The sequence below is a fragment of the Neodiprion pinetum genome, chromosome 7, assembly GCF_021155775.2.
Source record: "Neodiprion pinetum isolate iyNeoPine1 chromosome 7, iyNeoPine1.2, whole genome shotgun sequence".
Taxonomy (NCBI): domain Eukaryota; kingdom Metazoa; phylum Arthropoda; class Insecta; order Hymenoptera; family Diprionidae; genus Neodiprion; species Neodiprion pinetum.
In genome coordinates this window covers 10,723,781-10,795,869 of record NC_060238.1, presented here as the reverse complement: position 1 = coordinate 10,795,869, position 72,089 = coordinate 10,723,781, and the positions used below count along the sequence as shown (strand labels likewise).

General features: G+C 38.6%; 2 protein-coding genes across 2 annotated transcripts; both read right to left on the bottom strand.

Annotated features, from left to right (window-relative positions):
* Positions 1 to 3,619: 3,619 nt before the first annotated feature.
* LOC124223357 (uncharacterized) lies at positions 3,620 to 4,348 on the bottom strand. The gene has a single exon (XM_046635207.1). The coding sequence runs from the start codon at positions 4,346 to 4,348 to the stop codon at positions 3,620 to 3,622; it is 729 nt and encodes a 242-aa protein (XP_046491163.1).
* Positions 4,349 to 42,176: 37,828 nt separating this feature from the next.
* Positions 42,177 to 42,632, bottom strand: LOC138191264 (uncharacterized). The gene has a single exon (XM_069137811.1). It carries the CDS (start codon positions 42,630 to 42,632, stop codon positions 42,177 to 42,179), a length of 456 nt encoding a protein of 151 aa, XP_068993912.1.
* Positions 42,633 to 72,089: the final 29,457 nt, after the last annotated feature.

Here is a 72,089-nt window from a genome sequence, read left to right as displayed (position 1 = left end):
AAATTGAAAAATAAATTGAGTGCGATGTTCAACATAATTGTTAAATGCTCATCGTTTGACAGAATCTATCTCTCAACCTGAACAAACATTTCAAGGGATGCCATGGTGGAAAATCACCATTCATGTTTTTCTGAAACACCCTAATGTATATGTATAGCCTGAGTATATGTTATTCACCCTAGGGTGAAGCGGGGAACTGCTCGGTTTTTTCCGACCTTACTCATATTGAATAAAGAGTACGCAAACTTATTTAAAAACTTATTTTGAACACCTACTTATTCTGGTCAGTGGCTACAGACCGTGGTGGGAGATTTCTTTTTTCGTTCTCCGTTTCAAAGCGTTGTTTCGCTTGACGGAACCATTCAGACACGGTTTCTTCGAAGTCTTTGTCTGTACAAGTGTACAACAATCCTACTCCATCTGTTAGATTTAGACAACAGTTAGTGTTTCAATTACTTCTAATCACTGTTGAGAACATATTTTATTTATTGTACACACCTTTAATGGCTGCAATCAGTTTGAGGTTTGTTAATTGAAAATTGGCTTGCAGACCACATCATGAAGCAGTATTCGCAACTTCATTGGTGAATACTTGTCGAAGTAATCTTATTGTATTTGCTTTAGCGCTATTACCACCTATTTAGCCAACAAACTTCACCTGAAAGTTACATTATTATACGTAGGGAATTTAGGATTTTTAGTTTAGGGATTACATAATATGTTATATCCGCTCTCCGCTCTTCTACCTCTTTTAATCATTTACCTAGGTCCCTTACTGTTTCCTTCATCTCCCCACTCTCTGCTTCCCATTGCTCTTACCTTCTAGTCATTTCCCCTTTAATCTTTTCCATTCATTCCCTGAGCCCCCTTCCCTGCCCTTTGACCTCCTCTAACCCTATCTTTAACTACTCCCTAATCAGCCTTAGCATATCCTGTATACTCCCTCCCTCTTCTTTCCCTTCCTCCCCTGCCTTGCCCTTTGGCGACCAGTGAACTTTCCTGCTTCTCCCGAATCCTTTTTCTCTTTCCTCTATCTCATCTGCCACCTCCTTCCCTATTTCCCCTACCTCCTCCCGCTTCCTCTTCCATAAATCTATCACCGTCGTCACCGATCCCAGGCTATGACTCCTATCACTCCCTATCAATGCTGCTGCACCCAGCCTACCTTTCCTTTCCTCCTCCTCTACTCTCTTCGCCCGTCCTTTCTGGCCACCCGCGTTACTCATACTCTTTCGCTCCGCCATCGCCTCCTACCTTATCTGCCTGCCGCCTATCTGTCTCTGCTCTATCCCCCTTCCTACTCCCTGGATGTCACCGTCTATTCTTCTGTATTATCTTTCCCCCCTGCGTCCGCCAGCTCTCGCTGACTACCCTCAAAACTCTCACCCTCTCCTCATTTGTCCGTCCGTTCTGTTCCTGCCTCCCTATTCGCTTCTCCCGTCAGCCCGTCCTGATCTTCCCCGCTCCTTCTCTGCCCTATTTCCTTTTCTCCTCACCTTTGCTATCCTGGTAATTCTCGCCTTTCCACTCACACTCTTTCTCACATCTGCCACTCACATCCAAACTGGAAACTGGAAGCCTGAATCTTCATTACATTAACGGATCGTTGACTAACTGGCTTGTGTTTATTGCTTCCACTTAAACTCTTGACAGTAATGTGTAAATATTCGCAACAGCAATTCGTTTTCAATTCAGTTCATGGAAGTAAGGGAACCTATCATTGACGTAGATCGTAAATTATTCACCGAAATAGCCTTTAAATTTGACATTACAGAGGCTTCATCTCCGGCCTTCTACTGGAGGTTTTCGTTTGGTGATATATGTTTTAATGTCTGTTGTTTTTGGCCACCAACAATGCGTTCTTTCAGGCGTAAGCCACGTACTGGGGACTCCTGACGTCACGGCATCATCCTCGTCGGTAAAATCAGTTTCGTCCAGGAAAGTTACGACAGCGTACGGGAAACTCAATTTCAGATGAAATGACTGGGTAACAAAAATATAAGGTGTAATTATCAATGATGACTTCCGTCAGTCAATATGTTATATCCTAATAATGATCAATAGAAGTCAGGGTGATGATAGAAGAATCAAGTTACCAATTAATTAGGTACATTGAATGAACAATATATTGTGTAAATTACGATACCTCTTCAACTATGCAATTGGATCGTTATACACGCGATGAGGCGGAAGCTAGCAGCCAAACGTGCTGTCGTCGATAAAAATGTGACAATAACGCCAAAAACTCGAAAAAAATAATAAATATCACAGAAAGATTATACTTTTATAGCACTATAGATGCAAATCAGTACCCTGTCGTCCCATTTGGAAGAAATTTAGCACGAACAGTATCCAACCCTGACCGCTAGTTCTAGCTTTATCGTTAGACATGACTCACGAAACTAACGCGATTTCTATTTATACGAAAATAACACACAATATTGATAAAATTTAGCACGTGTCCGGAATTTTTTCAATTTTTTATCGAGTCTCTCTAAGTATGTGGAGTATTAATTCTATGATCAAGCACATGGAGACTAGAGGTGATCAAGCAGTTGCAAGGTTGCATTAGGTTATGAAAACGTATACGTATTTGATATGTAGGTATTGAATAGTAGAAGTAGAAGTGAAAATATAATAACGAATTCAGTCAATTTTACCTGGAAACCTGCTAAACATAAAGATTCAAATGAAATAGATAAATTAAGTATTACATACCTTGCAAACCGCGTAGTAAGGTCCGTGCACGTGGACGGCAGTCGTTCTGAGAGAAGCGTAGTTGCAATGATCAGCGAGCGTGGCTTGGCGCGAGCATGGGCGCGCGCGTCAATGTTGACATCGGAGAAATTCAAACCTCGTGAACCGATGGGCATATCGCACTTTCCCGCTCGTTCATGGGCAATTTCAAACACTTTGATTTAATATCTCTAGCTTCGAGGACAACGAATTCGTATGATTTTTCGTTCAATTTTTTTATACCGACTTCGGAAGAGTAGCAGGGCTTATCAAACAACAATTTGCAATCCAAATATTTTTTTCCATACATATATATTTTCCCCTTTTTCAAAAAAATACTCTTTACAAGTACAACGTTGTTATCACATGGCAAAATACAGTTATTACTTTGTTTTTCATCCAAGAAGAAGTTTTCATACTTCACAGATTTTATTAATCGTCTACCAGCACTATCTTCTCCGGCGCTGGTAAATTGTATTATTGGATAGTCTCTTCGCTCATATTCCATTTTCAGATTACTTTCTTTGTGGGCCCTGTTGATATATTGTTGTAGAGGTTTGTTCGATGTCTTAACTTTCTTCTTAATTTTTTGCATAAAGTTTTCATATTTAAAAGCATTGTATCTGTCAAGCGGGCTTAAAGACTGCACATCATCACTTATATGAACTAGGTTATGAACATTATAAGATACATGTTCTGCACCATACAACCGTGAATAATTTGTCACAAAATAAAACAACAAGCTCCGTGCATAATCCATCAGTGTCAAAGAATATTCTGCGCTAGATAAAATCCGTACAGCCACACTGAGGCTAAGAAAATGATAATATTTGTCTTTATTCAGTGTTTCTTTAAAACTTATCGGGCCAGCATACAGTAAAAGTTATCTTAGCTTTGGTGCTTTGTACCGATTAACCTGTTTTAATGGTCTTGGCTTTCTTGCGAATTCTTTGGGTATTGATGTAACTAATGACATTAAGTGAGCAGTGGCTAACTTCAGTTGTGAATTAGTCATACGAACATTTTTCTTTCCTTTTACCCTAAACTGAAGCAACTTTTTCATAATACCGAGGCACATGAGATGTAGATAATCCAATGGGAACTGGCTAACCATTCGTATTTCTAAATCTGTCCTCAAAGTAGCACCAGTTTCAGGGTATGTCAGCCGGTTCACCTTGAATTCACCTTCTTGCATACATTTGCTACACCCAAAGTATGCATTTTGTCCCTTTGTATCAGTGATGTAGGCTTTTGCCGGTGCATCACATATGAAGACACCAATTCCACATGATATTTTATCGCCTTGTATATCTATGCCCGATCCACAGACTTTTAGAGCATCCTCCACAAAATATTGCAAAAGGTCATTGGAATCCAAAGGCTTCTCATTTCCATGGTATATGCCCACGATACAAGGTTCAGTGTGAAAAGGTGCCTCAACTGCTGTTAAAATTGGCCAAAATTGGCTTCCGGAACTTTTGGTCAGCGGTGGTCCATCAACGTTAATATCGAATTTGATTTCCGATGGAAAATCTTCAGGCATGTAATACTTGAGAACAGATTTGGTTAAAGCGTTGGCTAAACCAAAATGATAATAATTACCTGGTGGCATGCTTGTTATTTTTAAATGCTTAGGTGTTTTTAAAAAGGTCCTGGCATCACATGGCAAATCATGCCCATATTTTCGCAAAATCTTCAACAAATCAGTCAGGTGATTTTGACTAATAGATGATTTAATGGCCTAGTCTTGAAGTTTATTATGTATACCAGGATTATTTTCGTTTAGAATCAAAGGCTTCTCACAATCTTCAGCACACATTGTCGAACAACTACTACTGTTACTTTCATCGGGCTCAGCATTAAAGGCCTCTGTTCTATCTGGACTAGTTTGTTCTGTCGCTTGAAAATTGTTTTGTGAACATTCTGCCTCAAAAGTTATGAGATTGAAATTTGTGTTTTCTGAGATATTTTTCGACAAATTATTTTCAGATCTTCCACTTTCAGGATTTGATTTTACTTCTTTCAGTACATTTTTTAATTTGTTGATTTCTTTTAGGATCAATCGTCTTCGCTGCCTTCACGAAAGAGAACAAATCTCTTTCAGCATCTTGGGCATTTTGTGATATTGTCCTGTGCTGAAAAATAGAATATAAATACGGCTGTTAGAATAATGAGAGGTTGTTCAGATTGAGCCATTGTATAATCTAAAGAAGAAAGTGAGCGCGCACCCCATATAATATGGGCGAAGGTTTTTGCAGTGAAAACTAACTCTTGATTTGAAAAAATACAAGCAATAATTGGTTTGGTCAATAGACGGTGTCTAGATGACTTCACGCTAAAAATGGTGAAACAAGTGAATTGAATGTGAAACATGAACTTTCAGTTTCGAGCCCACTACTAATTAGTTCTAATCGTTGTACCGAATATTGTTCCCAGCTATTGAGCTATCGATAATAATGTGGAAAATCTGACAATAAACTAACAGCGTGGAGCAGTTATTTGGACTTTGAAAAATTCTATGCTGTACAAAGGTTGACTGAAGAACATCCAACTCAAAATCTCTTCTTCAGCTTATACTTGAAAGTTACTTAGAGTTTTCAATAGCTGATTGTTTTATAACTGTTTGATAGCTTCGAAACTTTAAAACTCCTAGGTGAGTGAATATTCTGTAGATTTTGCGTTTTCATACCGATTCACTCATTTTACCGTTGTCTAACCTTGAATGAAATTTAATAAAGTTGACTCCCCTGATTTAATACGTTTAAACTGTATTATGTGTAAGAGGTTATAATGGATGCAGGTATATCACTGAAATGTACAACTAAAATCACTGGTAAAACGCGTGACACTCATATCAACTTGATGCCGCCAGGATACTTTTCACTTATACATCATAGTTTATGTTACCGTGCTGTAGCTTTTGAGGGTACTGCGATAATGATACGCAGAATGTAAATGCCGTAAAACTCGGAACACGTTTCAATTACGCGAACATAGGTTGTTCAGGAAAGTCTCAAGTAAAATTAACGCGGATAGGGGGAATTTAACCGGCGTGCTCGATCGCTCGTCAACTCGGACGTTCGACCAGGCTCGCCGGCCGCTTCTCCCCCCTCCTTTTTTCCCTCTATTGTTCCTGCCTGTGTCGCCCTTGCCATTTCATTCGTCGAATAGCCTTCGAGCCTCTCGGTCTGTTTTCCTCCTGCGATTTGTTCTCTGCTTTGGTATTACTCGAGCAACGGTTTCCACTCGATATTAAAGCACCTTACGACCGCTTGAATATTCGCGTGAACTCGTGTCAACTTTCTGTTCGGCTTCGAATCGGTAACTTCTTCTTTCGTTCGACTTTCTTCTGAGCGGTCAGCTCTTCGGTTATCTTCCGCGCAATCGACAATCCTCGATAGTGTGTAAAACACGCGGCAACGCGCTCTGAGCGGTCAGCTCTTCGGTTATCTTCCGCGCAATCGACAATCCTCGATAGCGTATGAAACACGCGGCAACGCGCTGTGAGCGGTCAGCTCTTCGGCCATCTTCCGCGGAATCAATACGCCTCGTCTGCGTTTCACATCTTCGTTGCTTTCCGGAAAATCTTCTACACTGACTAAAACTCTAGTCAGCCTGCCTACAAGTAAGGTTTCGTGTTCTTTGAGCGCATCTCTCCGAACTAATTCACCCTTCCCCAGATTTTCCTCGGCACAATTTCCAAACATAGGTCATGTCTCAGTGCTATTACTTTCAGAGATGGCACAACAATAGCTGCGTCGAGATATGGATGCGCCGAATTTCGGTTATGGCTGACAGATATAATGCTGATAACAGTGCAATTGCGTCCTCGAATCTGTATAATATTTGTTACGTCGCTGCATATACGTTCTGTGCATAAAGCTCCGTGTTACTTACATCATTTCTATACAAAGCATTATCACAGATTCATCGTCGCATATATTATATGTAACACGTTTGCATGGCTGTAACAAGTGTCGTTATGGAGTGGCAACATCTTAGATACATCAGTTTCGTTCTTATTACATAGAGGTTACGTTTACACGAAAATGAATTAGGAACATACGGTGTGAACATCACATTCATGTCAACATAATGAATTGTTACCTGGAATCCATATATGAAGGCACTTTTTGATTGCATTGCTGTTTTACAATCATAACTACGACTCTTTCATGATCTTACAAATACAAGATGTTCAGCGAAGTCAACAGTAAGACGCTTTATTAGGAATCAACTTGACAAACGAAGAAAGAAGAAAGAAAAACCATGAAAAAATAGAAAACATATGCATAAAGAAAAATGGATATTGAAAAATCGGACAGTGATATTTTATAATATAAAAAAGAGCACGAACATTTTTAAATGAAACCTTACCCATAGCAGTAATAACGTGTACCGTAGGTGCTCGACATTTCGCACAGTATCCTTTACCACGGCCATTCGAAACGTTCCATAACAGGTTGTCGAATTCTGGAGGCGTTATCAAATTTTCTCGATTGACGCTTATCGGACGTAGCGGTTTCTCAATGTACTTGGAGCTCTTGGCACACGGCGAAATTTCACGAAGGGTTGGCATGTTTCTAAATGTATTGGCAAGCACTGGACAGACGTTTATCTTACAGTCGACTAGGTGACAATTTACGACTGTCTTGATGGATTCATGTAACCCTAGTAAAATCTGTGCCCTCAAGAGTGAGCACGTAAACCCATTTTGTAATACTAAGGAGACCGAACCCCGCATGTAAAGGTTGGCTGATTTCACCGCATGAAAAAGGACAAGTCCGCAGAACGGAATAGCTATATGCTCGCGCATGCGTTGTACATAACAATATTCTCACACGGGACGAAGATCAAAAGCAGTATATTCTTCAGATAGTCTCGGAATATCGTAAAAGCTTTCCCGATCCAAAAAAACAGACGGTGATCAAAACATTCTAATTTTAATTGTTATTTTTTAAAAAAGTATAAAGTGTAAACGATGTGTTTTTAGATACACTAATTGAAATGCATATTTTTTCCCACATGTACAACTACTTTTTTTTACAAACTTATGACGTGAATAAGACTGCCTTTCAATTGGTGAAATACTGTCAAGCACCAAGCGGCTAAAAACAGGTATTCACGTTTATCAATTTGCCGCCGTGTATAATATCAGGGAGATGGGGGGCGTAAAGGTTGTGATAACGACTTGTGGAAAAATATACGCGTAGTTGTACCCATGAATGACAGATTTATGTGAAAAAAAAATTTTTTGCGTGCTTGGGGAAAACTTAAAAACATTATGACTGAAGTAGTCTGAAAATCCCATGTTATTCAAATGAGAAACAAAACAAGCTTAGAGGCACGTCTTCTAATTGGACTACAGCGCTCCGTTTTCGCACACATTTTTTTAAATTTATTTCGTTCGTCTATAGGGGGCGCACTTGTCGAAATTCGTCAACACTTCAAATAAGGACCATCCTAAATTACGGCTATACTGCGAACAACGCATGCGCGAGCATGTAGCTATTCCGTTCTGCGGACTTGGCCTTTTTCATGCAGTATAATGAGCCAACTTTTGAACCCGATCTCGGCTGAGTTCGGCTTCCTTAGTATTACGTCGTGCGTAGACCCTTGGTCATTATGTCCACCATCAAGCTGTAGATCGGATTAGTTGCTATCAGGTTATCGACAGCTTTTCTCACTTGCGATTTATCAAACGCTGCAATGAGTATGGTGCTCGTTGCGCTATCCAACGCGTAAGGCTTGGTGAAGGAATATTTCCCGCCTCCCAACCTTGTAGCCTGTACAAAGCACACATGATAGAAAATACGCATACTTACCAACTACATTAAAATTGAGATAGATTTAGTCTGCTGGTAAGAAAGTACAATTCAATTTATGTCTAATAAGATGGCTTGTTACATCAAAGTGAATGATGCACACTTGGGGACAATGAATCTGAGACGGCTAATTTTTTACACTAGACAGTTACGTTGGCAACACAGAGAAACCTACAGCGCCATAGTCGGCCGAGTGCGAAACAAACTCGATTTCAATGAACTGCGACGCCGATTCTTCCCGTACCTCGGTCACTCGTTGAAAATGACCGAGAACTTACCGCGGGCACAATATTTTGGCAGCCCGCGATGTAAACTGGATCTTAAATAAAATATCGCGAAATACCGTTAGGCACCTGGCGTGATTAACACGCCTCGAAATTGTTAATGCGCTTTACTTCGGGAATATGCTCGGTAACTCAGTACCGTGGAGAGGGGAGGGGTAATTTTGGAGAAAGAGAGAGAGACACTCGAAAAGCACACGCTATTTAACAAAAGAAGTGAAATAGAATAACATATTTCACAATAGTGGTGATGCAAAAACAAACAAAAAGTTCATAATTCAAAATTCGCTCTTCGCGATCCAATAAAAAAAACCGACAATTATACGTGACCTACGCTTTTACTTACTCTACTAACTCGCAGCTTGCTAACTGAAATCTAACTCAACATTTACAAAACCTCGATACGCCACTCTCAATTCGCAACATCGAAATTTTTCCGCTATAGTAATAATTTCTCCAAACCGAAACTAGAACTACTTTCTCAAAGGTGCGCCGCCGGACTACCGAATAGACGGCGTCCTCAATCCCACCGGAGACCTCACCCGACTCGGAGCTGCGACGCTATCGTGAGCTGCCTTAAATCTAAACTTCACAACTTAAATTAAATTAAATCTCATTTCCTACTTGTTTCAACTAAACAGATTCTTAAACGCCAACATATTTCAGATGAAACTAAAACTCAATGACACGAACTTCTCGTCTCAACCGCTACGCAACGCAACCGCAATCTCAACTATACGCAACCTCAACTCAACTCAACTCAACTAAACACTATCTTGAATAAACGGGTACTGAACTAAGCGCAAGCGCAACTAAATGTAACCTTAACTAAACGCTATCGCAACGCATCCGAAATCAAACCTTCTCGAAATCTTCGAAAACGTTATTCGCTAATTCGAGCATTCCAATTCGGCACTTCGCGATTTACTCGAGAGGCGACACTGAGAAACCCCGACAACGCGGCTGAGCCTGGTATGTACAGCGGAATTCGGCTGTACGTAATTTGAAAAACGAGAAGAACGCAACTAGAACCCGTGACTCTACTCAACATTCTTTACTCAAAATTGGCTCTATTTTGTCACGCGCAACTCAGGCTACGGTCACCAAGCAAAAGATTCGGCAAAAGAAATTCGAGTACTTTTCTACAACGCAAATCCAAAATGGCTATCCGTTATTCGGCAAGCCTAGTAGCAATTATTCTCGAAATTCAATTGCGAGGATATAAATAAGCAGTGCATACCATCTACATCCTCGCAACACACTCTCCATCCCTTTTGCGATTTTTCGACAGCTCCATTACTTCGCGAAACTCCCAAAACCTGACTATCTAGCACGACCGCCAGAACTAGAGTGGTTTCAAAACGTACGACCTCCCGCAACACGGATCTCGATACGCTATCCCGTACGTGACGTCATACCCACAAGAATACGCAATGATCGACCCGTCATCGATTTCATCGATTGCGCAACTCGACGCGCACCTTTAATAGCATCGTGGCGCAGAACTTGACGCTAAATCGCAATTTCGTCCTTCGCGCAGCTCCATCACGTCTTGGTGGTGAGCGTGGTGCTCCGTCGTTGCTAGTCGGTCCGTCGCAAGTTCGCTAGTTAATTGTTGGCGGAGTGAAGGAGGAGAGGCTGCGGTGCGCCGGCCGCCAGCGGGAATCGCGTTCGCCTTGGACTCCCGCGGTGCGGAAATCTTCGTTGGATCCCCCTCCGCAGCGTCGACATCCTTCTTTCGCAATTGTCGCTAGTCCGCCACTCCGCAGTCTCCTCGAATTCGGTGCCGACTTCCTGCCTGATGCCAATGCAGCTCGAAAAATAAGAAAAAAAAAAACAACCTGAAATACCTCTCGTTATTCGCTAAAGTGTCCCCTCTTGTAGTTTAGGATGCTCGACTCCAGTTCTGGCGCTGTTTTCTAAATATTTCGCTGCTCAACCTCGAAAACCCCTTAATTTTGGTTCCACCGAGGGTCAGGAAGCTACTTGTAGCGAGCATCAAAAATGCCACGTTACAGAACATAACATAACCCATGACCGTCGAATCTAACCTTAGAATACCGCGGGAATAATGACTTGTTAGATTGACACGTATTCTAAGGTTCGATTCGACAGTCGTGGGTGTGTGTTATGTTCATTTAGATTGAGTTTGTTTCGCACTCGGCCGACTATGGCGCTATAGGATTCTCTGTGTTGTCAACGTAACTGCCTAGTGTAAAAAATTAGCCGTCTCAGATTCATTGATCCCAAGTGTACAGTAATCATTGGGAAGGCTGATCAAGAGGATCAATACTGGAATTTGGAGTATAAAAATTATGTTTTTCACATGCGTAGTTAAAAATTATGTCGATTCAATGATCAAGTATTACCTGCAGTGTTATAGTGTTCCCATTCGTCATGATGGGTATTTTAGAGAGTATGTCATCGGATATGGAGACGAAGATAATATGATTCTTTTTTGAATATCTAGATTTTTGCTGCGACCTTACCATGTTATTGGTAGATGCTAGGATACCCCAGTCTTCGACTACCCTCGATGCTGTAATTTGAGCGGTACTCTTCAGTTTGGTACACTCTACACATATCCTGGACCTTCACTTTCGAACGTTGCCTAACAATAAGTCTGATTTAAATAAAGCGGAACATACTCTGCAAGATGTTAAACCTTCCGAAATTTTTCAGGTTTTGATAGAGGCGGGATAAAGCTATGCAGGCTTCGATAGCTGAAATCGATGTGTCACTCGCGTCACAGCGTCAGTTTTGATGACAGTTTGCGGAAACTACGAAAACGAATTTTCGATGATCTCCAGAATATCTATTAGGTATATTCCGGCTGTTTACTTCGCAATGACTCAGATTCGTGATATTGTCTGCAGTATCCGTAGCGTCAACGTTGGTCGAAATAGCTTGAGCATTGACTATCTTCGTATGACCGCTTATACTCGTATATCCAAAATGTCGTTTTACAACAAATTATTAGGCTGCAATGGCCTTGGATTATTCCGAAGCTAGTGAATTTTTATTATGTTAAAATCACTTTCTACCGGTGCACTGTCGCTGGTATGCGACCGTATTTAAATAAATCACGGTATACGCATGACTACTGAGGAAACCAGCGTAAATCGCTATAAAGTTGATCTGCAAATTTCGGTAGAAGATGCGCATTGTCTCGATCGCCTTCTTTGTCTTGTGATACGCGTTTCACTTTCAGGTTGATATCCCTTATCCAAGAGCACCCGCAGGTGGAGCTATCGCTATCATCAAAGACAATATCCAGTTCGGGACGTATGGCAGTCAGCACATCACTGTCTTCGTCTTGAGTTTCAAAGGAAGGATCAATCTAGTTTTCTAGCAAATTTTTACGAATCCTTATGTGCGCACTCAACTTCTCCTACGTTGATGCACACCCGGGGTACCCGGGTACCCACCTCCAGTTTTAATTACTTTTTGACTTCAGATGTGAACAGAATCATTATAAATCTATTTATTTAATTCAGTAAACATGATTTAAAAGTAATTAAGCTATATTCACATTTAAAAGTAGCGTGTAGTCGCCATAAAGAGAGATGGAAGGAGGGGATCTCGAGTGCTCCACAGTCAATTATTGGCTTTATCGAGCAGCAGATGTTTTAGATATTGTGGGAGTGGCAGTTAGATAGCGTCCCCCCTTTCCAAGTATACGAGGGCCCAGCAGTGACGCATTTGCTCGGTTAGGAACACTTATTAAAATTAACATTGATTTACAGATTAATATATCAAATTGTTCTGTAGTGGGTACCCGGGTAACCAAGGTACCCCCTGGGACTATCCATACTTGAAGTTAATTTTTTTATTGCGAAAATTTTTTTTTTTTTCGAAATACGGCTATGGGAATCTTTGTGAAGAGTCAAACTTCCTAGATCCAGAGGCTCAAATCGAAAAAAAAAATTTTTCAAAATACGAACAAGAATGTGACGAGGTTGGTACCCGTGTACCCGGGTGCGCACATAAAGGTGAATCTCGCATTCAGTTGGCTTGCAACAATGTGAATTTCCATCAAATATTGAATATGCTACTGTTGATATCGATTTCAACATTTCGTTCGCAGTGTCGATGTCACGTTCCTGCATGAGTTGCCCAATCACAGCTAAGTAGAGTACTTTATTGCTTGTAGGTGAATCTTGCAAAAGATTCGCAAACATTTTTATAAAACGTGGTACATCGATCTGCACGTAGCACGGCGGCATAACGGGATGGCTACAGGCATAAGCGTAATCTTTGATTGTCCAGTATCATGTGAAGCTTCTAATTGCAGCGGTCAATGATGCCTTTGAAGAGTCGCAAACAATCTACTTCGGATATATTCCAGCTTAGTAAACCCATTCTGCCATCCAATTTAAAATTGCTACCGTTGTGTGGCTTTCGCTGATCATCTAAGCACCTGTAAATTGGCTTTGTTGATTATTCATGACCGCTTGGTACAAAAGCGGATGGCTACTCTTTGTTTCATCACATTTCTCCAGTTTTCGGACCACACCACCGGTCGCAGCGATACAAATACACGTTGGCCCCCGCTTCGCGTGGTCTCTAAATACGTAAAGCTAGTGGTTTGTCCAGTAATGGACGAAGAATTGATGTGGACCTATGCTGTGAATGGAATTTTGAAGCAGCCACAATCACATCACTTGCAATGCACGTAAAGAATCGCGGTCTAAGTACTGCAATGCTTCGTACTCATACTTAGCGATATTGACAGCACTTTTTTACTATAAGCAATGGCGGACTAAGGGGGGCCGGTCGGGGGGGACAAACCCCGATTGACAGATAGCTAAGGGGTGTCATTGAGGGGGCTGAAAATTATGTTTCACATTCCTCAACTAAATTCACGAAATATTCTTGAAGTGAACTTCTTATGGCAGACTATACAAAAACAAGAACACTGGTAGCGAATCAGCAGATGTGACGTCATCACATTCCAATCTACTAATGCAAATGTGAAACCATTAGCTGTTTCTCTCTTACACACACCTTACAATCTAGCTATTTCTCTCTTGCACACGCCTTTCCTTGCGTGGCGCGATTCTCGTGCCATCTATACATATAGTAGACTGCTGAAACTCTGTCGAACCGTTTCCTCGCCGCTCACCGTTGTATCAGCCGACAAACTGTCAGATGTGACTTTTCACATTTGAAAAATAATGTCGTGCATTTGTGCCCTGCACCAAAAAGTTCACGCTCTGTAAAAGGACTAATAGATGAAATAATATGAACATCGCGGTCTTATTATGTCTCAAATAAATTTATTCTACTTGCTCGTCCATATCTTCAGACATCGGATGTATTAATCAACCAGAATAACAAAACGACAATTTAAATTTCGCACGACCGAACTTACACCTAAATTTTTTATTTTCATTAAACAGTCACTTTCTGTTCAAAATTATATGTAATAGTACAAGAGCGTGAAAAAATTTATTGCAGAGAGACAGAGCAATTTAATATTATAAGTGATTTAAAATTGTATAGTTTTACCGAATTTAGTTTGGGTGAAAAAAATGAAGTTTCACTTTTGTCCTGTGTCCCCCGACACAGTAATTCTTTGTTTTCAAATTTCTAGACTCATATAATTAAACTGATGGAAAAAAACTTACAATGTGTAAGAATAGTTTAGCGAATAAATGAAACTCATGGAAGGTTTTTAGGTACACATTACTAAAGTTTATTGAATTAGAATACTCAAATTGTACAGATGCGTCTTCACGCTGGCGCAGACCAGCGGGTACTGAGCGGTACTAAGCCTCCTCCCCTTGCACCTCTGACTGAGGTGCGTAGATGGCGCCACTGTCATACTCGCTGGTGACGCTGCCTCAACGAAATATCGCGAACACAATTACGCACCTGATTAACTGTTTTTTCAACCGTATCCCTAAATCTCTGAGTAAATATTTGTGACAAATTATGTTTTCTCTATTCTCCATTTCCAATATAAACAATCTAATTTTGCATTTTAAATCTAAATTTCCATATTGAATTACATTCAGAGTTGAAGAAACAGCGTATGGAACTTCGTTCCTGACGGAGATCCCTCGAGGACACACGTTTTTTCTAATAAATGGTCAAATGCCGTAATACTCTGACCTCACCCTTCATTGCATATACATTCTCTGTTACCGACTCACTAAATGCATTCGCAATTTCGTAGTAAATTGATATTTTCGTTTCGTCAGTCGAGCTAGTTGTTACAAAAGTATACAAAGAAAGTAGACTTACAATTTTATGTAATACTATGCAGAAACACGACAATGAAGCGACAACAACCTAGCGGATTTCAGCAAAGAAGAATTAAGAAAGCAAAAGACCTCGAGACCAAAATAATATCTGGATCCATATTTAAATATATGACACCTTTAAAATCTAGTGCTATGAAAGAAAATGCTGAACAAATCTTGCTTGCCAAATCGGAAGGTTTTGATAAACAGAAGGAAGAAAAGGTAGACAAAGCTCAGATCGGAAAGATTGACAAAGAAGAAAAAGAAAGGCGAATTGAAGAAGTACAGTTTGTTGAAAAACAGGAAAGAGAGTCTGATAAGAACGAGTGAGAGCGAGGTAGAGATGAGCAGAAGGAAAAGCTTGAAAACGTTCAGACAAATATTTTTGCGATTTATTCTGATATTGCTTCTTGGCCAATCCCAGTGCCTGCTGATTTGCGAGTTGATCTTATAAAGAAGGGTAGTAAACACTTTCAAAATAAAGATGGACCTTTGAGTGCGGCTGCAGTTGAAATGCCAGGGCATAAAACAAAAAGAAAGACTCGAAATCTGACCAAATCATGGTTCTATAAAGCACTGCCAAATGGTGAAAATTTTTGAGAAAGCGGATGATTTACTCTCAGTCAAGAAGTAGTTTGTTTTGTTTTTGCTGCAAACTTTTTGCCGATGCCGAGACAGAAATTCGAACCTTTGTCACGGGCTTCAATGTATGGTGGAAGCTAAACCTACAAGTATTTGAACATGAGGCTTCTGAGCACTACCTGTCATGCTTAGAAAAATAGAAAACTTTGGGAGTGGGATTGAAACTACAAAAAACGATTGATTGTAGCCACCAGGTAGCAATCGACAAACAGAAACAGAAATGGAGAGCTATTTACATCGTCTCTTAGATGTGACTCTGATTTTGGCTGACCAAAATCTCGCTTTTCGAGGTCACAGAGTGAACTTGTTGTCCGAAAACAAAGGTAACTTTTTCGAAATGGTGAACTGCTGTAAAAATATGATCCCGTTTCAAAAGGTCATGTGCTAAGGATAGAGCATGCTGTCGGTAATAACAAGAGAGTAGGGTCTTATTGGTTTAAGAGCATTGAGAATGAGTTCATCAGCTCTCTGGGGAATCAAGTAAAGCAGAAAGCTTTGGATGACTTAGCAAAAGCAAAGTACTTTGGAATTCTTTTTGATAGTACTCCAGCCGAGGCTAACATTGATCAGATGAGTGAAGTGATCAGATACGTTCACATTGAAAGTGACAAAGTTGAAGTGAAGGAATCATTCCCGCTGAACTCACGAAAGATATATTGAAGCTGTTGTAGGAAGATAAACTTATGATAATGCAGCAACTATGGCTGGAGTTCATAAAAAAATCAAAGAAATTAATTCGAAAGCTTTGTTTATACCTTGTGCAAATCATTCGTTAAATCTTTGTGGGGTCTACTTTTTCGGAATTATTACGTCAAGTTTACCTTTTTTTAGAACCTTGGAGAGAGTCTATACCTTCTTTTCAGCATCAACACGTCGATGGGAAATACTGACCAAGAATGTAGGTGTATCTGTCAAAAGATTTGCAAAGACCGGACGGAGTGCTCATTACGATGCTGTGGCACCGATGAAACCATATTTTGAAAAACCGGCTTCCACGTTCGAGCTCTTGTGTGATCTCAGTAAAAAAAAATGTAGATACAAGGGGGACAGCATCTACACTCATACCTGCGCTATGTGACTTTACATTTTTGTGCTACCTCGCATTTTGGTGTGACGTCTTAGAAGAAGTCAATCTTACTCAGAAGTATTTGCAGACTTTGGGATTGACGCTGGATAAATGTTTGGCCAAATTCAACGCACTCAAAATATTTCTTCAGAATGAACGGAACCATCTAGTGGCGAGAACTATTCGTTTTGCAACCCAAAAGTGTGAATCCATGGAAATTTCGATAGAAAGAAGAGGTAGAAGAAGGATGCGAAAAATGATGCCAGGAGAACAGTCTAGAGATACTGGTCTAACATTGCAAGAAGAAATGCAGAGGACTATGTTGGACTGTATCGACCGATTTTATGAGGAGCTCGAGCATCAATCCAAGGCAATGGGTGACATTGTTTCGATATTTGCAGTTGTTCAATCGAAAATTCTCTTGTACGCAGCAGTAGAAGAACTTCTCGCGCTTGCTCCAAATTTGACCAAAACTTACGATGAATTGTCAGATGAAAATATCATTCTAGAAATTCTACGATTGAGACGTCACTTGGAGGCTGTAAACATCACTTACGCAGAGGCTGAGAATTGGGCAACATTAATACTGCTGAGGTTCATTAAGTGACAGTAAAGTGGGATTACTCTAAATCAATCAACTCAACTCATTTTTGTGCACAAGATTTTACTCCACTATGTGTATATCAGTCGCATCTGGCGAAAGAAGTTTCTCAAAGCTTAAGTTAATAAAGAACTATTTAAGGTCAATGATGAGCCAAAGTAGACTGACCAATCTCTCCATACTTTTAATAGAAAGTCAACACACAAAGAATACAGATTTCAATGAAGTTATTGAAAATTTGAGTGCAATAAAAGCACGTAAGTACGTGTAACTGAAATACTCTCTACTTCGATTTTCTTTTTCCCTATAATTGTCCTAAAATACAAATGGGGGGGGGGGGGGGGGGGGTGTACATCGTCCGCCCTGGGTGCAAATCCTTTTTAGTCCGCAACTGAGTATAAGTTAGGTGGCTCCGGATTGCCTGGACGAATTCTCTTATCAGTCTATTCCGCACGGTATACGACGGCTGATTTTGTGTGCAAATCATCCGCAATACGTTGTCTTATGGGCGTCCGTAGATACCGTTTCCTGCATTTTCCTGGACCTTTTATGGCTGTATAGTTAATCCGAACAGTCTCGTCATGAGTGTTATCCGTAAGTATGTTTGTACACATCATCCCTTTACAATTACACCTACCTATCTAATGTTATAATTAAGGTACGAGTCTACCTGTATGTTAATACCAGAACGAGAGAATTAATCCCCCACGAAATTTGGTGTATATGTAATTTTAAGATTCTAAATTGATTTACATCCAATGCATGGAACTTGAAAACATCGAAAATATTTCAGAAGATTTCCGGAGTATAATTCAAAGATTCAACGCATTGCAAAATTGAAACGGAGAAATAGGTATAAAGTGGGAGGCCAAATTCTTGGGTGTACCGTTCATTAACTCAATTTATTCAACAAAAGTTTCGATTGAACTATGGTTAATCATCTCCAGAGATTTTTTGACTTCTATTCGCGCGTCAAGATATTGGGTAGCGACGCACAAGCGGGGAAGTCAAAATATAGGTGTAGCAGATTTTATAAGTCATAAACTCCTCTACTTGAACTGAAATTACGCAACATCAAACAAAAACGATCATTTTCGTGTTTGTAATCGTCAAGGTTTTTATTTTATTGTAATAATATCTTCACAGTGCACTCTCATACTCTCAACTTCATATATCTTATGTGGCGGTGCCAGCTTGATAGAGGTCAAAACATCTCGCTTCTTCGAAACTACGATAAAAACCCACGTAGTAACATTTATACGTTAATTTGAACACAAGTTTTGAAAAATTTCTGTGACAGCATACCTGTATATATTATACGTATACATGTTGATTAAAATTCAATGCTGTTCGTATTCTTATGAAATATGCGATTATCACTGAGTTCTCATACGTTTTGAATATGTGTTCAGCATAAGTACATTGGTGAATCGATGTAAGGGTACGTATGCTCCATTTACGGGTCAAATACACAAATGATACATGATATATGTGCTATTCATGGAATAGATACATAAATGGTACGGAAAACGCGTAAAATCGTATGCATCTCATCTGTAAGTCAGGTAATTATAATGTTAATGAATAATAAGTTACTGCTGACGCTGCTTATAGCAGACATTCTGGAGTACGCGAATTGTTCGTAAGGAACATATGTGATACATGTAGATGTAATCTCGAAAGACACAGGATCTCAGTAAATGGTACGTCACTGTTGCATGGATATACTACCTGGGAGGCTAGTTTTTTAACAAAAAATGAAGAACTGTGCGAATCACACAGTAAAGTACGCCGGAAGAGAAAATTCGTTGTCGTTGGTTGAAAGGTGAATATTTTTGAAATTTTTATATCATGCATAATGAATAAATAGTTCTGTTTTCATTTACTTTGATTTCGGTCGTTTTTGTGACAGCTGTGGAAAGTTACTGCCACCCGCGTGTCACATTCACGTGATGATCTCAAAGAGTTTTGACAACACTGTTTTGAATTTTCGATTCAGCCACCGTTACACTTTCGTCTCCGATTTTCTTGAGGACATTAATCAAAAACTCCCGACGTACCAAAAAAGTTTTAGTTCAAACATTCGATCATTTGCTAATTTTCTTCTTTCTCATCCACCAGGTTATCATTATGCGACTAATCTACAATTCTGCTTATAAATTAAACCGCTACACCCTTATTAGCAAAAGAAAACTGCTTCCAACCCTTTTTATTATTTACTTAGATAACAATATCTTCTGAACCGGGAACGATTCCAAAGGCGAAGATCCATAAATTCGTATTTTACCATGAATTGGCTGCTTTCTGCAATTGATCACAAACTGTAGAAAAAAAAAATTTGAAATGAGTTTTGGGTATTCGATAAAAGTGTCGAAATTTCATTCAACAGTTAAAAACACTTCAGGGAAGACTTACGAGGGGACTTCACCAGATGGAGGTCACAGATTTCAAAACATTTTTGGGGTTGAAAAGTATTTCATAATAACAAAGTACAGTCCAAGCGATACCACTGGACTCGAAACTGTTTTCAAGAAAAACCGGTTTGAAAAGCGTAGGCTTTCATTCATTCATATACCTGCTCCGTTGTACAAAGTATTGTTGAGGCGGCGTGACTGAGACATGATGCGCCCGACTACCAAGTCGATAGCTCCTTATAAAATTTACTCAACTTTAGAGAGGTAACTCACGTAACTCCGAGTTAACAGATTATAATGGAAGTAACTTTCGCGTGACAAGGATAAACCAAATAACTCCACGGGTATTCATCATAATCCAATTAACTTAATTTTTTGCCAATTTCAAGTGAGTATTCAATAAATTGTAATGAATTGCGGCGAACGTTTTCCCGTGATTGATACATCCGACTTATAACTCTTTTTATTGAAAAACACTTAAATGTGATTCACATATTTTACTTGACGGAAAATTGTACCGGTTGAAAAAGCTGTAACTCGAGCGCTCTTCAGCGCTTACGGGGGCAGTTGAGTGAAGTAGACGTGTTTAACGCGCACCTAACTTACACCACAGACACAGCCGGCTTGACATTCGTTACGACAGCCTTTTGGCGATGTTTTTTGTGATAAAAAATCAGTTATAAGAGACATAAAATGGCAAGCGATACAACATTGAAGTCGCCGATACTCAAGTAAGTGGATAATTATATTTTCCTTAAGATGTAAGTTCGAAAGAATAGAAGTAGAAAATCGTTATATAATAATCCATGAAGGTTACGTTGAATAATTATACTAATGAACAAATTGAGGTAGGTAATGATGGAGGTAATAATAATCTGCTTCTAGATCAAACTGAAAGTGATGACAATATCGGTAACCTAATATCACACCAAAAAGTGACACACTTAGCATAGCCGAATGGTGAAACTACAGATCATTCAGGTAACGAGAAAGTTTCATCGGTGATAAGTGCTCAAAGACAGCTTGTCCACGCAGGTTTGTATTATACGTAGATGCACAATAATTATGAGATTTAAATTACTACCAAATAATTGTATGGAATAAATTTCGATTTTATCCAAGTGAAATGTCATAAAAATACTGGTTCGAATAATAATCAAAAATGGTGGTCAAATTTCGAGAAAATGATATATGTGTTGTAGGTTTGAAGTCGTACTACAGTCATCGTCCAGACCATAGAGTTAACCAAATCATAATCTCATGTCACAGTCTTATTTTATAATTAATTTTTGAAATTCATTTAATTTATAATCTGTCGATTTTGTATCAGTACTTCATTAATAACTTCGAAATAATATTTTATTATTGAGTGATAATGTTTTATAAGTTTTAATATGACAAAAATTATGAATTAAGAACCTTATTTTTGATCGTCTACAGAAAATGACTATTCGCTATTTTTGACGGACAGCATCGAAGATGAAAACTCACTAGGCCTGTGCAATATTGTGTATCCAGAACAAGCAAAGAACGTAACAAATAATGTAGAAACAACTGTGACAACAAATGATGAGATGATACAAAAGAATTAAAAAGATCGTGAAAGCTCATTGCTAGAAGCAGATGACAATAAGGTATTAGCTTAAGTTCTAACCGCAGATACCATTCAGCTAAAAATACCTTTAAACTTTGAAATGAGTGAAGTAGAAATCATTCTTCCACATTCAGAAAATGAAAATCATTTGCTGATATTTCTTCCGTCGGTGCTCAAAGTAGATCTAAAACACGAAACCGTGAGAGTAGTTCCATTCAATCTGCTGTTAGAAAAAAATCAAGTCAATGCCAATTGTGGAAAGTGAATATTGCTAAAAGAGCTCAAAATTTAGGTACATAGTATTTGGATTTTCAGAAAATTCTAAAACCTTCCTAGGTAATGGGTGCTCCGTGTGCGCACTAGTGTAGATTAAAGTGCTCTACTACAATTACCGAAGCTCAAAGGAAAAATATTATTTTTAAGTTCTGGAAAATCAGTGATCACTCTCGTAAATGGGATTACATATCTCGATGTCTTACTATATATGAAAAATTATCTTGTTACGACCCTGACCTTCCACAACGTCGAAGTGTTTCGAAAAATTATTCCTTCCGAATAAATTTTACAACTGTGTTCGATTGCAAGTCTATGTTTTCTAGAGGTTCTTCGTATTTCTGATTCGTGGATAATTACTGTTACGATGGAAATGGAATAAGGTACCAAACTTTCCCCAGATAAAAGAGGTAAACACTAGAATCGAGGTACAAAGCTAAGTGATAAGTTTATACAGAGTGTAATTGAACATATTAACTTATTTGACAGAAAAAAAGCGCATCATGTAGGAAGAGATTCAAAAAAGAGTATTTAGAAGAAATACTTCATGTGAGAAAGATGCACTACCTATATATATACATATACCAAGTGGATGAAACAGTTTCACTCAAAGTATGAAATATGTGCAACAGAAAGGTAGCACAGAGATGTTTTTAACACTAAATTCAACATTGGTTTTCACGTTCCAAAAAACACCAATGTGACACATTTCTGTATTCTGATAATTGTGGTGGGCAAAATAAGAACAGTTTCGTGTTTGCAATGCTTGTGTATGTGGCAGCCAAATATAAAGTTAAAATAGCGTATCGACATCTCGAGTATAGCCATACTCAAATCGAGGGAGATTCTATGCATAGCGTCATTGAGAGATAAAGTAAAAACCAAAATATATATGTTCCGGAGCAGTAATTCACAGTTATGTCAATGGCGAGGTCTGGCAAGCTCTATAAGGTTATAGATGTAAAGTAAAATAGAATCTTAGATTTTAAAGCTCTAGGCGAGAAAATGAATATGGCTACTAATACATCTCGTATCAATGTACCGTGGTCAAAAGTAAGAGAAGTTTATACCGATGGAGATAGACCTGGGCAGTTGTTCTATTAAAAAAAATTCGATGACGATGCATCGACAGTAGATGTCCATCGTTGTGTTGGCCATCTTTTAAATCTGACTGCATGTAATTTAAAACCCGTATACTCAGGTAATTCTGGGGTACCTGAAGATACGCCAAAGAACTACTGCCTTTGCGCAATCTTTAGCTCAGATACCATCGAACCACGATCCATTTTATAAATCTCTGACTGCTCGTCAAAAGTCTAATTATAGAAATTCAAGCGTAGCAACAAATACAAAAAATAAGAAAAATTACATTTTTCTGTGATAATTATATTCCTCTACATCGTCAAATCTAACCTTAGAATACCGCAGAGATGATGACTTGTTAGATTGACACGTATTCTAAGGTTAGATTTGTCGGTCATGTGTTATGTTATGTTTATTGAGATTGAGTTTGTTCCGCGCTCAGCCGACTATGGCGCTGTAAGTTTCTCTGTATTGCCAACGTAACTGTCTAGTGTGAAAAATTAGCCGTCTCAAATACATTGTCCCCAAGTGTACTTCAAAGAATCCACAGCTTTACAAATCTACATAAGAAACAAGTTAGAAAAGGTAAAATTGAAGGATTATGAAGAATAAAGTGAATTATTCAGTGAATTCGAAAAATTAGTCACAGAATTGAAAGATGCCGGCGCACGAGTCACGGAAAAGGAAAAGTTGAACTATCTATTGAGAACGTTACCAAGTTCACTAAAGTACATAGGAGACCTCATTAATGTGTTTAAAGAGAAAAACCAAACTGTCGATTTCGTGAAAAATAAAATGAAAATGTACGAAGAAAGAGATGAAGAAGGAAACGTGAATAATAGTAATCGGGCCGGATATTAAAACGCATTCAAGAGAGAGGAAAAAAGACGCAAGGACATGCGACGACTAAAGTACGACCGATATCATTAACATCTTGCTTCTGTAAAACTTTCGAAACCCTGATAAAAAATCGACTACAATGGTGGATCGAAAGTAAAAACCTTCTACCTCTCAACCAAACCGGTTTTCAAAAAGGCAGGTCTTGTATTGATAACGTAGCCAATCTTACTCTCCAAGTAGACGAAGCTCTAAAATGTAAACAAGAAACGCTTGCCATTTTTCTGGACGTGTCAGGTACATTTAACCACGTAAACAGCGACATCCTACTAGAAACGCTTTCTAAAATAGATTGCTCCGCACAAATAATCAAATTCGTCAAATATCTAACACAAGAAAGATCTATCAACACGAACGTTGTAGGATACGAATGTCTAAAAGCACACAAAGGCGTCCCACAAGGAGGTGTATTAAGCCCTTTGCTCTACACAATCTACGTTTGAAAAATTGCAAATAACATCCCCAAAAACGTAACTGTCTCGAAATTTGCTGACGATATCGCAATTTACTTAAAAACTGGATCACTCTCCGCGTGTAAAAAAATCATCAAGAAATCTACAGAAACTGTTAGAAACAACCTACTCTACTTAGGCCTAATCTTAGCTACTGAAAAAACAGAAATCTTACATTTCAACAACAAAAACATACTTCCTGGCAACACAATAGTTGAAGTAAACAACACCAAAATAAAATTAAGTGAAACAGTTCGGTTTTTAGGGATAATATTTGACTACAAACCAACCTTTCAGCACCATATTAACAAAGTCATAACGAAGTGTAATTCAGCTCTCAACATTATAAAATTCTTACGAGGAACGTGGTGGGGATCCAACCCCAAAACCCTCACGATATTGTACAAAAGCTATGTTCGATCTATAATTGAATACGGTAGCTTTGTTTACTTCCCCATCCGCAAAGACGCTATGAGCGAACTAGAAAAGATACAGTTTTCTGCCATAAGACTCGCATTGGGCTACAGAAGATCTATACCCACCAACATCCTCATAGCAGAGTCTAAACTGCCTCTTCTAGCTGAACGTGCAAAGTTCTTAGGAAATCGTTACGTAACAAATGTACTTGCTAACAAAAACTCTTCAATGTACGCTAACATAAGGTATCAAACCTGTCTAACAAAGTGTAAAATAAAACGCATTTTGCTAAACTGCATTGCAAACATTAACGACCTTACAGAATGCGCTATTCAAACACATAACAATTACAAAATATGTGAACACGACTATGAAACGGTGATATCCTCTCTACCTGTAGAAACAGAATTAGGAAAACACCTAAAAAGCAGTATAAATCCGAACTCAATACTTGGCCATTTTCTAGGTAATACGAATGCACTAGCAATATACACTGACGGCAGCAAAATCAAAGGAAATAAATTTGTCGGATCCGCTTGCACAATCGCAGGTTCAAAACTAGGCACAACTAAAAGCATCAATTCCAACGCATCGGTTTACACTGCTGAATGCATCGCTTTAAACAATGCCATGGACATCGCTCTACAACAAAACAGTCGAGACGTATACATTTTTTTCGATTCTCTAAGCGCACTCCAAACCCTGCAAAATGCAAAAGTTAGCACTTTAACAAACTACATAACATACGATATTAAAAAAAAGTACAACGAATTTATAAAGACACATACCAATAACACTGTAAAGTTTTTCTTGATTCCATCCCACAAAGGTATAGTAGGAAACGAACACGCTGACTCACTTGCTAAATCTGCCACAAACAAAAATTTTTGTAACATCACGCAAATACCACACACAGATTACAATGAAACATTCAAAGCGAACGTCTACACTCAACAAACACGATAATTAAAACCGAGGGCCTTACAAAAGGGAAAAAATACTTTCAGCGGTACTATCTCGAAGAAGCAAGACCATGATATCATAACAAAAAACTGACACGCGAATGCATCGTAACAATAAATCGACGCAGAGCAAACCACTACAACCTAGCCAAATCACTGGCCAAAATAAAGGTAGTCGAGTCCCCCTTATGTGAATGCGGCAAAGAAAACCAGGACATCAACCACATCCTTTGGAAATGCCTGATGTTCGACGATAAACGAACTGAGTTCATTAACGACTTGCTGAAATCGAAGCTACAACTTCCCACAACTGCAGAAACTATAATTAGAAGACCGAATATCGAAGCTTGCAAAATTATGACTAAATTTCTGAAAAAATGTAATTAAATGTGTAACGATATAACATTGTAAGGTGCACTGATGTATGGCAGATATAAACCTTGATGTAGGTTTGAAATGCTACCAAAATAAAAAAAAAAAAAGATCATTGGTCAGATGACTACAAATGTGAGGTAAATAATTATAATAATGGAATTGAATGAATTTTAGATAGTGGCTGCTCGGACTATATTATAAAAAATGAAAATTACTTCACTTCACTGAGAAAAAAATCTGGTTGAATATGCCAAACTCATTCGGTTGTCAGATATTCAGTTGCACTGAAAGAAGAGTGCCAGAGTTGGGAAGTGAAGTTTGGGGTGGGGCGGCGCGTGGTTGCAGTACTACCCCATACTGTTACAATGCCCCAGCCATAGGGCTAGATGGCCAGCCATTTACGAGAAAAACGTTTCGAAAGTTTCGTTCCTATGTTATATATCTGAAAGTATTGCCCGTTAACCGAATGTCCCGGTGGCCGAGGCGGTAGCTGGCAAGCGTAGCAAGCCGAAGGTTCCTTGTTCGAACCCTCCGCTCGAGATTTTTTCTTTTTCTTTATTTCTTTTTTTCAAATTATTGTTTATTTAACTTATCAACAAGTTAATTTACTATAATGATAATTATATAAGAAATATGAAAAAAAATTTCTTGCTTCGTACTTTGAACGTACTTATTTGTTTTTTTTAAATTAAAAAATAACTATACAAAGAAGTTCAATTTGAAAACATTTTTTATTTCAGCATTTTGATATATTCCGCCCAAATTTCTTCCTTCAAATATTCGTTCGTATTGTATATTGAAAATATTTCGTTTCTATAATGGATATTATTTATAAACATCGTCGTTCCGAGGCTTACGGATTCTATCTGACCAGTTCAGGTATACGATTGTCTTTTGTGTCATGAGATTGTTATAAACGAAGGTCCCCCAATAGGGGCTTTTGAAAAACAGGGAGAGTGGAGGGATAAAGCGCCATTATGCCCCCCCCCTCTTCCCGCCCTATTCACTACAAACGGGGAAGAAGAATAAGAAACGAGCAGTCTGAATTTTCACGCTTGGAATGAGTAGACGTGTTTCGAAGTTTTTCTTTTGCTAACATTCTGTAGTTACAATGTATGGAAGTGAAGAAATCGCGGGTTCTTCGGAATTTGCAGAGGATATTACCGAAGATTCTTCTGACAGCGATAAATCGAAGTGGCTGATTAAAGATGCAGTTACCTATTTCAATGCACTGCTTGTTGAAAACGATTTAATAACATCAGAAGGTTCGCTGTTAATTCCTCACGAAGCTATGCTGATTGCTGAGAAGTTTTACGATAATGTGATGGATTTGGTGAGTGAAAACAAGATCGTGATTAATGAAGAGTTACTTCACGAGAATAAAGAGTGTCAAGAAGTAGAATTTGAAGGGATTAAAAAAGACGATTCATCGGACGAGTATGAACCCCCATAAAAAAAATCCAAAGAGCCGGAGTATATTCCGTTAAAATACAAAACAAAATGCATCAACATTGTGAAAGCACATCCTCAGTGGATTCTGAAAGCGCTGCAAAATAAAGAATGTCATCGTTTGAAAAAAAAAGTAATATTTATCTCGATGGGAAGAAGAAATTGAAAAAGGCGGATCTGTATTTGACAAATATTCAGCGATAGATTCGTGGACTTACGATTGTTTTGTCGAAGCTAGGCATAATTTATCAACAAGTGACCACTCGAAATGTGCAATGGGTGGCGAGATTTAAACAACAGCACGGAATTCGTCAACGAAAAGTAACGAAATTCGTATCACAAAAGGAAATGGTGACATTTGAAGAAACCTTGGCTGCAGCAGACACTTTCCATCTACAAACCCGAGATTCAATACTCAATTTTGACAATGAATATATTATCAACACTGATCAAACAGCTATGTGACAAAAATGCAATCAAATTGTGTGAATGGTCTTTCAAACAACGAATGCCCATTTGAATAATTCTCTTATACAGGGTGTCCCTAAATTGAGGGACACGGACCAGCGAGCGTGATACCTGACTGAAATGCAACCGAGAATTTCTTTACCGGAACCTCGTCCGACGCATAGTTTTTGAATTATAAGCGATAGCGTTAGGCCAATCAGAGTGCACCATTTCATCTGGATTTGCCGCCACGGAAATTGCTGTTTTGTTCGCTGGGTGAATTATTATTATTCGGTTACAAAGTAAATATCGGCACCTCCCCTCACTCGCTGTTGTACCCCTTCTCGAGCGCTGACCTCGGTATTGTTGCCGTGGCACACGCTGCCGGCCGCACACCCACGGACGCACACTCGTGTGTGTGAAAATAAGCGAATGCCCAGCTCCACAATACTACGAAACACACATACACGAGTGAAAATAAAAATAAATCTCGAAATAAATCAGCGGATTTAAGATTTAATGTTATAAAACACTTCCAATCATCGATGTATGCATAAAACTAGAGATTTTAGACGATTGATATGCCGTTAGGGTTCATAATTAGTCATTCAATTAATCTGAATTATGCTTTCCGAACATTTTTTGTGTCTTTGCAACATAACTTTTCCACTGATTTGAAATTCATCATTGACATCCGATTTTTCAATAATGCGAGGGAACAACAACTCGCTGAATTGACGTGTCAATAGGTTTGTAAATCAATTACAATTCACCTGAGTTAACACAAAATAACTGAGTAAATGAGAATTCACTGAATCACTAAAAATGATAACTGAAATCATGAGAATTATTTGAGATATAAGTGAATTAGGAAGAGTTGTAATAAGTCAAGTTACTTTGAATAACTTTAGATTCGTGCCTAAATTTTATGTTTAGAGAGAAAAATAATTAAATTCAAATAAAAAAGTAATTTTAAATCAAGAAGAAGAAAATTTTCAAATACCTGAATTCAAATGAAGCAATTTGAATTTAATAAATCTATCCGAATTTGAGGAGAAATAATAATTATTATTTGGACCAGAAAAATGAAGTCGAATTACATGAATAAATTCAATTAATTCAACTCAAAAAAATATGGTGTCATTCAAATTCCCAGTTATTTCCTCGTCGATTCAATGTGGGTCTGGAGTGGCAAGTAACGTTGAAATTGTTGAGATCAATGCTAGTGATGGCCACTTATCTGAGAATAATCGATGTATTGATTAATCGATTTCAACAAAATAATCGGACACAGCTCGATTGAATTGGTAAAGATTAATCGATTTGGTAAATTTCTGCGTGTAGTCTTAATATGAGAAGAGATATTTTGATAATTCATAGTCTTATTCAAAATATTTTTAAGTTTGATAAATTTTGAGTAATTAATACCTAAACCACATACATCGATACTGTATTGCATCGTTCGTATGAGTAAACAAGCGGCTTAAGGCTGACCGTGAGCCAGCCCTCGAACTTCCCGTTTTCACACTGCAAATTCAAGGTTCATGGAACAAACAAATATTAATATCCAATTCCAATTTTCCAACTACGAATTCAGAGTCGTGATTGACGATTCAAAAGCCCTCGCATATCATATTACATAAAAAAATATTACGATTGTTTTTATTTTGAACCACTAATAATGGATCGACCATCATAAATTTTAGAAATCTGACCTTGGATCGGTCACTGATGACCGGAAAAATCTCCACTTACGCATTTCTACCAAAATCCGAATATTTTAAGATTTTGTTTCACCATGTGAGTTCGCCATTTCGAATTTTTCAAATCTAACCCCAGATTCGTGATCAGCGACCCCAAAATCCTCATGGTACCAATTTTCATTCAAATCCGTTAATCCATTCTCAATAATATGTAAATTTCCTTTTTTAAAAATTACCTCAATCAAAGACCTATCCGATGAGGGGGGATGCCAACAAGATTTTTCATAAAAAAAAAAACTTCTAAACATCGAATTTAAAATCGAAAAGCGATGAGTCTCAGTATCCCTTCGTGCTTTTGCTGCCTATTTTGCGACAAAAAATGTATTTTATAGCCAGACAAATTAATGCTCGAATTAAATGGGATTTCGTAATTTCGACAATGCTTCATTTTACCTGGAAACATCTTTTCTTATACCCGGACATTGCCAAATTTTCGAAAGAAATTTCGATTATGTAGACAGAGAGAAGCATTTTAGGGCACAATATCCTTTCACGGCAAAGAAGGAATGAATTCAGAGACACGAAAATTTAGATAAACCAACTGAGTGATAAGTGAGTCATACCATACATTATTTCACTGAATAAATTATTGATTATTCGGAAAAGGTTAATTTTGCTAAATTCATGTTACATACTAGATTTATTCGCACTGTTTTCGGCAACACTCAATTGTTCCATAAATCAGTTTACGGCGCTACAAATGTTATTGGATAAAAAAAATTCTCATGTTCTTCCCATTCGAAGTCACAAAAAATCGATGTACTCCAATTCCAGAAACATAATTTCAATCATGTTCCATGATTCTGTGTTATTATTACTAGGAAATGAGAAACATCGTACGGTACTCTGTTTTGTTTTCGGTATTGACAACTAATCGTTCTTTGCGAAATTATTTGGTGGCTCTGAAAAGTGCCGTTTTTGATCGGGTCAGTGTGACGACTCGTCACAGGGGCTGCAGGTTCTCGAAATGGCCGCCACCTACTTCGATGCAAAGCCTGCAGCGCCTAACTAAATTTTCCATCGCTCCATGAACGATTTCCGGAGTCACCGTCGCTGTCGCTTCCACGATTTTAGCCTCCAGAGCTTGCAAAGAATTCGGTGGGTCCTTGTACACGAATTCTTTGATCAACCCCCATAGACAATAATCCAGAGGGTTCAGGTCAGGTGATCGCGGTGGCCAGGCGATGGGACCCCCACGGCCTATCCACCTCCCCGGAAACCGTTCGTTGAGATACTGACGCGTACGCGCACTGAAATGCGCTGGAGCACCATCATGCTGAAAAGTCAGGGCGGCTCGGCGATCAAGCGGAACGTCCTCCAGCAGTTCCGGAAGCTGATTTTCAAGAAACTCGTGGTACGAGTTTCCATTCAATCTTGCCGGTAGAACGCAGGGGCCAATCTGTGTCAAAAATTACCCCGTATTGTGTGATTGCATAATTAAACGATAATCCTTGCTCTATCACTGATCGCTCAAATATTATAATTATTGATAAAATATCTTGACTGTAGTGATTCAACAAAGTTATTTTCATGAAAAGCAGTAAAACACGTCTTTAAAGAAATTTTTCGAAGTCAAGCAATAAAACTGTAGCAAATTATATCTGTTTCCATGCATTATCAAACAAGCTTACCAACTCATCGCCAAGCATGCCGCACCACACGTTGATACTCCAGCGAACTTGGTGGCTTGATTCCCGAACATTGTGCGGGTTTTCTTCTGCCCAATGATGGATATTATGGCTGTTGAAAACCCCGTCGCGATCGAAATTCGACTCATCCGTAAATAAGATGTTAAATACGAACATCGGGTCTGCTTGATGCTGCTCCAATATCCACTCGCAAAAAGCGGTTCTTGCCACACGGTCTGGACCGTGCAGTGCTTGAACCTTTTGCGAGTGAAATGGTTTCAGCTCGTGAGTTCGCAAGACCCGGTGTACGCTTGACTTATCAGTCTCGTGTTCCGCGGCCAAACCCCGAGTACTTTTAGTAGGCGCCCTGTCAACATTGTCAAGGATACGTTCTTCAAACTGGACCGTCCGTCTGGATCTCGGACGTCCAGCGTTAGAACGATCCGGGACGAAGCTGCCAGTTTCGCACAGGCTTTGCTCCAAGCGGCGGAAGACCTTCGCAGACGGATGCCGCCTCAACGGATACCGGTCCGCGTATTCGCGAGCTGCGTCCCCCGCAACGTTGTCACACCTTCCCATCATCAGCACCATATCGTACATCTCGCGATTTGAAAAATCCATGGTGAAGACAATTGTACTCGGGCGATGCTGAAGACAATATGAGCAAAATCTGCCAGTTGCCAGTCAAAGCGCGTTGTTTATAACAATTGACTCTCGAGTTGCTATGCAGCCGTATTACTTTCCGTACACAACGGGTGTAAAATAGAATTCGATTGAAAACGAAAGACTGAACTTATTTCAGCAACATAATATTGAAAATGTCTGAAAGTCGTTAATCTATGATCTGAATAATGAGTAACTACACGGAACAAATGGAAAAATTGCAATTGTAAGTGGCGCTTCGTAAATAAAACTGGAAAAATTACAGTTTTAGATAACATTTTTATGAATTCAATTTTAAAAATGAATTCTTACAGTTACAAATGTAATTTCACATTTTTAATATGTAATTTCGACAGAAAATGTAAAATTTACACCTGAAACTTTGATTTTTCAAGTTGCTTTCGAAGCGCTACGTTACATAAAAAACTGTGAATTTTCCATTCTTCTTTTTTCTGTGCATTGCAACTTTGAATTCGCGGTCAATCAGCTTCATTTGAGATTTTTAGTTACCCGGAAAGTAGTACTCGAAGAATTATTTCTGAATAATCTGGGTTTAATCAGTTAGTCTTCCATTCTTAGCAAAGGTTCAATCACTGTATGGGTCAGACCATGCGGAAAGAATAAATTCTTGCGACAACGCATTACAGCAGCATAAAGCGGAACCGCTGTTCATGTTTCATATCTTGTTCGCACATAAGTAGAATTTCGATCTGGTTTGAATGTTAAACGTCCACAACGTTTATCACTGGGCTAAATGAAATCCACGCAATGTTCGTAAGTTGAGCCATCAAGTTCGATGGATTACCAATGTGTTTTTGCAGCATGTTGGATGACGAGCTGGAAAGCTTGCTTAATAATTCTTCAATACAGACATAAATTGCTATCATCACATTGGCTTGATTTTGAACTTCATAAGTGGAGACCTGTTTTATGACTGTTCGGAAAAATTCATATGGAATATTTGACCAATCAATGATTCAGCGAGCATTATGGGTTGATTATACATTCAATCAATGCGGGGTTTTTCGTACGACAGATTGGTCTCTGCTTTTTACGCGCAAGATGGTATTGAAGAACTTACCTGAAGTTTCTGAAAATCAAGCTTCCAGATCTGCTGAATAATCGTCTACTTAAACGTAGAGCAGAGATATTCGTTGATCATGGTAATTTGTAAATGACAGATTTCAGGACAGGTATAAGATACGCCGTAGACGCCAATCGCTTGGCCACTACGATCAGCGGAAGTAAATCCGTTGAATTCTTTCGTGTAGAGCATGACTTAGAAGTACATACAAGGATCCACCTAATTTCTAAGAAGCCCTGGAAAAAAAAATCGTGAAGGTAACGACAACGGCTACTCCGGATGTCGGTCGAGAAGTTATCGGTCAGCTGGTCGAATGTTGCAGGAGAAATCGCTGCCCCAGTAACAAGCGAAAAGCCGCATTTTTCGAAACCGCAAATCAATACCGAATGGAACGATTAGTTGTCAATACCGAAAACAAAACAGAGTACCGTACGATGTTTCTCATTTCCTAGTAATAATAACACAGAATCATGGAACATGATTGAAATTATGTTTCTGGAATTGGAGTACATCGATTTTTTGTGACTTCGAATGGGAAGAACATGAGAATTTTTTTTATCCAATAACATTTGTAGCGCCGTAAACTGATTTATGGAACAATTGAGTGTTGCCGAAAACAGTGCGAATAAATCTAGTATGTAACATGAATTTAGCAAAATTAACCTTTTCCGAATAATCAATAATTTATTCAGTGAAATAATGTATGGTATGACTCACTTATCACTCAGTTGGTTTATCTAAATTTTCGTGTCTCTGAATTCATTCCTTCTTTGCCGTGAAAGGATATTGTGCCCTAAAATGCTTCTCTCTGTCTACATAATCGAAATTTCTTTCGAAAATTTGGCAATGTCCGGGTATAAGAAAAGATGTTTCCAGGTAAAATGAAGCATTGTCGAAATTACGAAATCCCATTTAATTCGAGCATTAATTTGTCTGGCTATAAAATACATTTTTTGTCGCAAAATAGGCAGCAAAAGCACGAAGGGATACTGAGACTCATCGCTTTTCGATTTTAAATTCGATGTTTAGAAGTTTTTTTTTTTATGAAAAATCTTGTTGGCATCCCCCCTCATCGGATAGGTCTTTGATTGAGGTAATTTTTAAAAAAGGAAATTTACATATTATTGAGAATGGATTAACGGATTTGAATGAAAATTGGTACCATGAGGATTTTGGGGTCGCTGATCACGAATCTGGGGTTAGATTTGAAAAATTCGAAATGGCGAACTCACATGGTGAAACAAAATCTTAAAATATTCGGATTTTGGTAGAAATGCGTAAGTGGAGATTTTTCCGGTCATCAGTGACCGATCCAAGGTCAGATTTCTAAAATTTATGATGGTCGATCCATTATTAGTGGTTCAAAATAAAAACAATCGTAATATTTTTTTATGTAATATGATATGCGAGGGCTTTTGAATCGTCAATCACGACTCTGAATTCGTAGTTGGAAAATTGGAATTGGATATTAATATTTGTTTGTTCCATGAACCTTGAATTTGCAGTGTGAAAACGGGAAGTTCGAGGGCTGGCTCACGGTCAGCCTTAAGCCGCTTGTTTACTCATACGAACGATGCAATACAGTATCGATGTATGTGGTTTAGGTATTAATTACTCAAAATTTATCAAACTTAAAAATATTTTGAATAAGACTATGAATTATCAAAATATCTCTTCTCATATTAAGACTACACGCAGAAATTTACCAAATCGATTAATCTTTACCAATTCAATCGAGCTGTGTCCGATTATTTTGTTGAAATCGATTAATCAATACATCGATTATTCTCAGATAAGTGGCCATCACTAGCATTGATCTCAACAATTTCAACGTTACTTGCCACTCCAGACCCACATTGAATCGACGAGGAAATAACTGGGAATTTGAATGACACCATATTTTTTTGAGTTGAATTAATTGAATTTATTCATGTAATTCGACTTCATTTTTCTGGTCCAAATAATAATTATTATTTCTCCTCAAATTCGGATAGATTTATTAAATTCAAATTGCTTCATTTGAATTCAGGTATTTGAAAATTTTCTTCTTCTTGATTTAAAATTACTTTTTTATTTGAATTTAATTATTTTTCTCTCTAAACATAAAATTTAGGCACGAATCTAAAGTTATTCAAAGTAACTTGACTTATTACAACTCTTCCTAATTCACTTATATCTCAAATAATTCTCATGATTTCAGTTATCATTTTTAGTGATTCAGTGAATTCTCATTTACTCAGTTATTTTGTGTTAACTCAGGTGAATTGTAATTGATTTACAAACCTATTGACACGTCAATTCAGCGAGTTGTTGTTCCCTCGCATTATTGAAAAATCGGATGTCAATGATGAATTTCAAATCAGTGGAAAAGTTATGTTGCAAAGACACAAAAAATGTTCGGAAAGCATAATTCAGATTAATTGAATGACTAATTATGAACCCTAACGGCATATCAATCGTCTAAAATCTCTAGTTTTATGCATACATCGATGATTGGAAGTGTTTTATAACATTAAATCTTAAATCCGCTGATTTATTTCGAGATTTATTTTTATTTTCACTCGTGTATGTGTGTTTCGTAGTATTGTGGAGCTGGGCATTCGCTTATTTTCACACACACGAGTGTGCGTCCGTGGGTGTGCGGCCGGCAGCGTGTGCCGCGGCAACAATACCGAGGTCAGCGCTCGAGAAGGGGTACAACAGCGAGTGAGGGGAGGTGCCGATATTTACTTTGTAACCGAATAATAATAATTCACCCAGCGAACAAAACAGCAATTTCCGTGGCGGCAAATCCAGATGAAATGGTGCACTCTGATTGGCCTAACGCTATCGCTTATAATTCAAAAACTATGCGTCGGACGAGGTTCCGGTAAAGAAATTCTCGGTTGCATTTCAGTCAGGTATCACGCTCGCTGGTCCGTGTCCCTCAATTTAGGGACACCCTGTATAATCATCTAATTGTGACATCACTTCGTTCATTGAATGTCGTACTTTTTCATGTGTTTTCAGGATGTCAATACCAATCCACTTTCAACCCGACTTTCACCCAAAAAGGAAGCAGGACCGTATTTGTGAAGAAACTAGACATGAATAAAGTTGCGCTTTCATTTACTGCACGATATGCTATTACTCCTTCTGGACGTGTCCTGCCGAGTGTATTCGTATACCTGCAGAAGACAACAGGCAAATTTAGACCCAGAGTCCAGAAGACGATCGATGATTACGCCATAAAATACAAGAACGTTATTATCACGTCATCAAAATCGGAAAAGCTGACTACAAAGTTGTAAAACAATTTTCTTAACAAATCTTTGAAGCCCTATGTTGAGAAAAAAAGTTTCTTCTCATTATTGACTCTTGGGGGGGGGGGGGGGGGGAAACAAAATCAGAACTGTAAGACGAGGTTTTCCAAGACGACAAAAAATGTCCTACCTGTACTATCAAAGTAATTTCGCCGAAGTGTACACCTCTAGTGCAACCCTGTGATGTATATTCTTACAGACAGGTAAAAATTTCATTGAACGCCTGAAAAATTGCGCTACCTTAATTGAAAAGGAACGAAAGAATAATTCCCGAGGAGATTGTATTAAAATTCAATCGATCGTTCACCATCAGTTATCATCTCCCATTTTTTACAACATGATCCAATACGCATGGTTCGCATCGAAACTAACCGCAGAAAGAAATATTTTTAGAAATGTTAACGTCGTTTGTTTTCGATAGATATCTTCAAAACTCCCTGCTCTTGTAAAAAATCTAATCTATTCGATGCGCGAATTGTTCAAATATCTTTTGATTCGAATGTTTTTACGACAAATATCATTCTGGCTCTTGTACAATGTTGAGATCTAGCGAATGAACATATCTTTATTCATATTCTTCACAACTTGATGATTATTCTCTTATACACGCAATATTCTATTGAATATACAATACAAACGCATATTTGAAGGAAAAATTTGAACGGAAAATTTCAACATGCTGAAATGGAACATGTTTTCAATTTGAACTTTTTTGCATAGTTATTTTTCAAGAAAAAACAAACAAATAGATACTTCGAAAGTATGATGCAAGAATTTTTTTTTAAATGTTTCTTATATAATTATTATTATAGTAAATTAACTCATTGATAAGTTAAATGAATAATAATCCGAAAAAAAATAACGAAAAAAATAAATCCCTAGCGGACGGTTCAAACAGGAAACCTTTAGCTTGCTACGCTTGCCAGCTACCACCTCGACTACCGGGCCATTCCGTTAATGGAAATTACTTATGGGTATATAACATAGGAACGAAACTTTCAGAACATTTTTCTCGTGAATGGCTGGTCATCTGGCCCTATGGCTGAAGCATTGTAACACTATGGGGTAGTACTGCAACCACGCGCCGCCCCGCCCCAAACTTCATTTCCCAACCCTGGCACTTCCCTTTGAATAATTTTCACACAATTGAAATGCGTATTTAGTCGAAATAGAGAAAAATTGAATGTTTGAGGAAAGTAACTAATAAATAACTAGCTTGAATAAGAGTAGTATAGCTATGAAAGTTCTACACGCAGATTCCTGTTACCGACACTTACCGACATTATCCCCAGACTCGAACCCTTTCCCGCGATGACGTCACAGTCTGCCATACCGACTTAAGGTCAAAACCATGTAACCTTACCGACAGTTGTATCGGTCGACGGTAAAAATCGCACTGCTTAACCAACAATTCTTATCGGTCAAAGGTCAGAATCGTGCTGTTTTACCGACAATATAACCGACCGAAGGTCGAAGTCTTCATGTTGTGCTCGTCTGCCAACGGTAGAGGGTGCGGCGGGGGCGAGAACTTTTTTACCGTCCCACATTCTTTTCCCACGATGAGACGAATGATGTGTAACATCAACTACCCCCACATTCTTTTCCCACGTTATCAACCACGTGACATTCCAAAATTCATAGTTCCGAGAATTGTTTTTCATCCACTCGGATATCGCTGATGTGTAACATTAACCACCTCACATTCCTTTCCCACGTTATTAACCACGCGACATACCAAAATTGATGGTTCTAAAAATTGTTTTTCACTTACTCGGATGTCAGTTTGATATTACCCACGTGACATTTTTTTGGCTTGTAACTGTCATGTGAACTCAACGATGAATTTTGAACGGGTTCAGTCAAGACCAGAGTGCACGGTCAACCGATAGCCGCGGAACATTCAGAGCCATCATAGATCAGCGGTGTTGAGTTACTATCGCACTGAGAATGCTGAAAGGTGCGCGCGCATACACAAGCATACGTACAGCTGTCCTATAAAAAGGACGCTCATCAGTGCAAACGATCATTAAGTCACAACTTGTCCGATCATTAAGTCACAACTTGTCAAGTATACGCGAGGAAAAAGCTCAACATGGAATCCGCGAAGTGTTTGAGATTGATCGATATTATGGGAGCGGCGTACAAAATCTTGGACAAATCATCATCAACAGCAGAGATTCAGAAATGGATAAAATTTGGAAAAAAATATTTGGCTTCTGAACAAAATTTTGCAAAAGGCTTCATCAATTAGAGAAAAGACGAGAATTATCACAACGATCGGACTCTTGAAAGCGCTTGCGGAAAAATTCAAACGTCTTCCGAAAACGGGTGGAGGTACGCGAAAAGTAAGAAGAAGTGATCGAGTTCACTGGGAAGATTTGGAATCAGCTTTCGAGGGGAGAATTCGAACTGGATCCATCTTCAATTTGAAGCATAAAGATGTGAAGAGATTTCTAGAAGACGCAAAGGTACTAGCTGTCACGAGACTAAAAAACGCTTTGAAGAAAGACAGGAGCTTGAAAGCCAACGTTATCCTGGCTTGTAAATTTAAAGTTAGAAAAGATGATTGCACGGTGGAAGAGATCAAATTTTTTAATACGAGAAATAAAATCATCCTCCAGACAACGGATATCAACGAATGGTTCATCGAAAACGCGACGGAGCGTTTGTTGAAAAAGGTTGAAGATTTCCAGGAAAAGGATTTAGGCTGGTCGCTGACTGAAATAATCAATTTGAATGTGAATATCAACAAGTACGTGCCACTACGAGGCGGTGTGTTCACGTACACCCCGTTACCTAAGCATATCAGTGTTGAGGAGGCTGTGGTAAACATCAGAAACAACCACTCTTACTGCTTCCTATGTCTCTAGACAAAAACACCATTTCGAAATTTGAGAAGCTTGACGGCCTTTTAATTAACGTTTATAGTATAGACCAAGGTGATCGGAAAAAAAGTGAAATAGTACTGATTCACCTGAGTCAAAATGAGTCTGATGAACCTGTAATTCATCTTTTGGCGATAGAAACTGAAATCACTGACGATGACGATGATGATCTCGATATGGAACATTATGAACAAAATAGAATCTGTCATTTTACTTGTATTCGAAATTGGTCTCGACTGACGAGTTCTCAAATTTCTGAACGTAATCGTCGTACTTGGTTGTGCGATAGATGTTTGACTTACTTTCATTCTAAAAGATGTTGAACAAAGCACAATGTAGATTGCATGAATTTAAACGAAACCAAAGTTATCCGACCTACAAATGAGGAAAAAATACTGAAATTCAAAGATTTCAATCTCATAGAAACCGTTCCATTCTGCATTTACGCGGATCTCGAATGTTTACTGGAACCTACGCTCAAAAAGATGGGTACAAGAACAATTTATCAGAAGCATTTTCCGTATAGTATAGCTTACTATCTACATTGTGCGTTTGACGTTTCGCTTTCAAAATTCAAAATTAATCGTGGAGAGACTTGCATTCAAAGATTTGTGAATGAGTTAGCGGAATTGGCACATTCGTTAGAAGTTTATGTCAAAACTGTTGTACCGATGGAACCGCTCAATTTCAATCAAATCAACGAATTTCATTCAACAACAGTGTGTCACATTTGTGAAAAACCGGTTACACTGACAGACGTGAAACATCGTGATCACTGCCATTTCACGGGAAAGTACCGTGGTGCTGCTCATCGAGGTTGGAATCTAAATTATTGAAATTCGCACACTATCCCAGTGATATTCCACAATCTGTCGGGTTACGATTAACATTTTCTGATCAAAGCACTGGCTACATCGTTCGAGGGCACAATTGAGCTTCTACCCGTAAACAAAGAAAAGTACATTTCTTTTACAAAATATGTCGAGGGGACAAATATGAAGTTTAGATTCGTAGATTCGTACCGTTTCATGCCCAGTAGTCTTGAGTAATTAGCAACGTATCTCGGTGATGATCAGAAATCAATCACACGAAAATTTTATCGTGGCTTGGATAAATTTCAGTTATTGACCAGAGAAGTAGTGTTCCCGTACGAATACAAAGACAGTTGGGAAAAGCTCAAGGACAGACAGCTACCATCCAAACAACAATTTTACTCAAAATTAAATGATCGGGATATATCAGACGATGACTATGCACATGCATGTAAAGTTTGGCAAACTTTTAACGTTCAAACTTTGGGAGAGTATTCGGACTTGTATTTACAGACGGACGTGTTTTTACTAGCCGACTTTTTTCAAGACTTTTGACAGAGCTGTGGGACAACGTACAACCTGGACCCGTTACATTATTACACCGCGCCCGGTCTGTCGTTTGATGCGATGTTAAAGTGTACCGACATCGAGCTCGAGCTTCTCATCGACATAGATATGGTTATGTTTATCGAAAAACGTATTCGTGGTGGTGTGTCACAGTGCTCGAACAGATACGCAAAGGCTAACAACAGGTACATGGGAGAGAAATTCGATCCTGAGGTCAAAGAATCTTATCTTATGTACTTTGACGTTAATAATTTGTACGGTGCTGCTATGAGCTTTGCTCTGCCATACAGTTCCTTCGAATGGTTATCAGACATCGGACAATGCGACGTTGTTACCATCTCGGAGAATGCGGAGTTTGGTTACATACTGGGGGTGGATTTGGAATATCTTGAGGAACTGCATGAAATTCATAAGGATTTACCACTGTGTCCAAAGCACTATATACCTCCGATCTCCAATAGTAAGCAACCGAAATTAACGCTTACGCTACTTTCCAAAAAAAACTACGTTGCTCACTACAGCGTTTTGAAACAATGCTTACAATTAGGCTTAAAATTACTCAAAATTCACAGAGTTCTCAAATTCAGACAAACCCCGTGGCTCAAAAGATACATTGATTTGAATACCGATTTGCGCAAAAAATCTCACAACGAATTCGAGAAAAATTTTTACAAACTGATAAACAACGCAGTTTTTGGCAAAAGAATAGAAAATGTTAGGAAGTATAGAGATGTCACGCTGATCACGGAATGGGATGGAAGATACGGTGCTAGAGCTACTATAGTCAAACTCAATTTTCACAGCTGTACCGTTTTTGACAAAGATATAATTATCGTCGAGATGAGTGAGCCGAAAGTCAAGTTGAATAAACAATTGTATGCAGGTTTCTCCATCATGGATCTGGCTGAAACATACATTTACGATTTTGATTATAATTATGTCAAACGGAAATTTGGCTACCGAGCAAAATTAATGTACACGGATACCGACAGTTTGATTTACAATTTTACCGTCCCTGACAAATACGACCATATGAAGGAGGACTTGCACAAATTTGATACGTCTGATTATCCGCTTGACAACGTTTATGGAATGCCACTAGCGAACAAAAAAGTTCTCAGCTTGATGAAAGACGAGAATAACGGAAAAATAATGCTGGAATTTGTAGGATTAAGAGCTAAATTGTACGCATTGCGAGTCTTGGGAGATGAGAAAGACAATAAACGTGCCAAAGGTGTCAAAGGATCAGCGTTGAGAAAAATAACTTTCAACGATTATTTGGAATGTGTTTTGAACCGTGAAAATTTGTCTACAAATCAGCATTTGATATCAAGTCGAAAGCACAAGGTATACACCGTAGAACAGCCGGAAGTGGCACTTAGCTGGAATCACGACAAGCGGATCGTGTTTCAAAACAAAACCGACACGCTTCCGTGGGGCTACAAGCCTACACCTTAGCTTTGTAATTTTTAACTGTACCATGATGTAAAAAATATTATTATTATGTAGGATAGTGAATAAGAACGCTCCGAAATCTCAAAAATTGTACAACGATGCATATGTCTGTCGATTGTTTAAAAAATAAAGATGCATACGTGTTATGTGTCGGGTATAAAATAAAGAGGCACATACGTTCTTACAAAAAATTCATTTATTCAAATGTTACATGTCCGATTCGTTTATTCAACTGTCGTGTGTATTGTCAAAACCTCACCATTTGACGTATATTTTTCTCCCACGCTTCTTGAGCACCTTTTCCACCAGATAGATATCCAGATGTTCAATCTTGAGGAGCTCTTGTTCTCGGAAACCACCAGCGATACGTTGATCTCGGTAGTCTTTGAGCTCGTACGTCACAGGATGAGTATTTTCCACTCGACCAATCGTGAATATTTCAGTCGTCCAATTGGGGGTGTAACCTTTTTCGAAGACATTTTTGAATTTGCTGATTCGAACTTTGTCGCCGGATTTTAATTTTGCCGATATGGTAGGTAACGCTCGAAGCCTTCCGTACGCCTGACGTGATAACAGCCTTTCGTTTGCAACGGTGACATCCGACGGTTTCATTCTTAAGGTTCGGTGTTTGACGTTGTTGTAAGCCAAAACCAAATCAGATGAGATATCGAGCCACTTGTAGCTTTCTTGCATGCTGAACCGTTGCAACATTTTACCTTTCAGCGTCCGATTAAAACGTTTACAGATCGAAGCCTCCAAATTACTGTACGTGTAGTGAAGTTTGATTCTTTAACGTGTCATAAGCGATTCAAATTTCGAGTTGTAAAATTCTGTTCCTCTGTCGACGTGTAATTTCTTGCCACCCGTCCTTTCGACAAGCACAGATTCCATTGCTTTCGTAACATCATCTTCAGACTTCCTCTTTATCGGTACAGCCCACGCATACTTTGAAAAAATATCAATGACTGTGAGCATGTACTTGTAGCCTTTGTTTTGTCCAGCGTATGACGTCATATTAACAAGATCCGCACGCCATGTCTCGTCGATGCCGCGCACGTCTACACGTCGACGCGGGTAATTCCGGCGTGCAGGCTTATGCAGTTCCGTCACCAGTGCTTGCTTTTCCTCGTTCATATTCCGACGCTCTTAGTCAGGTGTCCAATTGAGATATGTTATCAGCGTTTCGAATCGACAGATCTCTGCCTGTTTCAAAGTCTGTGTAAAAGGTATCCAAGGCTTTCTCCGTGATGAGCTCGAAAGCTTCGATCATTTGATCGAGGTCGCCGATTTGTTCTTGCAGCTCGTTGAATTTTCGTCTCAAGATTTTTGAAATTACAGCATTGTTTGGCTCTGCGGGATCTGCGACACTGCATAGTCTCTTGTTCCGTATATCGTAATGCCCGTCCGCCGTTATTTGAAATCCGACACCCGAAGGACCGCGAGTGCTCGCGGCCGTGTTTTTATCCAGATGCCGTCCAAACACGTCGATGCTCATCTCGGTAATGAATGCAAAAACGGTGGGAGCTGCTCGATAAATAATTCCTGCTTCGCGTAGCTCTTCGATAATGGAAATCATTTCGTTATCGTGACTCGGATTTTCCGCTGCCTGAGATGCCAGGAGTAAACAAAGACGCTCCACTAACTCGTTTAGATCATCCCAGAAAACGTATTCCGTTTCAACACCTTGTCGAGTGATCATAGCTTGCGGAAGTAGACCTTTACCCTTTCGGCGAGGTGATGGGAAATTATTCATCAATTCGGCAATGACATTTTCAAATTTGTAACTGTTATCGTTTCGAACGGCCCTATCGGACGAGTGATACTTTTTACGCGCGTTCGTTGCGAGGATTCTGTTTTAAAAATTTTCCTGATCTCCGGCGCTCACAGAAGAACCGTCATGCTTCTTTTTGAACAAAAGTTCCAGCAAACCCTTTGTTTCCGGGTGGAGCGTATCGCCGAAACGAATGTAGTCACTCTCAAAAGATCTCAACAAATCACCAGTCAATAGTCCGTTTGAGAGGTTGCGTACACTGTAGACGTTGTCCAATTCGCCTTTTGTCTTCGCATCTCTCATCAGTGCAAAATACTCATTCCCGATTTTCTCGACCGGTGTATCTACGATTGTTTCATCTCCTGCCGAAGCGAAGGAATAGTCCATTTTCAAAACAGTTTCAATTTTCGTTTCATTTTTTATCTGCTTTATTTCTTCTTTAATTTCTTCCACCTCTTGTTTTACAGGTTAAGCATCTTTTGTAACATTCACTAGTTCTTGCAAGGGAGTCACTACTGGTTTGAAAATGTCACTCAATTTCTGAGTCGTACATTCCTTGCCCGACTTGAGCAATCTGTGTTTTCGACGGATCGCAGCACTTGCTTGAGCGATCTGATGTGGGACGTCTTTTTGTTTGGAAATTTCAGAGCTCTGGATGTTGACGCAACTGAGTCTGCAGCGCTACTGCGTCTCTCGCTCGAAAACGTTAGATTTTATTTCTTTTACAGGCTAACAAAAGAATCGAATCCCCTCCTGTATCGTCCTTCGTTGAGCTCACTGTGTTTGTCGATCACCAGAAACTCGTACTTCTCACCGTTCCAGCATACAGAGCACACACTTCAAAACTCTGTGTAAGACATGTCGGTGTTTACATGGTCGTTGTATACGAGTCTTAGGTTCATATCGTCTTGTTTGAATAACACGAGTAAGTTCACGTTGTTGCGCACGAGATGTTTGGGAATACGCGCGTACGTCTGACAGATATAGAAACAGTCAACGTCGTGATGTCTACCCATGCAAAAGTAGGCTCTAATATTGTCCTGCTTCTCGCACGCTACATCGTCAAATATGATTATGGAGTTGGGCCGTGCTTCTTCCGGTGTAATCACTTGCTCACGCTCGGTAAACGCACTATACTCCGTATTCTTAACATGGTCCAACAATTGCATCAACAATTGGTATTCTGGTTGGTTGAGAGATTTCGAGTAGATGTAGATATTTTCAAATCTGAGTCCGTTGAGATGGGTTATAAGTGTGAGCAACGCATTAGTTTTACCACAATTCGACGGTCCACAGAATATTGCACGTACACTATTCGGGAGGAATTCACCGTGCCGTTTGTGCCTTTTGACATTTTGCTCCGAAAGTTCGTCAAAATTCATCACGGGAAGCTTAGTAGGTTGTTTCTCAAACCGCATCTCGGACATGACCGATCGGATTCGCTATAAATACCCCGTTTTAAGGCACTTTTCTTCAGTCAACGTACGAACATGATCGCGTACAGAGGTAAACAAAGCAGCAGCAGGCAGCAACATCGTGGCAAGGGTCTGGTGAATGAAATCATCAACAGCCTTCCAGTCGAATTGCATGTACCTGGTTATCAGTACTGCGGGCCTGGTACAAAATTAACAAAGAGACTCGCGCGGGGTGATCCGAGAATCAATCCACTCGACGCAGCTTGCAAGGACCACGACATTGCTTACTCGCAGAATCGTGAAAATCTTGAAGTTAGAAACGAGGCTGATAGGGTGTTGGCTGAGAAAGCTTGAAAACGGGTTCTCGCAAAAGACGCAAATTTGGGTGAGAAGGCAGCCGCTTGGGCAATAGCTAATACAAAGAAAGTAAAATCAAAACTCGGAATGGGAATTCGAAAATCAAAAAATGTGACCTTGAGAAAAATTATAAATGCTGCAAAACGTCCTATGGTTCCAAGCAACGATGCAAAAGTAGCTATCGAATCTGCGCTGAAGGGAGCTGAGAACGCCGTTAAAAAAGCGGGTGGTAAATGTGATGTGCGAACATCTCGCGTCCTACCAGTACCTTCAAAAGTCAGTGGTTTTCTACCGTTTCTGATTTCTATTTTCGCTGGACTTAGTGCTACAGGCGCGTTAGCCGGTAGTGTGACGGGTATAGCAAAAGCTGTGAACGATGCAAGTGCTGCTAGACAAGAACTGGGAGAGAGCAAACGACACATCAAAACTGTGAAAGCTATCGTGTTGGGCAAAGGGCTTCATATGAAACCGTACAAAACAGGTCTTGATCTCCATCTTTCAAAAAACTAGATGCGATGCTACCACGTCGAGCGTTGACTGATTGGGACTTGTTGAAATCTGCCAAAATCTTCAAGGTTCCGCATTTCCACGATGTTTTCATGCGAAACGAAATGCCCAAAAACGGTCCGTGAAAAAGTGAGTCAGCTATAATCAACCTTGACGACAAAGGCGGTCCGGGAACACAATGGGTTGCATACAAGAAACGCGACAATAATATCGATTACTTTGACAGTTTCGGCAACCTTCAACCACCCTCAGACCTCATAAAATACCTCGGCGTTGGTAGCGTCAAATACAATCATGAAAGGTACCAGGATTATGATACATTTGAATGCGGACACTTGTGTCTGAAATTTCCAAGTGGTGAGCTATATAAACATGGTGCATGATTCATCAAAGTCAGTCTACCACTCGCAGTCATGGATGATTCGTTAACGTTAACGATTTCGGAAACCTCTTCGAATCGAACTTGCTCGTGATAAAAGTCATGCTTTTGGCTTGGTAGAATTGTTAACCTTTGATTTGATTCCCAACGTTGATGTTGGTCACAATAAAATTTGCATAGCTGATAAAGTGATCACCATACCTACCGGCAGCTACGAGATCGAGGACATAGATCAGTATCTTCAAAACGTGCTGAGAAATATAGATATCAGGCTCGCCATGAAACCCAACAATAATACATTACGCAGCGAAATCACATGCAACCACACGCTTAACTTTGAGCCGAATGATTCCATTGCTCAACTTTTGGGATTCGCACCACGTGTATTGGAGGTTGATAAAACTCACGAATCAGACGTGCCTGTGACTATACTCAAAGTCAACGCGTTGCGAGTCGAGTGTTGCATTACAACGAGCGCCTACGTCAATGGACACGAAGTACACACTATTCACGAGTTTTGCCCGACTGTCCCACCGGGATATAAGATCGTGGAAGTACCGTCGCACGTCATTTATCTTCCGATCACCGTCAGGACCATAGATCACATTCAGCTCCGGTTAGTGGATCAAGACGGAGACCTTGTTAATTTTCGTGGAGAAGTTATTGCTGTGAGACTACATATCAAATCGCAATAAACAATGGGAATTGTATATGTATAACAGACTGTCAAAGAGTAGGTATATTAGTAAGTCGGTATGCCCCGATCAAGTCAGTCATCGATCGATTCTCGAACCGTTAACACCTGGAAACGTGGAGTTCCTGATAGCTCTGGGTCTGAAACTGACACCTTTTGGAAGAGGAATTTCCGACAACTAAAAATCCGATTTTGCTGTTTCATCATCTGCTACATACCATGGAGGAAGAAATCTTAAACATTCAAACACCAGTCGTCTTTGACTAATTCGTTGCGCATTACCAGATTCACGCTCACAAACCTTACGCCTCGTCAACTTTCAACAACAGCGATGAAATTCGAATCACCGTTCAGCATAAGGATTAATGCATATCACCCAGCAAAAGTTCGGTACATATCCATGGACGACTCCTCAAACCTGATGGTACAGCTACTGTGAACACACAGCTCGTAAACAACGCGATCTGTCATCTGTTTGAAGAAATTCGCTACAAAATTAATGCAGTTGAGATTGATAGCAGCAAGAACGTTGGCTTGACAAGTCTCATGAAGGGTTACGCTTCCCTTCACCCTGGTCAGACTTGGCTGATGGAAAACGCTCGATGGCTTGATGTAGAAGAGAAGAAAAAATTAACCGATGCCGAGGGTAATTTTGACGTACTCATACCGCTCAGCATGATATTAGGTTTCGCTGAAGACTACCGCAAAATCGTTGTCAACGCTAAACATGAGTTAATTTTGACGAGATCAAAAACTGACGTCAACGCTATCATGCAAACTTAAGAGGAGGAATTCAAAATCACGATCAATGCAGTGAAATGGCTAATACCGTATTTGAAACTCGCGGATCAGAAAAAAGTTGACCCACTAAATTTCATTCAAAGAGATCCACCTATTTCGATGAGCTTCCGCAGTTGGGAATGGTACGAATATCCCTTACTTCCCACAACATCGAAACACGTTTGGACTGTGAAAACTTCCACTCAGCTTGAAAAACCTCGGTACGTCATTTTGGGTTTCCAAACAAGTAGAAAGAACAAGACCGGCAAAAACGCAAATCGTTTCGATCATTGTGATATCACGGACGTCAAGCTATTTTTAAACTCTCAATTTTATCCGTACTGTAACCTGAACGTCAACATGAGTCGTACTCTGTACGCGCTCCTGTACGAGATGTACGCAAACTTCCAATTTAACTACTACGACAAGAACCCCGAACCGTTGCTGACAAAGAGTGAATTCCTTCTAGACGTCCCCTCATTCGTTATCGACTGTTCGAAACAAAACGAATCTTTGACGTACGGACCTGTCGACATCCGTCTTGAATTTGAAGCTCAAGCCAACTTTCCTACTGAAACATCGGTGTACTGCTTGATTGTTCACGATCGTATTGTCGAATACGACCCGCTCAGTGGTTGGGTCAAAAAGTTGGTATAAAAGCTGACCCGTTCCCACCATCTCGCACAGTTCGAAGATGGAGCTTATCGTTGACATACAAGGCTTTCGTAGACCATTCAACAATACCTTCACATTGAAAGAATTGATGTCCGAGAACTTAGCATGGCCATTTGAGATTAGAGAAGAAATAAGTTTTGTGCTAAAATGTGTTCGGCTTGTGCTGCGATGTGCGGCAAACAGTAGTCGATTATCTCCAAAAACGTAGCTGATATTGCCAAAAACACATATTATTAAAATTTTTTTCGTCCAACTTCGGTCATTTTTTTTCTGAACGCGATATCCCGATTCCTCGAGCTGTGTAGGCATCGCTAGGTTTGTGTGATACGTTGTTTTAGGAATCGCCTTTTATGTAATTATTTTCAGATATAGGTGTATGATTGTTCGATTTTCGACAACAGAAATGTCCGATCACTTTCAGTTTATCTTTCTCTTTCTCTGTGAGTACATTCTGTTATCTTGTTTTTCGTTCCGCTGTTTTCTTGACATATCTCTGCTGTCTCTTGCCCACGGGCGTTCTTTTTTGCAGAACATAGCACGCACAAAATTGCTATTCACCTCCATACATAGAATTCTTCCCTCGGTGAGCTGTTTTTGGGAAAACTGAGGTGAAAAGCATTTGGAATCCTAACCCTACTTCTTCTACGGCATCGTCAACAACTGCTGTCTCTCTCTCTCTGATACTGGGCTATGCGCATGCGTCAAAGCTTGGATGCGATTGGAGATCGTGCCTGCTGTCTTGTTTCTGCTTCTCCAATGATTGCGTCGTAATCTACCACTCACTGTTCGATCATTCTGCCTGAGCTGCTTGGTGGCGCGGGTGTCCCCGCAAATGCGGGAAATTCAAAAAGCCCGGGAAATAAAACTGAAGGCACTTCACATTGGACAATGACGTCAGGCAAAAGAGGAAGAGGAAGCATAAGTCCTGAACTGTATCAGCGAAAGCGAGAACAACTCAACTTGAAAGATTACTGGTTAGGTGCATCAACTCATAATAAATTCGAGGCGCTATCAATACAGTCACCAATGCAACATCAAAATGAAAGCGTGACTGACAAACAAAATGAAGAATCAAATTCTTCAGGTGAAGGGAAAGGAGAAAAAGTTCAAACTCCTCCCACCTTGTATATAGATGGCGTGACAAATATCAAACCATTTTATGAACTATTAGATAAAATAGCTCCAAACCAGTACACTCTAAAAGTACTACCAAATGATGCTATTAAACTCAAAATCAACACTCCAGAAGAGTTCCAAAAAGTCGTAACTGAACTTGAAGCAAAAAATACTGAATTTCATACATACCAAGCAAAATACAATAAGCCGTACAAAACGGTTTTACGGAACATGCATCCTTCAGCTGACAATGAAGAACTAAAGACAGAGATAGAAAAGCTTGGACATAAAGTCATTAGAATCACCAATGTTGAAAATAGTAAAACAAAACAGCCACTACCGCTGTTTTTCGTTGATCTAGAGGTCAATGAAAACAACAAAGAAATTTATAAGGTTGAAAAACTACTCAACCTTATAATTTCTTTCGAACCACCTAGAAAAAAGAGAATAATACCGCAGTGCACCAAGTGCCAAGCATTCGGACACACTAAGAATTATTGTTACAAACAGCCAGTTTGTGTAAAATGTGCAGGGAACCACTTGACTTCCAACTGCTCAATCAAAGAAAAAACAGAAAATGTTGTCTGTGCAAACTGTGGTGGTAACCATCCAGCGAGCTACAGAGATTGCAGTGTTCACAAAGAACTGCAACAAAAATTCTATCCAAAACTAAGAGAAAAGAGAAATCCTCAACCTATTCAACCTATGCAGCAAACCACTGAACCACTCAGAGACAATCGAATGAGAAATAATGTCTCCTATTCGCAAGCAATATCAGGTAAAATAAATAGTGTACCAGAACAAAACGAAAACCAAAGCCAATCTCCAATGGATACCATTGCTAAACTCGAAAATTTAGTTCATACACTAATGAACAAAATTGACAAAATGATGAATGTTATTCTCAGATTGCTCGAAAACAAATAATGGCTGTTAAACTCAACATAGTATTATGGAACTCAAACGGCTCAGCCCAAAGAACAACTGAACTTAAAAAGTTCTTGAAAATAAATAAAATAGATGTAGTTCTCATCTCTGAAACACACTTTACAACAAGAAACTACTTCAATATACCTAAATACAAGATATATACCACCAACCACCCAGATGGCAAAGCACATGGTGGAACTGCTATTATAATAAAAGAGAACATAAAACACCACGAAAGTGAACACTACGCAAAGGATTACTTGCAAGCAACAAGCATCACGGTAGAAGACAAGAGTGGATACATGACACTCTCGGCAATTTATTGTCCTCCGAGGCATTCGGTAAGTCAAGATCAATTTAGTGAATTCTTCAAAACACCAGGTAATAGATTTATAGCTGGTGGTGATTGGAACGCTAAACACTCTTGGTGGGGTTCACACTCATTAAGCCCCAACCCAAAAGGCAGGCAGCTCTACCAAACGATCACAACGGAAAATCTGGCAACAATTTCAACTGGCGAACCCACGTACTGGCCCACAGACAAAAAAAAGCGACCTGATCTGTTAGATTTTGCAGTGCTAAAAGGTATTAACCCCAATTTAATGAAAGCTGAATCATGTTTTGAACTGACATCAGATCACTCACCAGTAATCATACACATGTATTCTGATATCGTATTTGATGAAAATAAATTCATCCCGCATAACAAAATGACCAACTGGGAACTCTACCGAAGTTATTTAGAAAAGGAAATTACGTGCAATATACCACTAAAAACAAATGTAGATCTAGACAATGCAATAGAAAGTCTGAACATAAAATTACACGAAGCAGCAATGTATGCAACACCACCAGCACATCATTCGAATGAAAAAGATAGTACTAGTAAAAGTATACTAGATAAATTAGAAGAAAAACGAAAATTAAGAAAAATCTGGCAAGATAATAGAACGAACAACAATAAAAAAAGGTTCAACAAAGCAGTGAAAGAACTCAAAAAAATGTTGTACGACGAAAAAAATCAAAACATAGAAAAATATCTAGTAAATTTAACTCCCACCAAATCAACCGACTATTCACTCTGGAAGGCAACAAAAAAAATAAATCGTCCACAAGTGCATATTCCTCCTATAAAAAAACAAGATGGAAGCTGGGCCAGAATAGATGCTGATAAAGCAAATGTATTTGCTGAACACCTAGAGTCAGTATTTACACCTTATCCGCGGGAAATAACTGAAGAGGAAGAAGACCCATTACTCTTAGCATCGGAAAAACCGGAATTCAATAACTATAAAATTGCAAATGCAACGGTGAAAGAAATAAAAAAAAATTATTAAGAGTATAAACTCTAAAAAGTCACCAGGGTATGATGCTGTTTCAGGGAAAATGATAAAAGAGTTACCTCCAAAAGTAATAAGACTAATAACTATACTAATAAACGCCACTTTTCGTCTGCGCTATTTCCCAACTCAATGGAAAGTAGCCCAAATTATACTTATAAATAAACCAGGTAAACCTACGGAGCAAACAACATCCTATCGCCCGATTAGTTTGTTACCAGTGCTCTCTAAGATATGCGAGAAAGTAATATCTAAAAGGTTATCGGCTGTACTATCAGAAGAAAAACTAATTCCGGACCATCAATTCGGATTTAGGAACAAGCACGGTACAATCGATCAAGTAAATAGAATCGTCTCAGTGATACGGAATGCCTTCGAGAAAAAAAGATACTGTTCTGCAGTATTTCTCGATGTAGCACAAGCTTTCGACAAAGTATGGCATGAAGGACTGCTTAGTAAAATGAAAAATGAATTACCAGGTCAACTATATCAGCTGCTCGAATCTTACTTAGAAAATAGAACATTTCGTGTAAAGCTAAATGAAGAGGTTACGAAGCTATTCGACATCAAAGCTGGTGTGCCACAAGGAAGCGTCTTAGGACCAAAACTGTACATTTTTTACACAGCAGATTTACCTACAATGCAAGGCGTAACAGTTGGAACGTTTGCTGACGATACTGGGGTGTTGGCAACAAGCCGAATTGCATCACGAGCATCGGCACTAGTTCAAAAGTATCTCAACAAGTATGAAATCTGGCGTAAAAACTGGAGAACGCATGTAAACACGCTGAAATCTACCCAAGTGACTTTTACATTAAAAAAGGAAACATGTCCTCCAGTCAAATTGGACGACACTATAATACCACAAGCAGAATCGGTGAAATACTTAGGTATGCACTTGGATAGACGCCTCACTTGGAAAGACCACATCTGGATAAAAAGAAAATACCTGGACACTAAACTACGAAAATTCTACTGGTTGACAGGAAGAAACTCAAAGCTATCAACGTCAAACAAAGTTTTAATATATGAATGTATTTTGAAACCTGTCTGGACTTACGGCATACGGCTATGGGGCACAGCGGCTAAGTCAAATATTGAAATCATGGAGAGATTTCAAAATGAAACACTTAGGAGGCTTATTAATGCACCGTGGTTTGTAACCAATGAACTTATAAGGAATGACCTAAAGATAAACAGTGTCAAAGAGGAAGCTAAAATACTGCGATCAAATTATAAAGAAAGGATCATTAATCATCCGAACCAGCTGGCCCAAGCACTGGCCACTCCGCATTCAGCAAATTCAAGACTGAAGAAGTACCAACCGATATTTTAATAACTGTTATAAACATTTCATATTGTATTCACGTTATATTTTTTTTTTTATACCTTATATATATTTTATGTACATGAACCTATTTTGTGTCAATTGTTTAAATTGTTAATTATAACAAAATTAAAGAAGCACTACTCTATGGGGCAGTGCTTAACATGTTATTTAAATGCTTGTATATAAAGAAAATACTTATTGTCTTAAATATGTAAGACAGATTGTATGAAATAAATGTTATAAAAAAAAAAAAAAAAAAACTTTCAGTTCAATTGATATAACTATTGTTTTCCTATAGGTTTATTGCGCTGGGATACAATATTTTACGGTGCTTTGACATTTTTCAAACGAAGATTATATCTTGCCTGTCACAATATGCAATCACGATGAGGACCATTCACTTAAAAATTTAACGGTTGTTAATTTAACCCCAACTTGGTGTTTTCATATGCTTTACTCCAATCTGCGGAAAACTTAATTCCACTTGCTGTTGTTGCGACTGCAATTTATTTTCCGTGTACGCAATTTCTGTGTATGAGTGAGTGATGGTAGCGCACCAGCTAGTGGGGCGGGAAGGCTCGATCACTCGGTGAGCCGTTTGAATGTGTGCGTGATCCCCTCCATACAAACTCTTTGCATCGGCTCGGTTCGGTGGATTCCGGCAACGTCTGGCGGTGACTCCTTCTATACAGTCTGGTGCAGGCCCTGATACTCCTCATGTCTTGTAGCGTATCGACGCAGATGCATTACTCCCGAATACGACAGCTCACGAAGTTTGTTATTCGCATCCGTACGTTTGCACGTGTGCCTATAGGTCCGGCGACAACGTGACATTGTCGCGCATAGTTTTGTCTTCAATTAAACTAAAAGCGCCTTATTGACGAAGTCCAAAATTTGTAACTAGTTACTAATAAAACGCTTTTTTAACGCCGAAAATTTATAAAACCACCTAATTTTCTATGTGACTTTCGCTCTTATTTTTCACTACTCTTTACTCTCGCTACTTAAGGTTGTTGAGAAGTAGAGTGGGGGTGGACGAAAGTGGGAGAGATTTCCCTATGCTTATACATTGGGCGCTGTAGATATTTTTTTTTGCGCCCTATAAACTGTCGAATTATATTAAATTTTTTTCTACTTGATGAAAATAATTAAAATTCATAGGAGACGGTATCTTTATCAATGTTGTAATTATATTTTCACTCTCAATTATTTTTAAATAATTCAAAGTTATAATAATAAAAATCATAAAAATAACGAATAATCGCGGCAACGTTGCGGGCCCTCTAGCTACCCGTGTTCAGTAGCGTATACTCAAAACAATAACATAACCTCACAATTATTTTGTGAGTGAATGTTTCGTTGGGTGTTTTATTTCTTAAAAATTGAAAACTATGAATCCTCAACAAAATGAAAAAGCAAATACGAATAAAAGAAAAATGGAAGCGACAAATAGTGATAATAATGGTCAAGATAATAGAAAAAAGAAACGTTTTATGTGGAAAAATAAATCTGTAACAGAAGCTGTGTACAATTTGCGATTGAAACAACAACAATACTCTGGAAAGCGAAAGAAACCAAGTAGTGAAAATAATCTTCCGTCTGAATGCGAAAGTCCTTCTAAAAAACAGAAAGTGGCACTTGGACGCCGAATAATTGATCTAGATCTATGGGCTGAGAATGACCGGTGCAAAGATTGTGGGCAGATCTTATCGTTAGCGAATATCATTAAAGAGAACCGGCATGGGCTAGCTTCACTCATAATAATCCGTTGTCAAGATTGTTTGCTAGAGAATTCAATCACCACGGATGAAACTTTTACGGCCCCAGATGGTAAAATAATGTATGAGATGAATGCACGAATTGCACCAGGTAAGTTTGAAAAAAAATTGCTGTTTTTCAAGAAGTGAATAAAATTAATTTTTAAAATTAAAAATTTTATATTAATGTAGGACTTTTCGATGCAGGTATGGGTTGGACGCATCTCAATAAATTATTGGGAGTTTTGAATATGCCATCATTCAATAATCACTTGCTCAAGACGCATGAAGAGCTGATTGGAGAAGCTGTGACACGAGTTGCCGAAAAGAGTTGTAAAACAGCTGCCGCGTTAGAAAGACGTTTGACTCTCGAAAAATTTCCATTCATAAAAAAGTCCTTGTAGGTTTTTTTTTCGTTTTTCGTTTTTATTGCTTTGTAGGTGCTTTGCTTCATCATTTATCGCTTTCCGCTTTTTGTTGTAGTTTATTCATTCATAATTTCATTGATTAATACATGAAAATATAATTGAAACATTTCATTTATTTAAAAGTATATTGATTAGTTGAAAAGTAGTGTTGGGCTTAGTTATTACGCAAAATAAAATAAAGAAAAAAATTTTTCTACCTAACCATTCATCCTTATCGAATTGTACATAGTTATTACCGTTTGTAATTATTTTAAATTGTTGAACAAATGGATTCATTAGTTAGACGAAAGTCTGATTCAAAAAAGTCATTTTTTATAATTTAAAATAAATAATTTAATATTGAATTTTACACTCATTTACATGATTTTATTTATTACTGTCTCGAGATGAGGCTAAGTGTGGAATAGTAAAAGAAATAGCAATGAATTTGATTGATATATGAATTATTTCAAACCCCTGAATCCCGCATGACCCAACACGTAACCTTGATCCTTGAAAATGTTTTTATTCATTTCTTTTATTTATAACTCATTGCGTTTTTCGTTAACAGGCCAGAAGGAACGCCGGATAATTTTCTGTTGCCAAACTTGACAGAAGATCAGGTAAAGATAATGTTGTCTGCTGTTGAGTCTAGTGCCCGTGACTTCCCTGAAGATGTTCCTGTTATTGCCGGTTTAACGCATGATCAAACAGAAAGTATATTGTCTGGTGATCTAAATGCTATTCCCTGCGATTGGATTGTTCGTGTTATGGCATCATACGACATGGGGTGGCCTACTCGAGGAACAGGAAGAGATTATGACAGCCTTAGTGGCTACGGAGCTCTTATTGGCGTTCAATCCGGCAAAGTACTTGATTTTGACATTAAGAATCGGAAGTGCAAGCAATGTGATGAGGGGCATCCCTGCAGTGACCATAAATGTAGAAGAAACTCTGCAGGAAGTGCCAAGAGTATGAAGCCAGCTCTCGCAGCAGACTTAATTGCTCACAGCAAGATTCTTAAAGAAGCCAACATTGAAATCGGAGTTCTCGTTGGGGACGATGATAGCTCAACTATCTCTGCAATACGCCAAGTCTCCCATCATCAAGTTATAAAATTTTCTGGCGCCAATCACGCTTCGAAAAATGTTAAAAAAGTGTTATGGTCTATGAGTAAAAATCATCCCGAACTGAAGAAAAATACCATCATTTACCTGCACAGATGTTTTACATACGCAGTAGCTCAGAATAAAAATGATAAAAATGCCATGAAGGAGACGATAAAACAAATAGTCGATCATTCTTTTAACAAACATGAGGACTGTGGAGACTAGTGCAAATTCGAGAGAGACAAAGAAAATTACGACCATTCAATTATACCTGGAGGTCTGAAGAGTCTGGCATTGTATGAAGACTTGTCTCAATTCTTCAACAGATTAGCAGAAAACGTTGAAAAATTTGTCACTGCAAGCTCAAGTCAGCCTAACGAAAATTTAAACGCCATGATTATGAGCAAAGCTCCCAAATCGCGATTCTATGGCTTGACATCTTCACTTCATTATCGTGTTGCCCTTGCAATTGCGAGTAAAAATCTTGGGAACCGGTTCATAAGTGAAGTATTACTTGAATTAAAATTGACACCTGGTCCTTATATGGATGCAAATGTTGATGGACGAGATAGGATCGCGCAAAATCGTAAACAACAAATAGCAACAGTAGCTTTCAAAGCTCGACGAAATATTTTGAAAAAATATCGAACGATTTAGAGAAAAAAAAAAGAAAGCGTAGAAGGTCCAACATATGAGTCTGGTATGGGTGTATTGAATCAATCAGCTACCAATGATACGATCAAGCCATTACAGGAGTACCAGGATAACAGCAATGAAATTTCAATATCTAATGAACCACCAGAAATTATATTTTTTGATCTTGAAACAACTGGGTTCGGAAGTACTGCTGGAATTTTGCAAATCGCTGCAGGCTGTAATGGTTCATATTTTAATAAATATGTGACTCCTACAACGGCGATTAATTCTAAAGCCAGTGAGGTTCACGGTCTTACAAGCAGTTGTAGAGAATTATTTTATCATAGCAAGAGAGTGGAAACATTACCACTAGACTGTGTGATGCGCGAGTTTCATACTTTTCTCCGTTCTTTCGGTAAGCCTTGTCTTCTCGTAGCACGTAACTGTAATTTTGATAAACCTCGTCTCATTAACGCAATGGCTGATACAGGTACCATACCTACCTTTCAGAAATGTATAATCGGTTTTAGCGATACACTTCCGATTTTTCGCAGTTTATTGAACAGGCATACTCAAACAAGTCAAGTTGATTTAGCCAAAGAATTCCTGACTGATGTATCGACAGACGAAGCACACAATGCAATTGAGGATGTACAAATATTAGAGAAGCTAGTCAAATATTTTGAGATAAGTGATGATACTTTTATCGAGAAAAAACAGAGCATCCAAGCATTTTTGCTCGACCAAGACAAAAAGAAACGTAATGCGAGGCTGAGAGCAACAACATTAGGTCCACTCCACAAAGTTATTTCCAAAAATATTTGCGATAAATTGATAGAGGCTTCCATAACGTATGATAAGTTCATTGATGTATTCATTGCTAAAGGTGAACCAGGTGTTATTGCACTTTGATCACAATCAGTCAACGGTAAACTTAATGTGACCAAAGATTCGAGAACTATAAATTCTATAATTCATTTTTTGGAAAGTATTATTAATGTGATAAATGTAGAGAATACAGAAAATGCAGAAAATATTAGTAATAATAATAATATGAAATAATATATGTATTTTCGGTTTTATTTTATTTTATACCTTTATTTATAAAAAAGGATTTATTTATAACGGATTTATTTATTTCTTTATATAAAAAAAAAATGTATTAAAAAAAGAAAAATTTGTATTTACTAGGTATGTTAATTTAAATTTCGCGCGGGTATGCATGCGCGCTCACTCATGTAATCCGCCCCTTCCTTCAGGCTTCAAAGTCCGGCGTTGCCGTGTCTGTTGACAACTTATTCACTCGCAGTAAATTTTGACGCGATTTCCTATCTTTACGTTAAAATATTTTGATTAGAAACCTCCAAATGTTAATGATCTTGGTATTGATCGATGCGGAATATTTCAAAGAATGTATGGCTAGTTTTTCAAATAAAGTTCATTGTTACGAAAAGTGCTATCACGAGTTGATTGCACGGACAACTCTCTCCATTTACTCTGGATTTAAGCGGTAAAAATTACGCAACTTTAAGATTTTTTTACTCGGTGAATAAGCTCCCAATCGACTTGAAATTTTACAGAGACATGACTCGAATAGTCAACTACCTATAGTATTAATTTCAATTATTTCTCATTACTTGTGATTATCTTCTAAACAACCTTAAAAGAAGGTTTAGGTTCTTATCTTACGCGCGTCGACTGCGTAATTGAAATTCGATTGTACCTATTAGTTATTCTTTTCTCAACGATTATATGCAGGCACTATACCATAATGGATTACCATAATGATGCAAGTAAAATTGTTGTTAGTACAGATCCTCCGGCTATCGTACAACTGAGAGAACTTTCACAATCGTCAGAATTTGAGGTTGTATCAGACAGCGGTAAAGTTCTTCCTCCAAAAAATTAAGTTTTTCAAAGACTTTCCGACGCAATGACCGCATCGTTGCGAAAAAAACCGAAAAATATTTACACGATTATTTTGGAGAACAGATATAATATACTGACACAGATTCTACAGTCCCGGAATATCACACATAACCATCCGACCATGATAAATGATTCCCTGAACTCCACACTGGATGTTGTTTTAGAATTCAAACTTGATCTAACAAACGTTTGGTCGAACATGGCACCTAAAACAATAAAATATGACTTTCAGTCTCGCGGTAAATGTGAATTACAGTAACTCAAACGGAATGCCTGGACGCACACCTTGTATGATGCAATATTTGAGGAAACGAAAATACCATGCACATTGAAGTTCAAAACAAATGAAGTTTCAGAAAGTGGTTTCTATGTCTCAATTACTGGAGATTGTCCTGATTGTAAAGCTCGATTTCTTGGACGGATTATTAACGCTCCAAGTGAGAATGAACCAACTATTATGGAATGCTTCATTTACGAATTCAACCGGTCCGTAAGTCACACCACAAAAAGGCAGTTGGAAGGAACTCGAAGAATAAAAGTTGCAAAAGAAATGGTAGAGGGAAATATGCTTCCGTGCAATTGGAGGCGAAAAGAAGGTGACCGGTTAATAGATAGTATAGGGGATGATGAACCGGCACACATTCCTAGTGGCCAGGTTCTTGGTAAAGCCGCAACAGAGATGCGAGACAAGATCCTTGGTTTGATTAGAACCCACGATATTTTCGAAAGTTTTCAGGAAATGAAATGTGGGTCTTTATACGAAACATCGATTCCTTTAATTGGTTTTTTCGAATTTTTTGTGCATTATTGGTCCAAGGAACAACTTGCGGTGTACCAAAAATTTTACAAAACCCTCTATATTGATGGAACTGGGTCTGTGGTCCGCAAAATACGACGGCCTTCTGGCTACAGCCCTCATATATATCTATATCGAGTAGTTACTCAGACAAACAAAAAAACTATACCGGTTTTTCAGATGTTATCTGCTGAACATCATACTGATGCAATTGCAAAGTGGCTTTTGGAATTCTTGCGCACAGGTGCGAAAGAAACTTCGTCGTTTCCTCTACCACAAGAAGTAGTTACAGATTTTGACAAAGCCCGTTTAGGTGGAATTGCCAGAGCTTTTACACAGCAATCAAGTTTAAAAAAATACCTATCATTCTGTTTCGAATATTTGACGAAGGCAATTCTGACACCACCCGTATGCATTCTGCGCCTTGATATTTGTCATTTTATTGATATGATTTCGAAATGGAAGTGCTATGACGGAACACCGTACGGTGCAAAATCGATGTGTATCCGGGCAATGGCTTTGCTTCGACAGCAGAAAACCATACCAGAACTTGAAGCAGTCGCTAAACAAATTTTCTTACTCGTCCTCAGCCGAAGCGCGGACAGTGGAAGCTTATCTGATAGGGCACGTATTCATATCACGGCACTGATAAAAGGTATCCCTCGTATCGACTTGATTAAACCCGAAGAAGACGAAATTGACGATGAGTTCGAAGATTCCAAAAAAGTACATAGTTCCGATTCTAAGTACGATGAATTATTAAATTCCACAGAGGATGTACCAACGAGTACATGGGAATGGACAAAAAAACATCTATGAAGAATGTGTTGTACAAATAAGAACCGAATTGAAAGGTGAAAGTGAAAATATCAACGCTTTCTATAATCCGAAGTTCGCGAAACATCTCAAAAATTTACTGCCATACTTTCCTCTGTTCTCTGAATGTATGCGAAAAGCCTGTCAAAGCGGATCTAGAAATGCTACGTTCGCTGCTATCGAATCAGAGTTCAACGACTTGGAAAATCGTACGCTGATCAACGAACGACAACCCTTACGTGCGAACAGATTCGTTGCAACCCATATTTTATCATTTCCAAGAAAAATCAAGTTGGCTTTTTCAGGACAATCGGAAAATGATGCACTTCTCGAACTGGAACGATGGACGGAAACCAATAATATCGATTTAAATAATGAGAAACGAAGAAGTTTTTTGATTAAGTTCAAAATGAAGAAGTATATGAAAAGAATGATGGAAAGTTGAACAAAAAAAATGACAGTCCTGAAAACTTAACTACGATGGGCGAAAACACAAGTAGTCCCAGATATTTCACCGAGATTTGTACGCAACCGTCGATAGATGTCAAACTTAACTAAGAGTTAGGTATTCAACCCATCGATTCGTCATGGACAGCTCCTCAGCAGTCGGCTATCCTTCGCGTTCAAACTTTACCAGATCATATTGAGAATTGCTCGCAAGTAATCAGTGACGATCCCGCACAGCATCTTTTCGACGATTTTCATGATCCTAGTGATCAAGTAGTCATTAAGCAAGAAACCTGAAAACGCCGTCCAACTCCATCCGAAACGGATACAGTTACGAAAATTCATTTCGATACTCATTGCCGAGAGTTACCATTAGATAATCCACTTAGGAATATTGAGCATGGCTCTGATCAAAAGCGGCGCCGATTATTCCTAAGAAGCGATGAAGTCTTGGACTCAGCGAACGCAGCGGTGATAGAGCTCAAAGAGCAGCACAACTGGAGGAATAAGAATAAAACAAAAAAAAAACCTGAATACTCCAAAGCGTGTCTGAATTTTGACTCTAATAATATCACGGCATTATACTTCACTGCCACTGCTACTCAATGGTAATTGTTGTAAGAATATGAAGGATAGATCAACTATATTAGTCGTGGAAAACACATGTGGATTCGATAGCGTTTGTCAAATATTAGCGATGGCTATTTGTAATAATCCACGTTAAAACGCAACCATTGTAAATAGCGATGCAGGTATATACAAGTGTATCGAACCATTGATACAAAAAGGTCTAGTGTCACAGGTTTTCAAAGAACGTGCCAATGCGCTACTAGCTTTACCAAGAATAAAAAAAGGACGGAAAGGCGAAATCATTAAAATCAGGGCAGACTCTAATCTTACTGTTCTTGTCGAAGATTTATTCGTTGGTATACCCAGTTATACACTGCGATGCAAGTATTCACAATGCGGTATCGAAACAGAACATCGTCGAGTTTTTTTAGATGTTAACTACAACCCCTTGACATCAGAAGGAATAACAGCTCTTCATCAAGCGGTATCGTTAGGACGGTATGTTCCGCGCAAATGTGTGGTACAAGTACACAAATTGTCGAATACGGTTCACATTCATTCCTTGATGTCGATACAGGTAGAAATAAGAGAGAGATACTGTCAAATGTTCCTCGAGACTTGATAGTAACAGACGGCACTCGATGTAAATTAGCTGGCGTTGTTGAGTACCATGGGCCTAAGTGTATAAATTCTGTTGGACATTATATTGGATATTGCTGGACTGGCAGTCATTGGATCCGATATAATGATAATGCGCGCAACAAAACAGCGCAAATAGTCACCGGTACTGTATCGGTAGAGATTCACCTACGTGTATACACGATTTGATAGCGATGCCTCAGAAAAGAAAATTAAATGCGTCAGTGCTTGTTAATATGGTATAAATCGATGAGTAAATGCGGCTGTAAATAAAAAGTCTGGGTGCTTGTACATAAAGTGTAAATGGTGTGTGAATGTGGATCTTAAAGTGGGATGGATTTTAGTTGAACCCACAAATGCCAACCGCACCTCCACGTGGTGAGATCCGGGCAATATAAGTTATGTTCTGCTTACGGCCAACGCGGCTCTGCTTTATGTATTTGTAAGTGAATGGTCCTCATCGTGATTGCATATTGTGACACGCAAGATATAATCCTCGTTTGAAAAATGTCAAAGCACCGTAAAATATTGTATCCTAGCGCAATCTACCTATGTAAAAACAATAGTTATATCAATTGAACTGAAAGTGATCGGACATTTCTGTTGTCGAAAATCGCACAATTACACACCTATATCTGAGAATAATTACATAAAAGGCCATTCCTGAAACAACGTATCACACAAACCTAGCGATGTCTACACAGCTAGAGGAATCGGGACATCGCGTTTAAAAAAAATGACCGAAGTTAGACGAAAAAAATTTTAATAATATAGTTTTTTGGCAATATTAGCTACGTTTTTGGAGATAATCGACTACTGTTTGCGGCACATCGCAGCACAAGCCTAGCACATTCTGGCACATTTTTTGCTTTTTTGAAAAAACAAAATGGCCATGCTGGTTGAAAAAATGATTTTTTGACGATTAGAGCCCGATTTTTGATAATCGGGACCTGCGATTCGCGGCACATTGCAGCACAAACCAAGCACATTTTAGCACAAAACTTATTTTTTTTCTAATCTTAAATGGCCATGCTCAATTCTCGGACATAAAAAATTGGCTATAATTTCAATCTACTGTGATAGAGCTGTGGAATCATACCGTTGGAGGAAGTTCAGTGGACCATTGAAGACAGGCTGTGCAAAGCTAAAACCGTGTACGTAAAAGGAAAAGAAAAACGAGATTGGTTGCTTGAAATTGTCCCGAAAGTTCAAATCATCGATATGCTGGACGTTGACTGTCCGTCGCTTCAAACGTTGCAAAAAACTTCAGCTGTGTCTCTAAGATGCGACGCTTATACAATACCCAACGCAATCTGTGCAGCACAAAACGTTTTGATACTTCAAAATTGGCTACAAAATCATCATACTGTTCGGATGGCGAGGGTGTACGATCTGTGTTACTGGGCAGAAGCGTCTACAAGAACGGTCCCACATTCCTGGCGAATATATCATTCTGGTTACGATACTGTTGAATAGAATTATTGTACTATCGTTGTAAAGTAATTGTCAACTGTATCCTAAAAATTGTACTCAATAGAACTGTTTTTTGAAGAATATTCATGAAATAATTTTACACCTTTACCTTCACCTTAGCTCTTAAGAGAGAATTTTTTCAATGCAAAGCATATGTAAGATTCAACCTTGCTCTCCATCCTTGACGGAGCTGTACTCAAACCGAGTTATGTTCTGCATTCCTAGAGCGATAGTAACCCAAAACCGCAGATCCTTGGCTCTAAATGTATACTACCGCAGCTATTCGCCGACCTAGCACTCTGGTCTTGTCTGAACCCATCCAAAATTCATCGTAGAGTTCGCGTTACAGTTACAAGACGCAAACGCAGCTCGAAACCCTCCATCGTTGCTTAGTGGTGTTTGAAGTAGCATTCTCTTAGATTTTAAGACTTGATTCTAGATATAAATACAAGGTACAAAACGTACGTAGGATTAAAGGTATACAAGATGGTTAGGCGATAAATCAAAAAATATTCGTAATTTCAATCTTTTTTTTCTTTCGTTTATTAAACGTAAGACTTCCACAGGACACTGGATATTTGAATGTGATACTCAGATTATACGTATACGAATTCAAGTTGACCGTACGGTTCGCCAAGATAGCGTAGACGCAACTGTATCTCCTTACTGGCTGTCGTCAACTTCTGGAACAAATCTTTATCTTCTTGGAGGGCCTTGGTCAGTCGGTTCGGTAGAAAAATCGTGACAGAGTCCACCAAGTCCAGAACGATTTTATCACCAAATTTCGTTTTAACCCGACGAACGCCACTGACTCGGTATTCGAAGTATACTTCGAGGTCCCAGACTTTTTCAAGGGCAGGAGTGTCTCTAGGCGAGCGACTCCGTTTAATTTTGAAAAGTCCATGATCGTTACTGTCGAGTTGTATGTGCTCAAAATCTCTTGTGAGTTGATTGAGGTCAGATCTGATTTTCAGCTAATGTTTTACTTCTCCAATATTCTTGATGAGCAGTTCTAGTCGTTTCTTTAATTCACGTTGTTGTTCCAAAGCACTTCTCATTTACAAGAAGAACAGCTTCAGACTGGCGATGAAGTTTTCACTGTTGTTTTATATAACGCTCCCCCACCACATAATTTGAAATTTGGTGGAGGGTAAGGAATGTCACGTGGTTGATATCAAATACGTATGTTTGTGTATGCACGCGCACTTTTTCGCATTCCCAGTGCGATAGTAACCCAACACCGCTGATGCATGGTTCTGAATGTACCGCGGCTATCGGTCGACCTTGCACTCTGGTCTTGACTAAACCCGTTCAAAATTCATCGTTGAGTTCACATGACAGTTACAAGCCAAAAAAATGTCACGTGGTTGATATCAAACCCGCATCCGAGTAAGTGAACAATTCTCAGAACCATTAATTTTGGAATGTCGCGTGGTTAATAACGTGGGAAAGGAATGTGAGGTGGTTGATGTTACACATCAGCGATATCCGAGTGAATAAAAAACAATTCTCGGAACTATTAATTTTGGAATGTCACGTGGTTGATAACGTGGGAAAAGAATGTGGGGGTTGTTGATGTTACACAACAGCAGTCCTACCGTGGAAAAGGAATTTGGAGTGGTTAATGTTACACATCAGCAGTCTTATCGTGGGAAAAGAATGCGGGACGGTAAAAAAGTTCTCGCCCCCGCTGCACCCTCTACCGTTGGCAGACGAGCACTACATGAAGACTTTGACCTTCGATCGGTAAGATTGTCGGTAAAACAGCACGATTTTGACCTTCGACCGATCAGAATTGTTGGTAAAGCAGTGCGATTTTTACCGTTGACCGATACAACTGTCGGTAAGGTTGCATTGTTTTGACCTCAAGTCGGTACGGCAGACTGTGACGTCATCGCGGAAAAGGGTTTGAGTCTGGGGAGAATGTCGGTAAGTGTCGGTAACAGGAATCTGCGTGTAGAACTCTCATAGCTATACTACCAATGAGAATTTAATCGATTGAAGACTAGGTCAGTCAGTACAACTAATCGTGATTTCCCGAATAATTGAAATCATTGGTTCGTAGATCAAGTTATATCAACCTTATATTAGATTGGCTTGTAATACTGTCAATAATCAGATGCATCGACTATTGGGTTGAATTAAAGAAAAGTAGTTGATCGACAAATTTTATATATGTAAGGTAAACGCGTTACACTCCCTCAGTTTCCCAATTCAAAATCTCCCGCACAAAGTGCGGGTAGGTAAGACAGGCACCCGACTGTGCAATAGAGAGAAATCACGTAAGAAGAGACACGTGGAGAGAAATCATGTCAAAGAGGACGTCTATACAATAATGTAAGAGGAGAGGTGAAATAAAGAACGAACAGCGTGGAAAATATCCATCGAATGTTGTTTCTTTGTTCTACAGGTGAGAGTTAAGAGTTAAGATATAAGATAGTAGATTATTAAGTTGTAAATATTATCTTTAATGTAAAGAAAACGTGATAAGAAAAAACTCTTTGTTTTACAGAGAAACCATTGTAGTTATTTACTCGCCATTATTTACCACTCCGAGACAGAACATATATATATATATATTGCTGAAAAACAAGTAATTAAAACAGTCGACGCATTGTACCAAATAAAAATAAACCCCAGTCGAATAATAATTTTCTTATGGCAACAAATTATGGATTGGTATCAGCACAGTAAAAGTTACAGGTTCAGTCGCTAGCATAGTCAGCATAGTGTTCAAATTCATGAGTGTTCAAGTCATACATAATATTAATTCTGACAAATAGATACATATTTCGTAAAAATATTTCATCGTACCGCAACAAACGCTTCAATGGTTGTGACGTGGTATTTCATATCCCGTCACATGGGCTATTACCAATCATGTATTCAGTTATCATAATAATGGTACGGTTAAGTCAATATGTTATTAATGTGATCGACAGTTTAAATCAGTAAATTCTTTGGAAAATTCAGTTGAATTAACTACATTATTTTCGGTCAGAGTGCATATTTGTTTATTTCGATTCTGCCAAAGCCACCCAGAATAACCATATTTTTTGTCAAATCAAACCAATCAGCGTTTCCCCGCCCGTGATCGCCAAGTTTAATTCTGTTAACCATATTTGGTTTGAATGAACCAGATTTTTTTCTCAGTATAATTTTATAGAGTTAACAACTACTATTAAAGTCAAAGTTAGTGATGGTAGAGCTTTAAAAGCTACTAAAGTTGGACATGTTGATCTCATTGTTAGTATATCCAAAGAAAAAACAAAAACGAATAACAACGATGTATGCATTTTTAGTAGAAAGCATGGATACAAATTTGATAAGTTACGGCAAAGTTACAATCAGTAATAGAATTATTTCAGAAGGAACCACTTCGAGAATTTGTAACAAAGTTACCAAAGAATTAATAGCAGTTGCATATAAAGTAAATGATATTCACAAAATATACAACCTTGTTGAGCTTAAAAATACATATGTCACTGAAAAGATAATTTGCAACATGACACAAAAGGAAAGATTTCACAAAATGTTAACTCATGTAAATTTCAATTACTTGAATATATTATGTTAAAACAAATTAGTCCAAAGTATGTCAAATGAGCTCGAACGTGATTATCTAAAATGTGGCACTTGTATGCGAAATAAAATGCATAATGTAAGCTATGAAAACAATAGACAGAGAGCAAGAGAACTACTATGAACTATTCATGTTTATACTCATGGGCCACGCACTACAGGTAACAGGGGTGAAAAGTATTTTGTAACTTTCATCGATGATTATAGTATAATAGCCAAAGTATTTACTGTTAAAGCCAAGAGCAAATTCTATGACTGCTTCGTAGAATATGTTAACCCAGTCGAGAACTTAACAGGAAAAAACTTGAAAAGATTCAGGCGTAATAATGCTAGAGGGATGCTATACAAAAAAGTCTATAATTTTACAGGAGAGAAAAGAATTTCTATTGAACCATGCCCTCCGTATGTTCACAAATTAAATGGAACTGCGGAAAGATATAAGGGATCTGTAACGGACACTGCTAGATCTTTGTTAAAGTTAGTTTGCTAAGTTCGAAACGAAATTTTTGCCAGAAGTAGTAAGGACAGCAGTTTACTTAAAAAATAGAATGTCACCCAATACCACCGGGAAAAAGACACTATACGAAATAATGACGGGAAGAAGACCTAATATAAGTAATTTAAAATTACATGGAAGTAAAGTCTTTGTGAGAATTCCAGAAGCTAAAAGGCAGAATAAATGGGATAGAAAAGCACATGTGGGCATACTAGTAGGTTACGAAAATGTAGGGATCAGAATCCTAATTGGTAACAAAGATATTATTGCTAGAAACATTGACATAATCAAAGAAAATGTGAAATTAGTCGAATATAATGGTGATGAAAACGCTAATAATGGAAATAACGATATATCTCGCAATAGGAAGACTGAGAATCAAAACTACAGTAATGAAACCAATAATACTAAAAATAATGAAGAAATGAATAAGTAAGATGAAAGTGAAACTATGATGAAAGAAAATGATGAAATTGTTAGGGATGAACAATAAAGTCCACGAGAAAATAAAAGCGAGGCACCCGTAATAAGAAGGACAACTCGAACTAAAAAGCTAACAGATGTATATAAACCCGATAATTATGCATATCGTACTTACGTAAACTATGTGAGTGCAGACACCCCAGGAAATTATTATGATGCGATAAATAGTCAAGAGAGTAAGCAATGGGAAAAGACTATGAACAAAGAAATTGAACGTATACCTAAAACTGAAACCTTCCATCTAGTAGAAAAGCCAAAAGATAAAAGGGTTTCAGACCTAAAATGGGTCATTACAAAAAAAAAAAAAAAAAAAACAGAAGGTGTATACAAAGCTAGGATCATAGTCAGGGGTTACCAACAACAGGAAATAATTGATGATCTATATTCACCAATTGGTAGAACACCAACTTTGAAAATATTAGCCTACTGCGTACAGTATAAGTTGATTATCAATCAAATGAACGTCGAATCAGCCTTCTTGAATAGAAATGTAATTTCAGAGGTATATGTCGGCGTATGAGACATATCACAGAGCGGGCAATTCAGAAGTCGCTGTTGACAGTCCCACCGACTGCGCACGCAGGCCAAACAGCCCCACGAGAGAATATATAAAGGGGCGCGCCGGCTGATAGGGCACTCCTACTTGAACGCTACACGAAGACGTTCAAATATAGAAGACCATTGCCCAGACGCCGTTACTCGATTAATCAGTTTTAGTTTAATTTACAATAAAGGTAGATTTGGTTGGAACAATTGGCGGGCTTCGACAATATGAACCCTTCCAGGCCCTTCCTTGCTGATACTCCTACATATATGTTGAACAACCAGAAGGGTACGACGACGGCACGGGTAGAGTGCGTAAGCTAAAAAAGGCACTATACGGATTGAGAAAGAACCCAAGGGCCTGGTATGAGTATTTGTGTGAATATCTAAAAGGCTTAGGAATTAAATGCGGCGACAATGATTATTGCTTATATTATACAAATCATGTCACTGAACCAGTTTATCTATTACTGTTTGTAGATGACTTCATTCTGTGTTGCAAAAACCAAGACAAGTTAAACTATGTCAAAAATTTATTGATAAAAAGATTCAAGATGAAAGATTTGGGGGAAATTAAAACCTACTTGGGGATAAGTATCGAGTACAACAGCAACAGAAACATAATGACGTTAGATAAAATAACATACATTGAATCTCTAGCGAAACAGTATGAAATTGAGAATGCAAAATTGTATGACACTCCTTTAGAACAAAACCGCAAATCTAAGCCAGCGCAATCAGTATCTGAATGTTTAAAGTAAAGAAATTGAATGGATTGGTAACAACATCGTCCCTCCCTTGTCACGTGTAAGAGATAGTTTTTCTCTGGTTAATTCTATCAGGAACTCTCGTCTCCCACCTGATCACGTATTAGTTTCGCTGGATGTTGTGTCATTGTTTACCAATGTTCCACATGATCTTGCAATCAACGCGGTGAAACAGCGTTGGCATCAGTTGGTTTACAAAATTCCTGTCCCACTTAATGAACTCATAAAAGCATTACACATCTGTTTTAAGGCTGCCATATTTAAATTTAATCAGAACATATATGCTCAAACTTATGGTTTACCGATGGGCTCGCCGCTCTCTCCAATTTTGTCAGATTTGGTTTTGGATGATCTTGAACAATATTGTCTCAACAAACTGGACTTCAAGCCTTCTTTCTATTTCAGATATGTAGATGACATAATTACAGCTGTCCCTTCGGATAAGGTTGCAGAAATGCTGTCTGTCTTCAACCAATTCTATCCGAGATTACAATTTACCTCTGAAATAGAGTTTAATCATCGAATTAGCTTTTTAGATGTCTTGATCATTAATGATAACCAGCTCATCAAAACAGATTGGTTTCATAAGGCTACCTGGTCACAAAGGTACTTAAATTTTCATTCTCACCATCCCAGATCTTACAAAATTGGAACGATTTATTGCTTGGTTGATAGAGCGATTCGACTCTCAAGTATGGAATTTCATAGCAAAAATATGTCGTTGATTCAGCAGGTATGAAGTAAAAATGATTATCCATCTCGTCTGCTCAACAAACATATACAGGTCAAATACGATTCCATCTTGTCATTGACCAGCTCCAACAATAATAACGATGCATCTGCTGCGCAGGCTAATCAAAAAAACTATATTTCCATCCCATAGGTTGCGGGTTTGTTTGAGTCACTTAACAGAATATTCGTCAAGTATAAAATTCAATCTGTGGGTAAAAGTGCACATGATCTATCCTCTATGTTTGATTCTGGTGAGGACCCCTTACCCCCGGGTATGCGTTCTTGTTTAGTTCACAAAATTCCCTGCAACCAATGCAACATGTCCTACATAGGTCAAGCAAGTAGGCAACTACACACCAGGATAACCGAGCATAAACGCAATATCCATGAACATGAGGATGATTATACTGCACTGACGAAGCATGCCATCGATTTCGACCACTCATTTAATTATTCTCAAGCCAGCATTATTGACGTCGAACCACTGTATTACAATAGGTTATTGTTAGAAATGTGCAATATTGTAGCACATCCCAATTCTGTCAACCGAAGACAAGATATTGAACATCTGAGCACTATGTATACCTCTGTGATACACCCATCGTAATTATCTATTACCGACTGAGCTTGCTCTCGACTTTACCTTCTCAACAAAATTTTGGTTTCCTTTTAACCCGTTGACTCTGCGTTTGCTGTGATAACGATCGATGTCGATCTCCCCCCACTACACACTGGACGTTCCACATGTGCAAATGTGCTCTTGATTCAAACTTACAACGGCAGTCGTGTGTTTTATTTTATTAATTATCAATAAGGATGAAGGCTTGGGAGCTACGTATCGCGATCGCAGTGTGTTTTGGTGTTTGTTTTTTTGTCTTATTCTATTAACCAACACGCATTCACCACTTAATAGTGGTCCCTTTCGTCTGGAATTGAAAGTGTCAAACCACACCAGGTAATTCCTATCACTTATAGTGCATAAACATCCTGGCTTATTATCTAAACTATTCGTGTTATTTTGTTATAATTGAGTTGCACATTATTTTATTATTTCTGTTCGTGACAGATGGTTTAAATAAATTTGTTCTGAGGAGGGCCCCCATCAGGGCTGAAACGTAAACACAATAATAAAGTGTTTGATGTCTGACCTTCATATCCAAGAATAATATTAGTCGTAAAGAAATTGAATTGGTGAACTTCTGTATATTAGCTCTGGAACACGACCAGACATAAGTTAACGCGTAAATTGCTTGAGCGAATTTCAAAATAGCAACTCTCAAAGACACTACAAATATACTATGAGAATCTTAAAATACCTGTACTCGACTAGAAAAAAAAATTACCTTTCAAGAGAAATTTTATGCTGATATACTTGATTGTTATGTCGATGCGGACTAGGCTGGAGATATCATATACATAAAATTAACGAGTTGTTATGTAATCAGAATGTTCGGAAACGTGATTTATTGAGAATCCAAAAAGCAAGGCAGTATAACCAAATCTTCAACCGCCTCGGAATATGTAGCATTATCTGAATCTAAGCGAACTGAGATTGATAAGTGTTGAAAAAGTATGAGTGATGCAATACATACAATTTATGCGTGTAAATCGTGCGTGCGCACGATCCTATGTAAACTCTACGCGCATGCGCGGTGTCTCCCGTCTGCTTGATTGCCCTCTCTATCTGAGAAC

Coding starts and splice junctions, on each gene's coding strand:
- LOC124223357 (XM_046635207.1), bottom strand. CDS start 4,348: ATGCCACCAGGTAATTATTATCATTTTGGTTTAGCCAACGCTTTAACC.
- LOC138191264 (XM_069137811.1), bottom strand. CDS start 42,632: ATGTTGCAACGGTTCAGCATGCAAGAAAGCTACAAGTGGCTCGATATC.